Below are 72,089 nucleotides of genomic sequence, written 5' to 3' on the forward strand. Positions count from 1 at the left end.
CCTCCTACCTCATTTATTGTCCAGTAAAGGAGGATCGCTTTGAATAGCCTTTGACTATTTTCTTCTTAACTGATTTAAGTAAAATTTAAATAAACATGTTTCTAGACTTCAGGCTTCCTTGGAGCATTCCATGGAAACAAATCTATAAGAATCCAAGAGCTAGATATCACCTCATCATGAATTTGCTGCTCTTCCTATTTGTATGTTAAGGAGTCATGGCCTGAATCAAATGCTTGATACCCATAGCATTAGGGGTACATTAAATAAAATGAATTGTCTTAAGGTTTGAACTGCTAAAGCTTCCTGTTCTTGTAATCTCATATAGTTATTGCCCCAGGATCCTGAGTATCATAAGAGAGTCGGATTGGGGTGGACATTGACTCATTGAGGGTTAATCTTGTAGGTATCCAGGACTTCTGAGATTGGAATTCTTCAAGCTTAAGTCATGTAACCAAGCACAGTACACTCATGACACTTTAATGATATTTAAGTGAGTTTATTGTATTATAGTTGCGGCTCAGCTGGTAAAGCAATTTCAGCATCTTCTTTAAATAATAATTTTAAAATGTCTTTCTAATAAATCAATCTAAAACATATCAACATTTTGTGAAAACTTATATATTTTTCATCAAAGTAGCATCCTTAATGAGATGAATGATGGACTGAACAACCAATTTTATTGTTAATCTTTCATTCTGGCATCTCATTCTATTTATTTCAATTATGATACTTCATGGATATTATGAATTCTTCGTATGATATATGAGCTTCTGTATTTTTAACAAGACAAATTGTGCTGAAAAGAGAACACTATTATGATGAAACTTCCTTAAGCTAAGAGCAGAAATTCTGACATAAATATATATATATATTTCAAATGAAATCAATAGTTTATTTTGTTGGTCATTCTTAAGACAATGTTTTTACTAGCTTTTGAGATAGTAAAATATAATTTAAGGATTGCCTAATGTAATTAAAGCAGTCCAATATTTATAAAATGCATTTATCTTTCATAGTGACATGAATTTACCAACAACCAAGAAAAAAATCAGATATAAACAATTTATTTAAATTATAAGCATTTAAATAAGACAGTAAAAAAATAAAGTGATTGCATTTGTCCATGTGACTGTCTTTTCTAGCTGGTAGCGATTTCCTTTTTCTCAGTAATCAACCTTTTCATACATAGAAAATATGAATACAAAATGAATCAGTTCTTATGAAATGAAAATTTTCCAGCAAAGTAACTTGATCATTTCATATACGAAGCATATTTGTGTATATTTAAGGAGATCATTAATTTCTGCTATCACCACTTTACTTAACATTGTCTTGTTAAGAAAAATATGGTTTAAGAGAATAAAAATAAATATGAAGTGATACCAATACTGAGAAGTGTATGTAAGCATTATTATTTATATACACCATTATTACTTACACAAAACAAAAAATCAAAGGGAAGAATCTATCACAAATTTATTAAAATTGCAAAAGTTTTTATTTACCTTTACTTATTCCTTCTCCACTGCTTTTCCTTTCTTCCTGTAGATCCAGTCTCTGATTTATATCGTCTTCCTCTCTGAAGAACTTCTTCTAACATTTCTTCCAAGGCAGATCTACTGGCAAAAAGTTTGCACAATCGTTTTTGTTTTTTGTGTGTGTATGTGTCTGAGAAAGTCTTTATTTCTCCTTTACTTTCAAAAAAGTATTTCAGGATACAGAATTCCATATGGTGGCTTTATTCTCTCAACACTTTAAACATTTTACTCCACTCTCTTATTGCTTGAATGGTTTCTGAGAAGAAGTCTAAAGTAACTTTATCTTTGCTCTTCTAAATGTAAAAAGTTTTTTATTCTTTCTTCTTTCAAGATTTTTCCTTATCTTTGATTTTTCTGAAGTTTGATTATGATATGCCTAGATGCAATTTTCTGGGCATTTTTTCTTGCTGTTGTTCTCTGAGATTCCTGGATCTGTGGTTTGGTGCTGAATATTAATTTAGGAACTTTTCAGTCATTTTTTCAAATATTTCTTCTATTCCTTTCGCTCTTCTCCTTCTGGGATTCCATTGTGCGAAAGTTATATTTTGTAGTCTTCCCAAAGTTCTTGCATATTCTGTTCCCTTTTTTTCAGTCTTTTTTTTCTTTGCTTTTCAGTTTGGGAGGTTTCTATTGATAAATATTCAAACTCAGAAATTCTTTGCTCAGTCATGTCTAGTCAATTCATGAGTCCATCAAGGGTACTGCTCATATCTGGTATAGAGTTTTGGATCTCTACCATTTCTTTTTCATTTTGTCTCAGAATTTTCTTCTATCTGGTTACATTGCCCATATATGCTTGCATGCTGTCTACTTTATCCATTAGAGTCCTTAGTATGATAATAATAGTCATTTTAAATTCACGATCTGATAATTCCAACATCCCTACCACATCTGAGTCTGGTTCTGATGCTTCTTTTGTCTCTTCAAAATGCTCTTTTTGCCTTTTAGTGTAAATATTTGAATCAGTAGACCGATCGAAGTAGATCTTGTGCTTTGGATGCATTCACCATCCACCGTCATTTTAAAATTGATATAGACATGTTTAGGCAAAGCAGTCACACTATGCCAAACCTCTATCATAAGTTTTGCTAACTCTAATAGGAAAGTTTCACAAGGAAATTTTTATTTATATGCTTTTATCAATGAAGGTTTCTGGTAAAATATAAATGGGTAAATTTGGTCTCCTTGGATGGCTCCTAGTTGGGGCATACAAAATATATTTGAGAAATAGTTCTCTGTGCACTATTATTTCTGTTGCTGATGTTTTTATTAAACCAATTAGTTTATATAAATTAACATTTTGAGTTCAAAATTCTTTTTCAGTCTTATTTGTGTGATTAATTACCATCAGTTAAAACAGAGTAATTCAAAGTTGAAGCAATACAGTGGTTTTATGTTTTTAAATAGTAGTCCTTGTGTTTAGCCTGGATGAGAAGGACCGAGTCAGTGAGAGTCAAATCAGCTCTCACCTTAATCCCCTACCTTGGAAATCAATCAGTGTCTGGCTAGAAATGTGAATATTAATCAGTCACTGAGGAATCGAAGTAGGCTTGGATTACCTTCCCATTCCCAACATTAGCATCCTCTGTGATTCTCTATTTAGCAAGATTCATACTTTCATTCTTTTTTTTATGTTAAAAGTATAGTGTCTATTCCAGTTACCTTCCCATTGGGAAGCCTTGGGCATATCTGCAGCATTTGTAAGTGCCAGAACTAAACATGGGACAATACTAGAAGTGACCATGAGGTGACAAATTTGGACTCATTGAAGTTTACCCTCTCAATTCAAACAGGAAAAAAAAATTCACAGTAAGATATACTCCATTGAAATAATTTGCTTCTATTCTCAGTGGCAAATCTTTTGTGGTCATACGAAAAGATAGTTCAGTTGGATATATAAGTCTCATCTTCTTAATGTTCCCCAGAAAACTTACTCAAAGTTTGATATAAAGACATATATACAGTCCTGTCATCATTATTTAGAGAATGTATATGTGGTAAAATAACGTCCCCATCCAAGATTTTCACATCCTAATCTCAGAATCTGTAGATGTATTACCTTACAGGGTTCCAGGCAGGAACTTTACAGATGTGATTGAGTTAAGATTTTGAGATGTGAACATTATCCTTGATTATCGGGTGAATTCCATAAAATGGCAAGGCTCTTTACAAGGGTCTTTATAAATCAGAAGAGTCATCATCTGAGAAGGAGATGATATGACAGAATCAGACGGCAAAGAGTCAGAGAAAGATTTAAAAATGCTAGGCTGCTGGATTTCAAGAGGGAAAAAGGGACAACGATCCCAAGAATGCATGTGACTTCTAGAATCTGGGAAAGGCAAAGAAATAGATTCTTACCTAGGGCTTCCAGAAGGGACCAGTCCTGCCAACACCTTGACTTTAGTCTAGGGAGGCTGATTTGGTATTTAGACTTCCAAAACTGTAAGATAATATATTTGTATTGTTTTAAGCTATTTCTAAGTTAGTGGCAATTTGTTAGAGTGATAATAGGGAATTACTATAACATGGAATCCTATTTTTCTCAGTAATACAAACCTGACCCAAATAACAAGTCGTAGGATAAATATCATCAAATTTCAAAGAAAGTGAACCTAAAAATAGGTAATTAACTTGGAAATCAATAACAAAAAGGATAAAAAATATAATGCTTTCGAAAATTGAAAACACTACTAAATAATTGATAGATCAAAGGAGAAGTCAAAATTGTTTAAAAAATTAGAACAGAATAAAATTAAAATGTTTATGTATTAAAAGAGATGTGATGTATTAAAAGTAATTAGAAGGAAATACATAGCTTTAAATCATATACTTAAGAAATAAGAAAACTTGAAAAATACTGAACTAAGTTTTGAAATTAAGAACTTAAGAGTATAAAAATTTTAAAATATATATATAAAATTAACTGGAGGAGAGGCTGAAGATATGTGAAAAAAATTCATGAAACAAGAAAGAAAATGCTACAGTGAGGGATTTCGTTCTTAGTCAACAAGAAATTCTGTGAAAACAATCCACAGCTGCAAGGCTGGTGAGAAAGAAAGAATGAAAATGTATATAAAGACTTTTTCCATTTAATGTCACTTCTCCTTGGCCAATCTCCCTCAAAGATCCTCCTTTTGCTTTTCCTTTACCCACTTCAGGTTGTTTGCCTGGTCCTCGGTCCAGTAAGGTGAAGGTTAGCTAAGCATGTTGTGGATTTATGATGGATCATGCTTAAATGTAAGTGGACTTGGTGAGACACACTATCCTTTTGTTTACAGATTCTCCATTTTTTCCTCTCTAGGCAACTTCTGCTAAGGAAAATCTTGGTGCTGCGGCATTGAAGACAATGTCAAAAATGTCATCAACCAATCAACCTTCCTCCTTAGTTTCGATTGTCCTGCTCCCGTTTAAGGGTGCTTATAGGGCTCAGCCTAGTCTCCTGATATCAATGGAGATGGTTTTGGTTCTTTGTAGTTTCTGCACATATCTATGACATTGAACTGTTTCCAAAATTGAAAAAAAAAAACAGAGAAGAAAGGAAGTAAGGGTGGAAGAAAAGTCAAGAGAAAAAACAGTATCCAAAGTGTTCATTAACAGAGAAAATAGGGAGGAAGCACACACAAACAATATTGAAGATGAAAAATGTCAAATAACCAGACAATTATAAAATGTAATAAATTCTGTATTATAAGAAAGACCAAGGTGGTGAGGTATGCTTAGTTTGAAAAAACATTCAGAAGCATTATATTATTTAGTATAGTATTTAATATACTATGAAATGCTATGGGGCTGTTAATCAGGAAAACACAAAAAATGTAAGCTCTTGTTTAGGATTTCTTTAGGATTCTTCCTCCAATATGTCATGCACATAAATGTCAGGTAATAGACTTTTGATATTGCAGACAAATATTTGCCATCTAAATATATATATACGTATATATATCTCAAATATGTGAATTCATAAAATATCATTTTTCATGTAATGTATAGATATAGCTGAATGGTAGTAACCTCAAAAAGCAAATAGTTATTTTAAACCAGTTTCTTTAATGGACTGGTTGTATATATCAGTATAATATCAAATTTGATACACAGACCTATGCTATGAACCTACAAGCATTGTGCAATCTATCCTTTTGCTTCCTAAATTAAAACAATATCAGACTTCACGTAGCTTGTAATAAATAATAAAACACCAAATATCTGCTTTAAATACTTATTTTCTTTAAAGCTCACCACTCAGTTTATGTTTAGTATGTAACATAGGATTTTAAAGGCTAAATACAGACTATAACATTAATTCTACAAAATACTGCTATCACTAAAATTGTGACTGTTTACACATTTTTTACACTTTTTTATTTCTTGTAATTTGGGGATGTATTTGTTCACTAGCATATCTTTGTATTGGAAAATTTAATCACAAGCTATCTATTTCTCTAAGAAAAATACAAAGTCAAATGTAAAGTTCAAATATTTCTTCCCTTGAAATCTATTTACTTCTTATTGGTTTGTCACATCCCATGTATGCAGAGCTGTGCTTTAACATGAGATTATTTCATGTATTTCAGTAGTTCAGGTAGCTCTTAAGTCTGAGGGAAGTGCCTGTCTGTTTATTTCTCGCAGTCACACTTAAATCTCCAGAAATCCAGGGGAACAAAGCATAATTAGTGTCTTATTTATCTCGAAGTGAATCACTTTGTTGCCAATATAAATTTCTATTTACATCATATTTAAAAATGCTGGAAATCACAAACTATTCTTTGAGTAACTTTTAAAGCCAGTCATCGTTTTATTAAATTCTTATTTACTCAAAAATAAATGATTACATAAATCTCAAAGAATTACACATTATTTCTGAATTTACCAACACGAAAATGACCTCTGCAATTTGATCATATCATGATATGAGGGAAATAAAGCAAGACTTTCACCTAAAAAGATGAGGATAAAAGACTTTTCTCCTCATCTCAGTTATCTCCACTTCAGCTTTTCCCAAACATTTTTGTTAGCCTTCAGACATAACCTTTCTCTTATGCACTTTCAGAAAATGGTAAGATTTCAATTTTATTCTTACTTCAATACAAAAGAAAACAAACATAATATTTTCTGATTTCTGTTATTTACATTTAGTAGTTTAACTCATTCTGAGAGAAAATGCACGTTATAACTCTACAATCTTTATAAATTTTTTCAGCTGTGTCAATCCTGCAACAGACAATTGACTAGCAGCTTTAAACCGACTGTGGATTTGACATCCACCAATAGCCACCATTCATTTTAAATAAGAGAAGCATCTCTTTGGTCAGAATTGTGTTTCTTCTTCCACAAAGATGGCATTTTTTTCAACATACTAGATAGATTCCTCAAGTTGTATCAAAGAGAAGCAATTCATCTGTGATGAACCAAGATCCATAACAAAGTGAAGACGCATACTACCCGCTTCTAATACAAAAAGAAAGGTTGGGTTTATCCCTCATGGATGAGAACAAAGTAAGTTACTGACCCATGAAATGAGAAATGTAACTGAATAACTTCTGGATGTGAAAAGAGAAAAGTTGTTGGCCAAGCATCACACAACTTTGAAGCACATGATAATATGGTGCAGCAAGAGAGATGGGACATCCCAAATGCCTCAGTTGGTCAGGAAAATGTGGAATAATTTACCTTTCACATATTTATTTTAATTTTTCACACACACACGAATTTGTCTGTCTATGTATCTATCTACCATCTGTCTATACCTGAACAAACGTATATGTCTGTGTGCCGCATTATGAATATAGAAACAGTCATCCTTCAGAGTCTTAAACATGCAAATTTGTCTGTACATTTATACTTGCCTGAATGAAAAGAACAACATTAAAAATAAAACATAATGTAAATACATCTGACACTTTCAAACTAGCCAGGCATACCTCTAATGGCTTTACTTATAATTTTGGTTAATCTTCAGAAAAATTTTATGCAGCAGAAACCATTTTATCCACACTTTACAGCTGAGGAAACTGAGGAATAGAAGTTTTAAATAACTTCACGCAGATCACTGAGCCAGTGAGCTGTGGAAAGAGTCTTCAAACCCTGGAAGTCTGAATTCACAGCACTTGAATTTAACTACTGTGATATATCACACTTTAGTTTGACTATCATTGATTCTTGAGTTAAAATGAATAATGAAAAGTATTATTTAATCTACATCTGTGCCAATGAAAAACATCCAGTCTACATGATACTCTTAGAAAAATATATAGCTCCAACAAATTCTCAGTAAGTAATTGTTGAGGGAAAACAAAACAAATGAAATGAATGAATGGATAAATAACCTTACAAATGAAAATCAATCCTATTTTCAATAAATTTGATGATTGTGATACTCATGAATCCAAGTACCATTCCAATCAATTTCTGGACAACTCTGATAGTTAAAATGCCATTGCTTATTTTGGAATAGATCTGGCTTCTATAATTTAACTCAGTGCTCTTAATTCTATCCTCTATTTTTCATATAGCCTTTCCTAAAATTTGAAGAAGTAGCTTGAGTCTTCATTTCCAATCTGAATTTGCATAGATGCCTCATTATACTCTTACAAGTATTATGATATACTTTTACAGTATAAATTTACTTACATTTATCAAACAATACTATCTTTCTGTTATGCAAGCATCTATGTAGGCATAAAATTTGATTAAATTTTACATGTAATGTTTAATACATTACATGATATGTACATATACATTGGAAATTTCCATATTAAAAAGTAGATATTACCAGCACTCAAGAAATTCCTCTTGTGTACCATTCTAGTCATTAGCCTATCCCAAAAGTAACCACTATTTCAATTCTAAAACCATAAATTAACTTTGCTTTTTGTTTAGTTTTAAATTCTATATGTGTGTGTTTATGTCTATGTTTGTACATATAGTGATGTATATATTATACATGTCACTATTTTGTGTCTGATTTAATTAGCTACATATTATTTTATAAGATTCAACAAGGTTGTTACGTTGTTTCAGGTAGTAATAATTCTTTTCTTTCATTGCTATATAGCATTCTATTTTATAAATGTACAACGATTTTTAACTATTCTGGCTATTTTGGTGTTTGTGGACATTTTAGTTGTTTCTAAATTGGAAGTAATATGAATGGTTCTATGAACATTTTTATTGTTTCTTTTCCTGAATATATATGAGCACATGATTTTAGATATTTCTCTTGATGCATTTATAGGAGTTAAATTTCTGACTTGCAGTTTTGTTCAGCTGTTAGTAGATGCTGACAAAAACGATTTCCATGTTAGTCATAAATGTATGTACTCCCAACAGTAGAGTATTAGACTTATAGGTGTTACACAGTCTGACCAGCACTTAGTATTATTGTCTGACATTTCACTAACAGAGCATGCATATGGTAGGTACCACACTGAGGGTTTAACTTACTTTTTCTTGGTGATTAGTGAAGCAGAGTACTTTTTCATGTGTTTATCGACCATTTTGAAATCCTCTTCTTTAAAATGTCACTCTAAGTCTTCTGCCAATTTTTATGTTTTCCTGCATTTTGCTACTTGATTTCTAAAGATTCTTTGTACTTCTGCTATATGGATGTGCTATCAAATGTAGGTGCAATTGTCTGTCTCTTAATGGTGTCATTTAATGCAAAGCAATTCTGATTCTTATTGTACATATTTACTGTGTACAACTTGGTAATTGATATATGTATACTTTGTGAAATAATCACCCCAAACTAATTAACATTACCACATTACACAGTTAGCTTTTGTTTGTTTGTTTTGTGCTGAGAACACTTAAGATCTACCCTCTTAGCAAATTTCAAATATATAGAACAGTACTGTTACCCACAGTCACCATTCTACACATTAGATATCCCGAACTTACTCATCTGGCATAACAGAAATTTTATACTCTTTGACCAACATCTTAGTCTTAATTTAGTCCAACATACATCCTTTCTTCAGAAATAAGACTTGTTTGTGTCCCATCAAAAATATTTGCCTACTCCACTTTAATCTGTCATGTGCTTATCTAGCCATAAAGTTTTACATGATTTTAGTAACAGATTGCAATTTGGTGGTGATATCAAAGTTCTCTAAAAACATTCATTTAATCAGAAATATCCTTTCCCACTTACTGATTCCCAGTTTTGAGCCAAGCATAGTGACACAAAATTCCACCTTTAAAAAGTTTGGGAAAATACTTCTTCCTTTTGATACAGTATTTCAAATTTGCTAACTTTTTAGTTAACATGCAATATTACAATGGAAAGTGCAGAAAGCACTCAGATAGTAATTAGAAGCAAGATGTTTTCTATTTTACACCAAACTGTAGGACTTTCACAAAATGGCTCGGTGTTTCTGCCTTTCATCAGCAACCAAACGTACCGAGTTATTTTGGTCCACCTCTAAAAAAGTTTGAGCACATTGACTAGTTAGTATACGCAAAGCTCCCATGTCCTTTACAGCATATGATAGTTTACTGATTCTCGAGAAATGCAATTAGAAGTCAATGTGGTTATTTTAAAAATGTCCCATGGTGACTTTATTTTTAAATTAAAGGGGAATACTCCAAAATTATATGCTTATAAAATTATATATGCAGCGCAATAACATAATATGGCCCCTCAGTATTACGCTCTTCAAGGGTTAGACTTTAACAAGTCAGTAAGTTTTGTGAAAACGTGTATTTAAATGAATATGTATGTGAGTATATTTATTCCTCAGAAAGTGTCTATAAATATCATCCAATTTTAAGAGTATGTGATTCATCTCATAGAGATTAATAGCAACTGTCTTTGAATAATTTTTCTTATAAAAATAATGTAAAAAATCATACTGGGTAAATAAGGCATGCTGTGAGTTGTTGCCTGCCTGTTTATGATCACTGTCCTGCTGGTGTTATTTTATATCTTTCCATTTATACTCTCAGGGTGAACCGCTTTTGAAGAGTGATAGAGATACAAACAGCACTTCTTAATTAAATCTCCCGCATTTTATCATTTCAAGTTTGTAAGTTTCTTGTAACTAAAAGCCATCATTCTTTCCCCACAAGACCCTTTGTTATACATTCAGTTTAAAGCAAATTATTAAAATGGAAAATGCTGAAAGTCCACTCATGTTGGTCAAATAAATGTTATTCTCTTTCTTTTAGGAATCAGTTTATGATGAGTAAACCTGAGATATATGGAGAGACAGCAAAGGAAAGGAGTGAAAGGAGTGACTAATTTTATTCACATCCCACATCAACAGAACTAGTTTTCAATATTAAAAATAAGCAAGTGTACCACTGTAGAGTAAAATGTTGGTAACCAGGGAAGTTGGAACTGTTATCAGAACACATTATGAAAATTTTCTCTAAGCAACTTATATGGCCCTTTTCAACTGTCAAGTTATAGTATTCTATAGATAAAAACAATTGTTAAGGAAAACAATAGAGAACCCATGTATGCTGGTCATTTGCTTTCTGATAACAGTTAGTATATTCATGATTTTCTTCATAGACTTATAAAATGTGTGTTGATGCTCACTAAGTATTTTGTGCACGAGAGTCAATAGTGAAATAAACCAATCCATCCTGCCCTAAGGAAACACAGACTAGTAGGGAATCTAGTAACCCATATAATGAGCATGAAACTAAATGTAAATTTGCATCTAGGACAGTGCTATAAGGAAAATGCATCCAGGGATATAAAAGTGTGTCAGTAGTTTAGAAGGAATGGAGTTTTTCCTGTTATGGAAGATCATAAATTTTCCTTTGAAGAAGATGTGTAAGGATCTGCCTGTATTACAGATAGCTTGCCAATAGGGTGATATGAGCTGGAAGTGGACTTTTAAGGTGTCTTTGTCACTTGAGGGATAGCCCAGAAAGAGAGTACAGAAAGGATTTAATTCAATTAAGCAGGACCCTGAGAAGTTTATTTCACTGCCCCTTTTCTTTTCAAGGATAGATGGTCTGACTATAAAACATCAAATGGTAATACTTTGATAATAATTTACAAAAATATTCTGGGACTAAATAGAAACATGTGGAGGTAGGTTTTATGAAGTTATACAAGGATGGTCCTCTTAAAGTGATCCACAGTCTTAAAATATGTGTGTCCCATTGTTGAGTAAGTGACATCTGTTATAACCTCCATAGTAAGAGTCTCACTCTCCTAGGGGTAGCAGTCCCAGATGTCAACCCACTCACACGGGCAATTGACGAAGAACACTACTCACACAGAGAAAAGACAGAGCAAGATCAGCTTCAACAGTGGAATTTAGTCCCCCATGGTCAGTGGGTCTCATCCAAGGTAAGGCCATGGTCTGCAAGTACCCTTGTCATGCTGCAAGCAAGAGACCCTATTCTCTCCCAGTCAGGAACAGATTAGTAGTGGTGTTCAGCAGGTGCCATGTGACACACAAGCTTAAGCAGAACAAGGGAGTATACATTGAATCTGAAACAGGGAAAGATATTCCCACACAAGATAATCAACCAAGCACAGGCTGTGAGGGCTTTATGTCTATGTAAGGAAGTGTTACAAGCTCAAGGCCCATTCTCATGTAGCTGAGCAGGGGTTGAAACACTGTGCACATGAGACTGCCTTTCTCATCACCCATGTAAATGCTTTCAAAAGGCCCTACTGCAGAAGAGGTTCTTAACAATATGTCCTGTGGATGTCAATCAGCTTCTTTCTTTCATGATCCGAGGGTTTGATCAATAGCCCCTGTACAGTGTGGGCAGAATTGCTGAAAGATGGACTCTATGGGTGCTCAATATCATATACTTCCCTCCATAAAGTCTGGCCTGAGAATTGCTTATTCTAAGTGTTGAACTTGGAACCCACTCCATGATAGTATAACCTGAAGAGTCTACTCACTTTCTTTACAGCAAGTTGATGACATTGGGTAGATTCCATCACAGAAATAGGAGATGAGAGGATGAACCATGATCTGTTCCAACGGATAGCATATGTATTCTAAATTTAAATTTCTTATTTTCATGAGTTGCTACTTGTACTCTCACCATCTGTTGTATTCCACACATGAACCAAAAGTGGAATTCATAAGAAAAATGTAAAGCAATATGTCAATTCCCATGGATTAAATGGTTACTATTGTAAGTTATACATCAGAGGCACCTGGATCTATAGAATGGAAAATAATCTCATGAAGACTTGATTATAGTGCCAACTGGGGGAAAAAGCACCTTTTGAGGTTGGGGTATTGTCTTAAGGAAAATTTTATGTACTCTAAATTAATATATTTTTCCATTTCTTTCATCACCAAAATACACAAGGACTGGAAGAAAAGGAATAGCACTCCTTATAATTAAACTTAATGAACTACTTGTGAATTTTGGCATCTTCCTCACGACTATGAGTCCTGAGGATTTAGAGTTTTTCAATATCAAAACCGGAATCTATGCATCTGGTGAACTAGAAATTGCTGCTTGTACTTGCTGTTCTTTTATTGTTTGTTTGTTTTATTTTTGTTTTTGTTGGAGGAGCTCTTCATGGCACAGGGAAATCATTCAAAAATAGAACATAAAAAATTATTACCCTTTGCCTCATAAATCTAGAAACTTCACTAGATATATACTTTGATAAAGTTAAATGAGAGAAGCCCGCAGTAGGAAATCTCTGTTTTTGCATGCAAAAGCTGTTGTCATAATGTTCCTTAAAAAATTAAAAATCGCAATGGACTGAGCTAATCTCAGCTAAGGAAAGTTAAGCTAGGCTGAAGTGAACAACTGCAGGGATGCCTATATTTATCAGGCTAAAGAATAAAATGGCCATATTCTTCATAATTTTAAGATATTTCACTAAAACTAGGCAAAATATGACTCCATAAAAATCTCCCTACACCAAGCAAAAAATAAATGTTGTTTATAGGCTTGCAAATTTAGAAGTCTTATTAATCAGACAATGATTCTATTATAGAAAAACAAATAAGCAAATTAGTGGTATGATAGGTTATGGCCGGGTCTGCTATACAGAAACCTCAAATAACTCTGATTGTATACTGTGAATATTTTGGGCGGTGGATGGATTGCCTGCGATGCATATTGTGGATTTGCACACTTGTTTAAATAATGCCTTTTTAGTGTCTTATATGAAATACTGTATTGAAAAATTATAAACCCGGAATCCAGACAGTATGTATGGGTAAATGTTTCAGCAGAATATTCTTCAGTAATAATATACAACCTCAAGTAGTTTCATTGCTCAATGGGCGTCAATGGCTCCTTAATTGAGGCATTTCCAAACTTTGTCTGGACTTGTGGAGATGAATTTGGTGTTGTGGGCAATCTCGCTGGCAGTTCCAAATGGTGGTATGAGAGACTGAATCTCCAACCAAGAGAGGAAAAGCCCCTGTGATGGGCAGTTAAAAAGTGACACTGACAATGAATGAAAGGAGAGAGTGATAGTGGTTTGGGCAGCTTTTCTACGCAAAACTCTGCATGAATACACGCGTGTCAATGTACTATTCTGCCTTTCAGGCACTAAAGCCCCATATGTCTCTGACAGCAAGAAAAAAATGCCACGCTACACGATAAATAAAGCCCACGGAGCGTAATGGAGAATGAGATCCACGCTTAATGGCATAAAGAGTTAAGACAATTTCCAGAGAGTACAAACTGAAATCGCCAGAGCCTATAACTACTTGCACGGTGTGAATGTGCGCTGATGAGGATGAATAGGTAGACAGCTCTGAGGAGGAATTAAGATGTCTTGATTTAAAATCATGTAGATATAATTACAGCTTATCCAGAAATATATGGAGAGTGAAGGAGAGACCTCCTAACTCCTTAGTGCTTTGTTATAGGCAGTGTTCTATTGGCCTAATATCTGGTTATCTTTTCCAATTTCTTTCTCTGTTTCAGGACTATTTTCATGATGTTAAAAAAGATATGATTTAAGTAGGTTTTTTTCTGTGTGTGTGTGATGAAAATTGGCCCTGAGCTAACATCCGCTGCCAATCCTCCTCTTTTTGCTGAGGAGAACTGGCCCTGAGCTAACATCCGTGCCCATCTTCCTCTACTTTATATGTGGGACACCTACCACAGCATGGCTTGCCAAGTGATGCCATGTCTGCTCCCAGGATCCGAACCGGTGAACCCTGGGCCGCCAAAGTGGAACGTGTGCACTTAACCGCTGTGCCACTGGGCTGGCCCTGCCAATCCTCCTCCCTTTGCTTGAGGAAAATTGTCACTGAGCTAACATCTGTGCCCATCTTCCTCCATTTCACATGGGATGCTGCCACAGCGTGGCTTGATGAGCAGTGCTAGGTCCTTGCCCAGGATCCAAAACTGTGAACCCTGGGCCACCTAAGCAGAGCACACAAACCTAACCACTACGTCACGGGCCTGGCCCCTGATTTAGGTACTTTTAATTTTCATCATTTTAACTTATTATACCCACTGATTACCATGTGTATGTGTGCTTGTGTGTGTGTGAACCCACTTGTTACGGGTGAGCTCATTTCTGAAGAAGATTCTCACTGTTTCCAGAAAGCTACTTGGAAATATATACTAATAGCCTGAAAAGATGACTAAAATCTTCTGATTTAACTTCCATATTTCCAGAGTTCTGCATGAGTTCATCCTCGTTTCATCCTTGTAAGAAGAGTATGAGATAGGAAATATTTTTATTTCCATTTTATAGAAAAGGAAACGGAGAGAGAGAGATTGAGCGATTTGTGCAAGCTGACACTCTTAGCTGGTGGGACTGAGCCCAGGATCCCACCTCTGCTGATTGGCTCCTCAGCTTGAATTCAACTTCTCTGCTACACAGGGTCATGAATTTAACGCTACACATTCGCTTCTAGAAATCTATCTTACATCGAGGAGTATTAGGATTATTAATTACATAGGAAATGTTTGTGATTGATGTTCACTATAATCCCATATATTAAAATGAACAGGAAGAAAAACCCCTGCGAATATATGCGTTTTGGCCACTGCTGGATGACAGGATTATGATGGATTTTATTCTTTATATATTTGTGCACTTCCTGTATCTTCTCCTCCAATAAACATATATTATTTTATAAGGAGCAAAGTAAAAATAAAAATGCTTTTATCCATTGCTTTATGACTGAGTTCAGTCCAGCTAAAATATTAATTGCTTTCAATGGCTTCACACAAGAAGACAGCAACATCTGGAAGCTTCTATCATTTTCATTAAGTAGCTTTGTAACACTGAGAACAAAATGCCTCATGTAAATATATTCTTAATAAATGCTAATGAAAGGGACAATTTCTCTGCAATAGATACCTGTGGCCAGCTGTACACAAAGTGATAATTTTCATGAAGAACTACAGTGTGTAAACAAACTTGCCTGGTAGATGGAAATGTTATAAAAACAGAGATAGCCTATTTGAGAATGACTCCATCAACCAAGTGAGGCACTCTTCTCTTGAAGTTAATTTTTTTGTAGAATGACAATAATTTAAATTTTTATCGAGTAACAAATGCAATGTTTCTGCTTCCATGATTTATTTTCCTGATAATCTTGAAATTTTGCATGCAGAAACATCGAATTTGCAAGCACATTATATTTTTTTGTAATTTTTTCAAGTTCTTGTAAATATTCTATTAATTATTTTGAGTTAATATTGTGCTATATGACTTCATGAATAAAACATGCTTGAGGTTAGCTTAAAAGGAGTAACTAGTCAAATTTGAGTTGACTTGTTCAAACTTGGATGCATGGTACTCATCAAATTTCAGTCAGTTCCACTCAGCATGTGTATTGTTAAGAATCAAAAAATACTTCTTTCTAGGAAACAGACCCCTAGAAATTTTACTAAAAATTGCATACTGTATGTACTAGTAAATGTCTTAATTTAAGCTGAGTTCTAAATATTTTAAATATTGTATTAATAGATACAATTATAATGAAATAACATTTGTAGCTTTCAAACTACAATTATGGAAATTCCCAACATGGCTATTAAACTGTAAACTAAACTCAGCCTAATTATGCTTTGGCCTAGAAAGTAACCATTGACAAATCCATTCCAAAAGTACCCTCTGCCTTGAAAGACTTAATGAGTTTCGCTAAATGTCTGACATACATAAAGAATCTTGCAGAGTCATTAAAATACCTTTATGTATTGTTTATATTCCTTTGGCTTTATATTTTATTTCTGTGTCATCCTAGAAATGTACCAAGGTTCCTGATGCAACAAGGGTCTTTGTGCACATCCTCACATTCATGGAAATATACATTATTGCTCCAATTCTTCTTATCATGCTAGTCAGGAAAGCCCCAGTTGACATCTTCCTAGATTCCCCAAGAAAGCACATTTTTAACTTTGAAAAGAATTGATAAATTGCTTAACAATGGTATTTGAAAATGAATGTTTTTTCCTCACATTCTTGAAAATACTAGATATAATTAAATGTCAAATGTTAGCCATTTCCCCAGAAGGAAAAAAAGTCAATACTTACAGATTTTGTTTTTTTTTTGTTCATTTCTTACAACTCATTCATTCATTCCACCAAAAAAGTATAGAGTACTTACTGTGTGTAGGATAGATTCTAGGCGTTAAAGATAAAGTAGGATCCAAAATACACAAACCTTTTACATGAATTATTTGTTTGGAGATTGCATGTCGTTTTCAAATTATTGTTTCTCCATTTCACATATATATAGATTTATTAAAAATAATATAGTCATTATTTACATATAATATTTGTAAACATAGTTTTCAGCTTTTACATCCTTGTAAAACTTTTCCTTTTACTTAAATATTCAAAATGCCTAGAAAAAGCCAGGAAAGAAATATATCAGTATGTTAACTATAAATTATTATGTTAGTAAATTATATATCTATTGCTATTTTATTAAGAACTGGATTTGTATTTCATCAAAATGAAATTTAAAATTTAAACATCTGGCAAAATGCTTTCCTCATGTGTTTTATATGGTATCGGATATTAAACTCTGCTTTCAATTTTTTTTGCCCTAAACCTCTCTCAGTACTACTGATTTGGCCAACACATTCACCAATTAAATATTCATTACAGGCCTATTCTTGTTTTTTTGCATTATACTTTGGCCTATAATTTCAAGGACCTTTTTTAGGAAGAAAAATTCTTTCAAAATATTTCAATTTGAAGGGATGAATGAGTTAGCCATGGTTGTGAAACAAAGGATCTTAAAGCAATAAGCTCTAACAACTGCTAACAAGTCTACAAAACTTCTCTCCCAAGTTGGCAGTTAACTGTGGGTCAGGTAACTGGTAAGGGCTCTCTCTTGGCAGGCTGGCTTGTCTAGAAGGTCTCCCATTTGGACCGCTGGATTCCCCTCCACATCCTCTCAGGTGGAAAACTTTCCAATTTACCTATAGGTGTGAGTAGGAAAAAAAAAGTCATGATATTTATTTAAACTGAGTTTTGAGTAAATATGTTATACAGCAACAGCTACCTGATTCAGAAATTGCTCAAGTGTGGGACGCTGCCATAACAGAAACTGAGAATATGTGGCATTGACTCGGTGACTTTCAGTGGGCAGACGCGGAAAAAATGGAAAGTCTACCATCAGTGAGGGCTGCAAGAAAGTAAGGAAGATGCAATTGAAGGATGGTGAAATGGCAACCTGTGTTATGTAGCAGCAAAGCAATTGGCAAAACTATCACCAGGAAACTTGAAAAATGGAAATTGTACATAATGAACATTTGCGTTTGACTGAGGGACTCACAAGGCGGAATATTGAAAATGTCAGCCAGTTGCTCTTAGCTGTGCACGATAATTGCAAGAAAGAGAGGAGCTGAAGAACATGGCCACTTTGTACTTATAATTTGAAAGAAATATAGAGGGGCCAGGTCTTGCTAGGTTAGAAAATAGTTTCTCATTTGCAGCCTGTTGATTCCTCCTCAAGGGCATAAGAGATTTCTTAACATTTAATTAGAAAGGCACTTGACATAATACCTGTGTATATAGTTATAGACCTCAGTTAGTAATTCTTCAAGAAATTAATATAATGAGTTCGGATTTCCATTTTTTAAGTATAAAAGATTAAAGTAGAAGAGCTAGATGAGAAACTTTTGAAGTCTCTTCAAATATGTAAGACAATTTTAGCCAGTGATTGCAGTGATGTCTTGGTTTTTCATTTCAGTTTTATCTCTTCTAAAGCTTCATTAATTAATTAATTTATACACCCTTTCAATAGACATCTATTAGGATATTTTGATACAAAGTGGTCAGGATAGAAAAATATGTAAAATTCATGACTTGCCATTCAGCATAATGCATTCTAAAAGGGGGAGACCATCACGCTACAAGTGCTCAGACAGAAAATTGAATAAGGTTTAGCTTTGCTTCTGAGTGACACAGCACAGTTAAATCAAATACTTACTACAGTTGTTGAATACCCTAAAGAAGCCAATGACAAGCTAGAATACCATGTGAATTTTGCCGTAAAATCTTATTTTATTTTGCCTTGTAATCTATAAATATACAGGTTGATTTTGTTAAAAATATAATATTTTAACTCCAAGAATATTGTCACCTTTATTTAAGTAACAACAGTATAGAAAGCACACAAAAAGTAATTTTACCTTGCAAATCAATATTTCATATGAGTATCATGTGTGTTCAATATTGTAACCTCTAGTAGTATACAGAAAACAGAAACCAGGGTATAATAGTAAAAATAATCATAAAATTCATTGATTATTTATTATACGCCAACTGCAATTTTTAATGTGTTTACATATGTTAAGCGATGGTCTTCCAACAAATACATTAATTCGTTAGTATTAAACCCCAGGCCTGCAAAGCAGAGTGCGTGAACTTAACCACTTGGCCACGGGGCCGGTCCCAAAGCTAAACTCTTTTTATTGATCAACATAGTATACTTGTCCTGTATACAGTAAAAACCCATTAAAGGTTATTATTATTTTTTGATTATCTTTCTCTTTTGACTAGTCATTATTCTCTCTAAATTTTTCTAATGTTATGTCAAATTTGTTGTTATAGCCACTAATTATTTATTTGCTGTTTATATATATTCTACTTCTCTTTTGATACAGTCCATCTTATTATGCTTTTTGCTCATTTTCCTTCTTGTTAACTTTTTTCTGCTAACTCCAATGTCTAGTTCATCAATGGGTCTGTGTCTATTAATTACTTTACCTCTTGATATCAATCACTTTATTCTGATTTTCTGAATATTTTATAAATTAGGATTCAAGATTATTGAAAATGTGTTATAGAGGTTTTCCTAGAAAGAGTTTTGATTTCTTTTTTTCTGGCAGATAAGTTTCTGGCTATTCTGACTCACGTTTCCAATGCATGGTTAAAGTTCTGGTTAGGTAGGAACTACAGATGGCTTTCTTGGTTGTTTGGTTTGTTTTGATCTTTTTGATCACTCATGGGCTATAGCCTCTGCTTTAGGGTGTGACCTTGCAACACTCTCAAATGAGTGTTTGCAGCGTCTGAGGAATCTCTACCCGGGCGGGGTCCAGACTCTACTCTATCCTATACCATGTGTGATTGCTGAACTCTCCACTCAGCTGTGTCCTCTCCCGGCAACAGCAATGAAACAGATCTCTTCAAGTCTCACTATGTGCACACACAGTCCAAAAGACAGGAAAAAATCCACAAGTCCAAGGAAATTTTTCAGTTTTCTGGGGTTACTTTCAATGGCTTCCTCCATCTGGAATCTGACTTCCCATCCCAACTACCTCAGCTGTTTTAGAATCTGATCTTTACCTCCTTTGCATGGAAAGACAGTTTCTATTTGGGCTTCATCTCCCTGCATTTCAGGCCAGGAAACATCCCTTGGAGAAGTGTGGTGAATATTTGGCTGACTCAATTTGCCTTTATTCTTTTTGAGGATACTGCCCTGCATTGATTGTTGCCAATGCTTACAAATAGAATTTTTAACGATATGTATTTGCTAGGTTTTATATATGTCTGGGGCAGACATACAAATTCAATGTAGCTGGTCTGTCATGGCCAGAACAGAAATCTGTTGGGCTTTTTTTTGATCAACCAATCTCTAGATCAGAATTACTTAATATAACCCACGTCCTTTCAATGTTCTTAGAAATATATGGTTATGCTGTTTTAAATACCTTAATCAATGAATCTTTTGTTTCTTCTTTCCCTTACTTATACCTCCAGCAAGTTTCTGGCATACAAATTTACGATAGAATAGGCCAATTCAACACAACTATGTGTTCAAGTAGCCAGCAAAACAGGCTTGCGGCTCATAGGTCTTTTTGTTTGATGATTTAGCATTGTCTCTGATTTTTGATTCCAGGCAGCATCTGCAAAGCTAAATGCTCGCCATCTTTCTCCACAACATTCCCTTATTTCTGGGTCACATCTGCACTTAAATTTCTATGTGTAAGAGGTTTTTTTTTAAGTGATTAACTTACTCTCTTTGAGCCCTGAAGGAACCTGGTTTTTAGCCATGCATTCGTTCTAAATATAGTATTGATATCGACCCTGAAATCAGTTTCCCCACATTAAACCCAGCATATATGGGGTTAAAAGCAAAACACCCATTCCCTGCTTACTCTCTGGCTTCCTGGCTCCAGAGTCCACTACCCTCCATGGAGACAGACACCATCAAGGACAAGCACCTGGACTATCTCCTCCCGCAAAGAGATACAGGCTGGTGGGAAAGCTGCTGACTAGCAAGGTCATGAGCTCCCTCCTGTCTGCAAGTAGTCTCAAGGCCAAAGACAGGCTGGTGGGAAAGCACTGACCAGCAAGGCCGTACAATCCCCCTCCCTACCTAAAGCCCCAAATAAAAACCCTTCCTTTTAGCTTTTTGGGGAGTTTGGGATTTGAGCATTAGCTGCCCTCTCTCCTTGCTCAGCACTGTGCAAAAATAAAATTCCTACTTTCTTCCACCACACCCGGTGTCAGAGATTGGCTTGCTGCTCAACGGGTGAGCGAACTCACTTCAAATTCAGCAACAGTATCAGTGGATGGAGCCCTCAGGACTACTTCATTTATATAATCTATTTTTTTTGTAAATCCAAACTTACTTGGGAGTTTCATGTTCCTGTTTCTTTTGAGTCCTAATTTATCCATATTGATTTTTGCAATAGACTTCCCAATAAACCATTTAGGTTTTAGATGTTTCATTTTTTAAAATGAAATACTTTCTCTTGCTATTTTTCAAAATTTTGTATTGTTATTTTTGTGACCCAGAAATAAAACTTCGCTAGATATCATACATTGGAAGGCTTTTCTTATTTAAAAAAAACATTGTTGGTGGATTTAAACATGTTTTTATATGTATGGACGACTTCACTCCACATTCTATTTTTAGTTAAATGTTGCCATTATTTTTTTTAACTTTGCTGACTTTTGCCAGAATATTTGACTTTTCTTTGGTATTTTGCTTTTCTTGTAATAATTTAGAGTTGGTATAGCAAACATTTTCTCCAATTCTATTCCTATTCACTTGCTTGTTTGTTTCTAACTTGTAGCCATTTATTAATAACATTTAGGCCATCATAAGCAGCAAAATAATTAATATTAGAACGCATTTTTCTCATAAAATGGTATTGGCTGCTTCCAATACTTTTTTTTTTTTTTTTGAGAAAGATTAGCCCTGAGCTAACATCTGCTGCCAATCCTCTTTTTTCTGAGGAAGACTGGCCCTGAGTTAACATCCATGCCCATCTTCCTCTACTTTATACATGGGACACCTACCACAGCACAGCTTTTGCCAAGCAGTGCCATGTCCGCACCCAGGATCCGAACCAGTGAACCCTGGGCAACCGAGAAGCAGAAGGTGCACCCTTAACCTCTGTGCCACTGGGCTGGCCCCTGAAGATATTTTTATATGCAATGTTCTCAAAGTTACAAAGCAGATTTTCTAGCCCAATAGCTAGTTTTAAGCAGGATTTTTCTTAATACTCTACATACACTTCTTAATGCCTAATTCTCTGGAACTTTTAAAAGAATGGAGCAAACAGTAAACTGTAAATTTCAGAATTCATTCTCAATAGGTTTATTCTATTTTCAACCCTGATTATAAGTTCTGCTTTTGATCCCTGGAATTATAAAAATAGGATTCCCATGAGCAATCTCAATCTTCCGATTTTCCTAGCATTTGTAGTATTTTTCTGCGATTTTTAAAAAGAACAATATCAATTATATTTTGTCAGTTTCAGAGTCTCATTGAAGAATATAAATAGATTTTCCATTAGGACAGGCTCTTAATTTCTGAGTACAAATAATAAAAACAGAGTTTTACTTTTGGATAGTCTATTTTCGAAGTCCACATACGCCATGATTTGAAGATCTTGTTTGTGTTGTTGCTGTTGTTATGATTCCTTATTTACTTGTTTTTTGCTTGTTCTGCTTCGTCTTTGTAAAATTAAACTTTATGCTCCAATATTCTGGAATTAATTTCTCTCTTATGGATAATTAGAGAGAGGATTTCTTTCAGCTTTGATTTCTTTCTGTCCGTACATGAAATGTAAGTAAATAATTTAGGAAGTCTATATGCATGGCCTCTATCTAGCTAAAAATAAAACTTTTAGTACTACCTATTGACAAATAAATGGCAAGCAATAGGATATATTGGAGTATATGGGGAAGCCGTTTGGTGTAAACCTCATTTGGCCTGACTTTGTTTTTCCAAAAGGGCCACATGGCCATTGAGCATGCATTGTAGATCTGCTTTAAGCACTTGCTATGTCCCAAAGACAAGAACAAATGGCCTTAAGATAAAGATGCAACATCCCCCACAGTGGCATTTCCTTAAGGATAAGCATTTCTCCCTAGGCTAGGAACTGATTGCTGTGCCAACCTGTGACCATCCAACTCACCTGTGACCACTCAGCTGGAGACAACAGACCTGCTACCCTGCTGTGTCCCTCAATGACTGCACCAACAGAGCAGCCTCGTGACTACTATAAAAGGGACATTTCAATCATATGTGATACATGCTCTTTTAGGATATATAACCACTCTGTTCACCCCACTTCTTTGGTGCCCTTCCTTCCTTGGAGAAAGAAGGTCCCGGGCTAAGGTAGTCCTCACATTTTGGCTCAGAATAAACTCACCCCAATTTTCACTTATAGATTGGTTATGGATTATATGCATTGACACTATCATGTCTAATTTTTTTAAATTATCCATACTATTAATCTCTTCTATAAATTAATTATACTAATTTCATTATTCCTTCTTGTGTTTATTTATATTTCTTAGCCACAAAGTATTAAACAGTTAGACTATACCTCTTTTATATTTATTTTCTCAATTAATCATTGGTATATATATTTCCTTTCTTTTATTACAAATGACAATATTTTATCACAGTAAGTTTTACAATATTGCCCATTCCATAAATTAATATAACAAATTTTCATCATTGTTTTTAAAACAAGCTTTTTGAAAATTTTCACTAGGAGCTGATTATATATTGACAGTTTTTTCAAGCGATTATGAATTTTGTATTTGCATATATCCAATTAGCTTTAATGAATCAGCATCAGAGGATTTTAATATTTAATTTCTAAAAAAATTTGAGGGGCCAGCCCCATGGTTGAGTGGTTAAGTTCACACACTCCACTTCAGTGGCCCAGAGTTTCTCCAGCTTGGATCCTGGGCTAGGACCTAGCACGGATCATCAGGCCATGCTGAGGTGGCATCCCACATAGCACAACCAGAAGGTCCTGCAACTGCGATATACAACTATGTACTTGGGGGCTTTAGGGAGAAGAAGAAGAAGGGAAAAAAAAGAAGATTGGCAACAGATGTTAGCTCAGATGCCAATCTTAAAAAAAAAATATTTGAGATATTCTATTGGCACTAAAAAAGATGTTTCCTCATTTTATGACATTGTTATCAACATATATCCTCTTCCTTTATGTCATTAATTTTATTAATCATGATTTTATAACTTTCTATAATATTTCTAAGTATTTACATAAGTTTAACTTTTAGCTCTTCCAAAGTAAAATACATATTGACTATATATTAACTGTCACTCCATTTTCTGTTCTTAAAAATATCCTTTGGAAACAACTCAATTATAGATTTTTTTCATTTTGAATTATATAAGTCTTAAAAATATAAAAGTATTATATAAAATATATATAAATATATATATATATTCCTGTAAATAAATCCAATGTTCACTACTATAAAAAAGGAGACAATAAGAAAAACAATGCTCAGATAAAAATATTTAAATGAATTATTCTATCAGCAAAATATTTAAAGGCAGTATCTATTTTAATCAATAATAGTTGAAGACAAAGTAAAATGTTACATATGTTATCATGATGCTGTTGGATCATCTAATAATGTACATAATCTAATAATTTAAATACTTTTAATTTAAAAGTGGCCCAATTTGAAATTAACCTTAGAAATCACTTTTTTTTAAATTTTTTTATTAAGATTATGATAGTTAACAACCTTGTGAAATTACAGTTGTACATCATTATTAGTCATGTTGTAGGTACACCACTTCACCCCTAGTGCCCTTCCCCCACCCCCATTTCCCCTGGTAACCACCGATCAGTTCTCTTTGTCCATATGTTAACTACCACCTATGAGTGGAGTCACACAGAGTTCATCTTTCTCTGTCTGCTTATTTCACTCAACATAATACCCTCAAGGTCTATCCATGTTGTTGTGAATGGGATGACTTTGTCCTTTTTATGGCTGAGTAGTATTCCATTGTATACATATACCATATCTTCTTTATCCAATCATCAGTTGCTGGGCACTTAGGTTGGTTCCATGACTTGGCTACTGTGAATAATGTTGCGATGAACATAGGGGTGCATGGGACTTTTGGAACTGCTGATTTCAGGTTCTTAGGATAGATACCCAGTAGTGGGATGGCTGGGTCATAAGGTATACATTGTTCCTTTACTCAATGTATAAACTGAAGATGTGTAATTAAAATTAGATCAAAGTTTAATGAAAATTAGTATCAAATTATGGAAATGTCAAAATAATATTTTTAAAATTCTAGTTGAAATCAAGATGTAATTAAATTAATGCCATAACAATTTTCTTGAATCTGTTTTGTATTTGTTAGGTTTCAATGAGCATGGAGTTGCCCAAAAGCAATTTGCATTTAATATGAATACATTAAATGTTCTCCCCTCTATAAATTAAAAGAAAGTGATGTAGAAAAAAGTGATCTAAAATTTTAACGATAGTGTTAAATGAATGCACCAGTTGAATTTTAAAAGATATAATAAGGTACTTAATATGTAAAATGAGGTAAGTTACATTAACATGAAAAGAATAAATGCAATGCATGCATACTATAGAGTATTTATATACAGCAAGAAACAGTGAGGAAAAAAGGCAAATTATTTATAATACTATAAAGTTATAATGAGTTCAAAAATATAATGGAATATAATACTATAATCAGTTATAATGGAATTAAATGTCAGTGAAAACGATTAGATTGTAGCTTAATTTTCCCAGGTCATAATTCAAAACACAAATTACCCTTTTGCATATTAAACCTACATAAATAATGCTATAGTTATTGCTCTGAAAAATCATATGTTACTACTGAATAGATTTAATAGCAAATTACCTACTTCTTATTACTGCACACAACTAATCTTCTACCCTACAATATACTCAACTCTATCATTCATAGAACTTGAAAACCAACAGGTACTTTTAAAGTCATTCTTGAACACATTTCACAAATAAAGACTATAAGATCCACAAAACATATATGTTACAAAACACGCCATCATTTATTTACTTACAGTGGACCTAATCTCCACTTTTGTCTGTGTGGAAAAGATATACGTGTCATCCCGATGCTTCCCTTGAGACTTCCCCCAGGCTCTTGTTTTACACCTTGTGATCCTTATTTCTTCCAAGTTTCTTTTTTAAGAGAAAACAATGGAAAACAAGCAAAGTCAACACTAACCAAGAAAAACTCTGAAAATAATATGAATCTAACAGTTGACTGAAACAAGAAAAAAATCCAAATGGCTAGCAAATATAAAAATTGTTCAATTTAATCAGTAGTAAGTGGGAGAGGATGCTAAGATTTTACATATATATGTGTGTATAATATATACTAATATTTATTAATGTAATATATTAATGTTACATATATGTATATACACATATATACATATATAAGTATGCATCAACCTTCAGTAATCCAACTAGTAGAAATTTTTAAAAGAAACAAAACCTTGGAAAATAGACACATTAATATTATAAACATTTTAGAAATATTTAGATGTACCTGTTTAAATTACATATATATACCTTCTGATCCAATAACTATTTTTTTGAAACCCTTCTTTACATAAATATCAATATATTAAAATAATGATTATAAGTCTCCCAAAAATTTTATGCATTTGTATTATCTCCTAGGGCTGCCATAACAAACTACCACAGACTAGATGGTTTACACGACTGCAATTTCTTTTTTCCCAGTTCGAAGCTAGATGTCTGAGATCAAGCTCTAGACGGAGTTGGTTTCTTCTGGGGGCTCCCTCCTAGGCTTGTAGATGCCCTTCTTTTCTCTGTGCCTTCACATGGTCTTCCCTGTGTACACGTCTGTGTCCTACTATCTCATAAAGACACCAGTCTTGTTGGATTAGGGTCCACCCTAATCATCTCACTTTAACTTATTCACTTTTTTAAAGAGTCACCTCCAAATACAGTTGAATTCTGAGTTACTACAATTTAGCTCTTCAGCACATGCATTTTGGGGGAACACAATTCATCTACAACAACATGGAGGCTTGTTATATTATTATTTTTGATAGTAGAAGTCTTGAAATATTTTGAATTGCCATCAGTGGAGAAATCATTGGGTAAAATTATAACTCATCCATATTATAAAATATGAAACAGTGAAAATGTGATTTTCAGGGGTCTGCCCCCTGGCGTAGTATTTAAGTCCAGTGTGGTAGACTTCAGCAGCCTGGCTTTGTGGGTTGAGATCCTGGATGTAGTTCTACACCACTGTTGAGCCACACTATGGCACCAACTCACGTACAAAATAGAGGAAGATTGGCACAGATGTTAGCTCAGAGAGAACCTTCCTCAACAAAAAAATATATATATCTATACATATAATTTTCCTATGAACCTGTTAGGATATTGGTGATGTGTTGTCAGGAGTAAAATGTAATGATGCATTTCTCCAGGAAACATTTCTCTATTTCACTTGTTAGAAGAAATATGCCTTTTTTAATCTAATAAAAACATTTAAATTACAAAAATCATACATCTCTTCCCATTAATTTGTTACAAAATTTCTATAAATAAGAACAGGAACCAATTTCTTAGCAACCGAGTTAATTTACCTTACTTCCCAGAATAAGTAAAATGCTCCATTGGACAGGTCAAATATCAAACCAAGACTATTAATTTGACTATATAAAAGATTTTACATTTTAATAACAATTTGATAAACATGACACTAAAGCAAAAAATGCTTTAAAAGTTCTTAGGAGGGCCTGGCCCCATGGCGTAGTGTTTAAGTTTGGTATGCTCCACTTTGGTGGCCTGGATTTCTGGTTTCAGATCTTGGGTGCAGACCTACACCACTTATTAGCCATGCTGTGGCAGCAACCCATATACAAAATAGAGGAAAGATTGGCACAGATGTTGCCTCAGGGCTAATCTTCCTCAAGCAGGAAAAAGAGGAAGATTAACAATGGGTGATACCTCAAGGTGAATCTTCCTCAGCAAAAAAAAAAAAAAAGTTCTCAGGAAACTATTACTTTTAGGTTACCATTAAATCTCAAATTTAGTATGTAAGGTTTGTCATATTTATTGATGATTATTTTGGTTTATATTAGCTCTATAAGCAAATTCACAAGTTAATTTATCTAATATTCTATTTTATTTTTTCCAATTATTTTTGGGATGTGAATATGTATAATTCACAGTCCATACAGTTAAATTAATGATTCACTTTAATATTTTAAAATGAAGCTCTTTGCCAAATGAAAAAATGTAAATCCTATTTTAGGTATATTTCCCAAAGGTCTCTCGAGCATGATTGATTGATTAATTGATTAGCTGTAATTATTCAATGACTAAGAATAGGAGCAAATTTCTCTTAGTCTATATAAAAATGCTCCATTTCTTCTCCATAGCATGTTGGAACATGAGTGCTCAAATGTTAATAAAGTTATCATACTTCTAAACTCTTAATCATCATGTCAACCAAAGCTTTATAAGCTGAAACTCTGAGGTTTGAAGCTATGAGAACCTTAATATAGTAGAAGGACTTTTGGGAATAGACATTGATTTTTTTGTCTGTCTCACTAACCAACAAAAGAATGCACTTTTGACTGCTGTTTACAACTTGACCAAGGTGTTCTACAAAAGAAAAAAAATCAGAATAAATTTGTAATAGAATTACTTTTGAAACAAATTGAGTTGAAATTGCACAGCAAAGCAACAGTAGCTCTGAAATCTTGGAAAACACAATTTTAAAAAAACAGGTGGCTGGTGACATAAGGCATATTTTTGGAAAGGAAAGGTTTATTAAATGGTAAAAAGTACTGATTTTCTTCATTTCAATGAAACTGTATTTCCCTTTTGTTTCTTTTTCTTCAAATATTAAGAAGTTTAGGGAATACAATAAATTGTATTCTATATCATATTTTCTATATAGAAAGAGGGTGAGGAAGTACCTGAAACATTCTTCCTAAATAGTTTATCTGTATCTCTTTGTGCACATTAGCAATACTTATATTTTGGAATTTTTTAAAGCTAGAATTTTCATGAAACTACACGGGAAACTTCATTGAAACCTCATACTTTTAATATAAAGCCAGAAAAAAATTATACACAGAGATAACATAGTCATCATAAACAAGATATCTAAGCTTGTGTCTTAATCATGGCCTGGATGGGAAGTTATTTTTTATGATTGAATACATAATGTTCCCTACAAAATCCCTGCTATATGAAGAATTAATCCTAAAAGAAATAAAGAAATGCAGAGGCTTTTCACTAAACACAATTTCATTTGAACTGCCTATAATAATTTTTTCTTTTTTTGTTTTGAGGAAGATTAGCCCTAAGCTAACATCGGCTGCCAATCCTCCTCTTTTTGCTGAGGAAGACTGGCCCTGAGATAGCATACATGCCCATCTTCCGCTACTTTGTATGTGGGATGCCTCCCACAGCATGGCTTGCTTAGTGGTCCCATGTCTTCACCCGGCATCCGAACTGCGGGCCCCTGTGCCACCAAAGCAGAACTTGTGCACTTAACTGCTGCGCCACCAGGCCGGCCCTGAATTACCTATAATAATTTTATTATACAGAGATATATTCAGAAATATTAATTGATAAAAGAATTATCAAAGCAGAAGAAAACATGAAAATTAAAATTGACAAAACCTCAGATCTAGTAAAGTCATTGTAAACTTGATGAAAAAGAAAATGGAAGATCTACTTGAATAAATTGCTGGAAAATCTGTTTAGGGAGCAGGTGGAACACCAGCTCTTCCGCCCTTGCTGAATACTGAAAGTTGAGTCTCAGGATATGGTAAAACCACTAGACACCAAGCATGAAAATCTAATGCTGAACATTCTTTCCCTCAGCAGCCTCCCTGAACTCAGCTATAAAGTCACTGGATTCAGCACTAAACTCTCTAGTCAGAAGATAAGAAGACTTTTTTGAGGAATCTATTAGGCAAAAAAAAAGAGAAGGAAATTTTTTAAAACCCTGAGAGTTTTGAATCCCTCAATTAAAAAGTGCATCTACTCACCCTTTTGAATGCCCACCAGTCAGTAAGCACCGCCCACGCAACTGGAGGCTACAATGGAGAATGAACTTCAGGCAGCTGAGGAAAGCTTCTATCATGAAACACAAAGGAAAACAACAGCAACAAGAGCAACAAAAGAGGATTGAAGAAAACATAGTAAATGGCTGGCGAAAACAATCTAAATCAAGACAAGAGAAAATTTTAAAAAAGGAGTCTTGGTATCCTCTGAGATAAGAGAAGTTGTCTACAAGAAAGAAGAAAATGAAACACTAATTAAAAATAGAACCTTTAGAGAACAATAATAACAATAAAATTGCTTGGAAATTTAAAGCCCAAAGCAGAAACGTAAAGAAAGAAAAAGAGTTGAGAATATTTTACAGAAAGTAAATAGGTGGCAGGTGGTAGGTGTAATAAGCAAGGAAACATAAACAAGGCTTGTCTTGGGCCACAAAATCAGTAGATCTCCACAACCACCCACCAGAATCTTAAAAGTTTATATAGGGGCCTTCTCGGGGTTCAGCCACATACACAGTCCAGAAGTTCTCAACACCACCTTATTCTCTCAAGACTACGACGTTGAAAATGGCTCTCACTGTGGGAATGGTGGGCAGATGGTACATTCTAAGGACAGAGGAGGGGATAAAGACCCTCTGATTGTGCAGGTCCAGCTAGAGGGTCAACCAGTGGTCATGTCCTCTCACTGGCCTCTTCCAACAGCTCTTTGAGTTGTAAGCCACTTGTTTAGGAAGTATACTTTTCATTTCTAATCTTCTTGATCCCCTTTGCTGATTATACTCCCTCAAATTTAGAATGGAATACTGCCCTGCATGACCAATTTTATGATTCAGAGAATCAAGAAAATACCCAAGTCACGATGATTGGTATCCCCTCTTGTTCAAGGTCCTACTCAAATCTGTCAGCTTCATGAGTTACCCAATAAATGGATTGGAAAAGCATACCTGACTGTGATGTATGTTATTTCTTAATCTAAATGTACCCACTAGACCTTGTGCCTCCTTTTCATTGGTGAAACAAAATGGACCACCATGCCCTGTTCACTTTAGAAGAGATATCCTGATGTGACTTAGACAATTCTTTGAAATTTACCCAGGTTCCTCTCTCACCCTCATCACGCAGTTGTATTACCAAGACATGTAGGATATGTGCTACTTTATATTCAATGTCTAATTAGCTTAATGCATTCAAGGTGATAGCCAATGTGATATGGTGTTTTGTGGGATTGGAACATGATGAATTTCTTCCCAGATGGTGTTATATGGACAGCCGTATATTGATGTAGTCCTGGGACAAGATAGAGACTTTTTTCCCCTTTGTTTAGTATTGTTTTGTAAATGTAAACTGCTTCATGTTTTTCTTACTGCTGGGAATGGAAAGGACGCATATGCTGCCATTCAGGTGCCAGGGGCTATGCTGATTTGCTTGAATAAAGATACTGTATCTGGAACCAAAGCTCTCATTGGCATCAATACCTGATTTAGTCTGCAATTATCTAGTATTATTATGTATCATTCAATTGGCTTGTGTGCTGGACAATCACGCAAGTTAAATGGAAAATGCAGGAATCACTACAGCTGCATCTCTCAGGTCCTCGATGATGGAAATACTCTCTTCAAATCCTCAGGGAGGCAGTAGTTCTTTTGATTCACTATCTTTGCCGGCGTATGTAGTTCCAGGTGCTTCTGAGTAGCTCGTTCTGCCCCAATATACTTTGCTGCATGGATAATGACACCAAGGTAGAATTCTAATGTCTATTTTGGGATTTGTAAAATAATACATATTTTCATAAGTTCTACTGGAAGCATTATTAAATTTGCCTGGACCAAATCTATTTTGTATTACTTGACTTCCATAAAGCCCTTGTTTGACAGGTGAGCCAGAGTGGCATTGGGTCTCTGGGAGGCAGTGCAAGTTTAGAACCAGCATATGATAGTCTCTGAAATTTCTAGGTAATATTGTTTTCCTGGTGCTCCATCACCTTCCCATGCCCATAAATAGTTGCTGTCCCTCTTGGGAATGCATAGGGGCGGGTCCACAGTTTAAATCTATGGCCTTGTTGAGGATTCCCTTCAAGTCTTTTGCTCCCTCTCAAAGGGCTACAATTATATGACCAACATCTGGGAACTAGGTAAGAAGCTAGGTATCCTCACACTTTTCACTTGAGTGAGGGTTCTGTCTATCAGTCTTAGACTTTTTCCTCCTGTACATGTCAAGTGGCACCTTAACAGACTGTCCATCTTTAACATTTCTAGGGACTCATAACTGTTTGGCCACCAGTATAGATATTATTCTGCCCTGTTTGTCTCTAATGGAGCACTGCTATCTGGCCTCTGAGGTCCCATTTTTCTCATTGAAATAGGAGAACTGAAATTTATCTAGCACGTACCACCATCATTTCCAGCCCACAAATGACATTTGCTCTCCAAGGATACCAATCCCTCCTCTGTGCCAATTTTTAAATGTCTTACTGAAAGTAGCATCTTCCAGTTTCTCTCTGGGTGGCAGCTGCACATAATAGATCCACTATAATATTCCCATGTAGGTGGGGATGAGGTGGAGGTCAAAATCAGAGGGGAGGACTGAGTTAAAATATTAACATTTTTATTTCTTCCCGTACTTGAATTTTCAGACTCTGACTCTCTCTGGGTCTTCTATTCATAAATTTCCATTGGTAACAGTATAGAGAAAAACTGTTTATTTATTTTTTAATTCTCAATTAAAATGTAAATATCCCCAAAATATGCTACACAGTGTTCCTGAAATGTGGTTCAGGGACCATTTCTATCAAAATTATCTAGAGGCACTTATTAGAACCTCACACAGGGACAATTGAATCAAATTCCCTAGAAGATATGTCTGGTAATATGAATTTTAACAAAATTATTAGATGATAGTTATGAATACCAAAATGTGAGATGTGGTCATGTGGAGATCGTTGGCGTAGTCAGAATTCAGAGTTGTAGTAACTATCCAAAATGGAGTCTCATGGCACATTAGGAAAAAGGAGATTGGAGAAAGAGAGGAAAGGTGTCATATTGTCTTTAAAATAACTCCCTCTTCCTTGGGTCATAGAATAGTTTCCAGGTGCTTGCACTACCAATCCACAGTACGCATTTTACCTCTCATCACTTATTTCCTCCTTTCATCTCTAACCAGCATAGTGGTTGGAGGACACTCGCTAAACCCTTTCTCATCAAGGGGCGAGGACCCCTTAAAATGGCAGTTGACACCTAATTTAAAGTGAGACTGGACCTCAAAAGATTGAAGATTGCCTGTTGGAAGAGATGTAACAAGTGTTAGGCATCGTATGGGATCAGGAACAGAGTTTGAGACTGAGTTAGGCTTTGAGATGTGGCAGGATCCAGCAGTGCTCAGCACAAATCCTCAGCATTCAGTTTCTGTTAACTGCTTCCTCCTGCAAACACTGGGCTGTCTGCCTGAGGGCTTTCACTGGAAGTGAGAGGGATTTAATGTCCCTGCAAACAGCCCTCAAACAATGATGAGTGGAGTCAATGGATAAATAAATGAGCTTCCTTATCCTACGATGGGACACCACTGAGGCATGTTTCAAATGGTCTCCCGAAGGTCCCCTGTGGTGGATCTCCAGTGGCCCACAGCAGTTACCTGCTTTTAACCTGTCATATATCAGCTTCTTTTCTTTCCCTGGCTTATTACCCACCTCCCTTAAGCATGCTTCCTGAAATCCCCTCACAATAAACTTCCATTCTAATCTTTGTCTTTTTCCAGGGTAGCATAATTTAAGACAAGAATACACTAACTTTATGAGCTTGGTTATTTTTAATGTTTTAGACAGAATTTGGGAGGGATAAGTTTACTATTAACATTTAAAACAGTTTATCCTTTCCCCTCTAAATTTAGGATTGCAAACATCTGGCTCAAGAGAAATGAGGATGCATTTAACATAGAGCAAATTAGCAAAAGAGTTGCAATTTGTTTGTTTGAGAGGAATTGGGTTAGCACGAGAGAGAATTAGTGATGAATTTAGAGGTGTGGAAGAAATCATTTACTGCAAGTGAAGGAGCTGATTTGAAGGATTAATTTAGAGTTAGGGCTAGCGTTGTATTTAATTCAGGTAAGATTTTTCCCAGTTTTTTCAGGGTAACACTTAATGCCAGGAGACTGTTAATGTATGTTTGCAGATAATCTGAGAATTCAAACCATCAGAATTTTATATCTGGTAAATTTGATCTTCCAATTTAAAATTAGTAACCATTTTCATGTAAAATAAAACTCAAGGATTATGGTAACCATGAATTCCTTTTTTTTTTTTTTCCACCTACAGAGATTAGCCCTGAGCTAACATTCACTGCCAATCTTCCTCTTTTTTTGTCTGTGAGCCAGCACCGCAGCATGGCCACTGGCAGATGAGTGGTGTATATCTCCACCCGGGAGCCCAACGCAGGCCTCTGAAGCAGAGCACACCAGACATAACCACTAGGCCACTAGAGCTGGCCCATAACCATGAATTCTTGAAAAAAAAATCTTAACACTGATCTTGAATATTAAAACCTTGTTGACTTAGTGGGAAGAAAAAAATTTTGGAATTGAAACCTTGTGACAATTTGCCACTGGTGAACATTAAAGTTAGTGATATATAGAACAAAGACTAAACACATTTAAAGAACAGAATTAAAATAACAGGAGCAGGCCCTGTGGCCGAGTGGTTAAGTTAATGCACACCGCTTCAACAGCCGAGGTTTCGCCGGTTCAGATCCCGGGCACGGACATGGCACCGCTCATCAGGCCACCGTGAGGCGGCGTCCCACATGCCACAACTAGAAGGACCCATAACTAAAAATATACAACTACGTACTGGGGGGATGTGGGAGAAAAAGCAGAAAAAAAAAAAAGGATTGGCAACAGTTGTTATCTCGGGTGCCAATCTTTAAAAAAAAAGAATTAAAATAACAGAAACTTGATCACTTGAAAAAGTAGGGAGAGGTGAGGTGGACAGAGAGTAAATGTGCTTACATTAGGTTTTTTTTTTTCCAAAATCAAAAGTCAGTATATAATATGAAATAAAATCATAATTATTAAAAAGTAAATAAAAGAAGGCAGTGCCTACATTTTTTTCATTATTACTCATAACTATCAAGTTATGCATAACTATCAGGAAAAATGTTTACTTGAAATTCTCTAGTTCCACTTCAATTTCTTTCAAATTCAATATAATTTAGGATATTTTGTTAATCATAGTTTAAAAATTATGTACTCAGTTTTGCCTGTCATCCTATTTTTACAGTACTTCCGGACTTTTTTCCTTTCTATTTTATGGGGGGCTTTTTTGTTTTCTATTTCTATATTGCTAAATTTTTTGAAAATGAGTGCACTTCTTTTAAAAAAGCCACAACATCATCACTGCTTTGAAGATTTGTGAAAATAGATGAGAAGCTTTAATGTATAATTCTGTGGACAGTTTTTACCAGAGAGGAAGATAATGTTAGAAGTAGCGTTTTTTTCCCTACTTTCCATTGTTCTAAAGTTATCTGAAATGCACACTAATTTATAGTCAATCACACTTAAACTCTTTTTCCTGACACTCCACAGTAATGTGTCATATTTTAGAGGCAGTGTTTTATCAATTTACGTTTATCAGCATTCAGTTATTCAGGAGCTTATTGGACATTCGTGCCCTTGATAATCACTCTTCTGCTTTAATTGCTTTAATGTGTCCTTCACCTTCTTGGCACAGCTGCTGTTGATTTAACTGGACTTTCTGTGGAGGAGATCATCATGTTGAACTAGAAACACAGAATTCTGTCTTTTTCATTACAACTGGATATTCTTCATTCCCTGGAGGTTACAAACTTGTGTTTATCATTCTTTAAAGCCTTGTCTCCTCCGTAGAATGAATGAAAAGACTGCTTCTACTGTGGAAATGCCACCACAGCTCACCTCCGCCACTAATCACTCAACTTTCCTACCACTCGGAGCTCACATTCCAAGCATACTCATCTCCCACCATACAGAGCTCATGGTACCCACAGAGCCACTGTCCACATCTCACACTCACCATAATTCACACTGCTGATGAAAATAAGAAGAAACTTTTACATATTGAGGTATATGGGGAAGCCATTCTAATTTAAATCTGATTCAACCTAAAATTTATTTTTCCCAGAGCAGGCTAACTTATGGCCCTTCAAGCATACATTATACATCAACTTCGATCATTGTCCCAAAGCAAAGAATGCACTCTTCAAAGATAGGGATGCAGGCCTGGCCCATGGCTGAGCGGTTAAGTCCACTTGCTCCGTTTTGTGGCCCAGGGTTTTACCAGTTCGGATCCTGGGTGTGGACCTGGCACCGTTTATCAGGCTGTGCTTAAGGACTGTCCCACATAGCTGAATCAGAAGGACCTACAATTAGAATATACAACTACGTACTAGGGGGCTGTGGAGGGAAGAAGGAAAAAAACAAGGAGATTGACAACAGATATTAGCTCATGTGTCAATCTTTAAAGAAAAAAAAGACAGGGACCTAATGTCTCCCTCTCTCTGACACCAATGTCAGCACTTCTTTGAAGATAAGATTTTCTTCCCAGAGAACTAAGGTCAAGTTGACCTGCTGTGCATGTGCTAAACTGCAGCAAAACATCTCTTTGTGACTCTGGGAAAAATAATTGTATGCCTGTCATGCTTGATGTATGTTCTTTGCTCTGAAATGGTATATAACTATGCTGTAAAACATGCTTCCCTGGAGCGCTTTCTCCCCTGTGGACGAGAGTGCTTCCTGGCTAGCCCTCGGCTCAATAAATACCACTCCATCTTTCTTACCTATAGATTGGTTATTGGTTATTTGCGTCAACGCTACCCGCTTTAACTGCTGCTCTTCACCACCCATCTCCCGAACAGTCAACCCTAAAATCTACCATCTGCTTTTATTTTGCAGACATATTTCTTATCCTCTTACTTTATATTCCCCTTCTCACTGGTGAGTTCATACATAACTCTTTCAGTTCTTCAACAAGGTTTCGACAAAGAGATTGTGACTTATGCTTCTCTGATGAGTTTTTCTAATTGTAGCATTCACTTGCTTCGGAAATGGAGTGTTTGTTAAATATATTTGTGATATTCAGTTAACTAGCCACATTGAAATGAATCAATACTAAGTTGTTAGAGTGAAGAACAGTTTTAGCTATGGCGATTTAAACTAAGAGGCTAATACTTTCCTTTTGTTACTTTTAGTTTCCTTAGATTGCCACTGAACACTATTTAAATGAACGGGATTTTTGCCCCTCCTCCAGCAAGTTTTGTTTTGTGGACCAGAAAGCTCATTAATGATTAATTGAAGAGTTTCATAAACATTTGTATACTCTAATTGTTTCCACGTAAATGAAGGTTTAATATGATGTTTACGATATTACATAATTTTTACAGATGCAAAGTATATTAACTGTCTTTATTGCTAATACCCAGTGGCAGATTAATTACATCTTTTGGGTTTTATAATTGCATTTGCACTTTGACCTCATAATTGCTTCAATTACTTAATTAAATACTATTTTTAGTAAATTCTATCACCTGGAAATTTATTTTGCCACAGTTGGTTCTATTTATGAGGTAATCTTATTTCCCTTAAATGTTAGTAACTCTCACCTCATTGAAATTTAAGATATTAATTTTATTCTGAAATAAACTAACTTTTTTCCATAAGTTATGAACCATCACCACAAATTTGCACTGCAATTAAGGTGTGTACCTAGTACTCCAGTGAAAATCTCTATTAATGGATGGAGATTTCGAGTGTGTATCTGCTGATATTTTGCATAATTACTTTGAACCAATTTCTTTCTATTTCTTTACAGATCTTTTTCACTAAGCAATCACTGGAGGCTTATTACAGTGTTTTACATTTCAATTAACTTCACAAGCCCGTAAAATGTGAGTGAAGAAGGAAATTTCATGTTCTTTGATTAGACTTTGAACCATCTATAATAATACTTTTTGAATGTGTCCTCTTCAGGGAAACAATGGGAAGAAAGTCTTTGAAAAAAGTTATTTTTCTCATTTTTTGAAAAATAATAAAAGACAATTACAATTAAACCTTTTGGCATTATTTCACTTTGCTGTTATAGTAAATGATCTTATTTTTCCAAAATGAAAGATTGTTTCTTTGATATGTAAAAGTTAATTCTTAAGTTATGGGTAAGGTATAAATTATGTACTCGTGCAAAACGGAGTGCTCCCAAAATTAGTGGTTTAAAAGAACAAATAATTATGATCTTGCACAGATTCTGAGGGCTAGGAAACCAAGCATAGCTTAGCTGTACGTTTCTGACTTGTCATGAGTCGTAGGCAAGACTGCAGCTGAAACAGCATCATCTGAAGGCACATTTACTCACTTGTCCAGTGGTTGATAGCAGCCAGTCTTCAATGCCCATTTCCTACAATCTGGTCCTTCCTTCCAAAAGGCTGCCTTGAGTGTTCTAAGGCTTTCCCAATAAATGATTGATGAGAGACATAGACAGAGACTGAGAGAGAGAGAGAGGTGTAGGTGGCAGCTTCGGTCTTTATCACCTAATCTGAGAAGTGGCATATCATCACTTTCAAGTTAGATATAGCAATGCAGTTTAACTAGAGAGTACGAACAGACATTTAACTCAGACTGAGGAAAGATCTAGGGGTAGCACGTGGTAATCTGCCCCTTTGCCTCCACTGGCTTTGTTTGTATCAGGCAATCCAATTGTTTTCCGTCCCTGGGCTAGAAATAATAACAGAATATGTGCTCAGTTTGAACATGACATTTGTCATCCATGGATTAATTTATTAAATCGTTTTGGCTAGTGAAATGAGCCTAATTTACTCACTAGCCCTTTTTTGGTTTGTTTTTAATACTTTTCATTGTGGTAAAATATATACAGCATAAAATTTACTATTTAACTATTTTCAGTAAACAGTGAAGAATTCAGTAACACTGCTTATGTTCACAGTGTTGTGAAGCCATTACCTCTCTATTTCCAAAACTGTTTCATCATCCCAAGCAGAAGGGATGTAACATCTAATCAATAACTCCCTATTCACTGCTTTCCCAGACACTGGCAAACTAGTCTACTTTCTATCTCTGCCAACTTGCCATTTTAAATATTTCATATAATATAAAGTTCATGTCTCATAGAATATTTGTCCCTTTGTGTCTAGATTATTTTACTTAGCATAAAGTTTTAAAGGTTCATCCATGTTACCACATATATCAGAACAATATTTCATTCTATGAATATACCACATTTTGTTTATCCATTCATCTGTTGATGGACGCTTGGATTATTTGCACCTTTTGGCTTTTGTGAATAATGCCATAATAAACATTGGCACAGAAGTATTTACTTGAGTCCCTAGTTGCAATTCTTTTGAGTGCAGACATATGAGTGGAATTACTGGGTCATATAGTAATTCTATGCGTACTTTTTTGAGGAACGGTCAAACTGCTTTCCACGGTGGCTACACCATTTTACATTCCCATCAGCAACAGAGGAAGCTTCCAATTTCTCCACATCCTTGCCCAAACTCATTATTGTCCATTCTATAAAAGTACACTCTTCCTGGTAGATGTGATGTGATGTCTCATTGTGGTTTTGATATGCATTTCCCTAATGACTAATAATATTGAGCATCCTTCCATGTGCTCATTGGCCATTTGTATATCTTCTTGGGAGAAATGTCTATTTAAGCCCTTTGCCTATTTTTTAATTGAGTTGTGTTGCTGGCAGTGATGTTGTTGAGCTGGGAGAGTTCTTAACATAATCTAGATATGAATCCCTTATCAGATATATGATTTACACATATTTTCTCCATTCTGTCAGCTGTCTTTTCAATTTCTTTGTAATGTTTTGTGATTTTTTTATGAATTCCAATTTATTTATTTTTTAATTGTTGCTCAAGCTTTTGGTATCATATCTAAAAATCTATTTCCAAACCCAAAGTCATGAATATTCACACCTATGTTCTTTCCTCAGAGTTTTATGGTTAGCTCTTACATTTAGGTGATTGATCCATTTTGAATTAGTTTTTGTATGTGTTGTGAGGTAAAGGTCCCACTTCATTCTGCTGCATGTGGTTATCCAGTTGTCTCAGTACAATTTTGTAGAAAAGGCTGTTATTTCAACATTGATTTCAACATTGAATGGATGTGGCACTCTTGTCAAAAATCAATTTTCCATAGATGTATGGGTTGTTTTCCGTTATGTCTTATATATTTTTGTGGTCTCTCATTTCTTTCATTCTTTCCTTATTTTGTATTTAGTTGATTTTTTTTAGTAAACTGTATTGATTTACTTTCATCTAGAAGTACGTATTAATAGGTAAATTATAGAATTAATATTTTAATATATAATTTATATATATTTATATATTAATAAATGTTTTATATTATTTATATAAAATGTAAATTAGCATATTTTATTGAGTATATTTCTTAGAGTAGTTTTAGGTTCACAGAAAAATTAAGAGGAAGGTACAGAGATGTCCCATATATCCTCTACCCCCACACATGCAGAGATTCCCATTTTATCAACATCTCCTCCAAGAATGTATATCTGTTACGATTGATGAGCCTACATTGATATATCATAATCACTCAAAGTTCACAGTTTAGATGGTTCACTCTTGGCATTCTAAAATCTATAGGTTTGGACAAATATATAGTGACATGTATCTATCATTATGTCATTTTACAGAGTATTTTACTGCACTAAAAATCCTCTGTACTCTGCCTAATCACACCTCCCACTCCTCACCAACCCTTAGCACCCACTGATATTTTTACTGTCCCATTAGTGTTTCCTTTTCCAAAACATCACATAGTTGGAATCATACTATATGTAGCCATTTCAGACTGGCTTCTTTCACTTAGTAATATGCATGTAAGTTTCCTCCATGTCTTTTCACAGCTTGATAGTTCATTTATTTTTAGTGATGAATAAGATTCCATTTTCTGATTGTACCACAGTTTATTTACCCATTCACCTGCTAAAGGGTATCTTTGATTGCTTCCAGGTTTTGGTACTTATAAAAAAAGTTTCTATAAACAACCATGGGCAGGTTTTTGAGCAGACATTAGTTTTTAACTCATTTTGGTAAATACCAAGGAGTGTGATTGCAGGATCAAATGGTAAGAGGATATTTAATTTTCTAAGAAACTACTGAAGTGTCTGCCAAAGTGGCTATACCATTTTGCATTTCCACTAGCAATGAATGAGAGTTTCTGATGCTCCCCACTCTCTTCAGCATTTGGCATTGTCAGTGTTCGGGATTTTGGCCATCCTGATAGGTGTGTAGAGGTATTTCATTATTTTTCTAATTTGCATTTCCCTGATGACACATGATGTGGAGTATATTTTCATCTGTTTATTTCCCATCTGTATTTCTTCTTTGATGAGTTGTCTGTTAAGGTCTTTGGGCCATCTTTTAATCAGATTGTTTGTTTTCTTATTGTTGAGTTGTAAGAGTTTTTGCACATTTTGAATGAGTCCTTTATCAGATGTGTCTTTTGCAAATGTTTTCTTTCGGTATGTAGCTTGTCTTCTCATTCTCTTGAGATTGTCTTTCATGGAGTAGAATTTTTTAATTTTAATGAAGCCCAGCTTGTCAATTATTTCTTCTATATATTGTGCTTTTAGCATTGTATCTAAAAGACCATTGCCATACCCAAGGTCATCTAGGTTTTCTCCCATGTAACTTCTAGGAGTTTTGTAGTTTTGTATTTTAGATTTAAGGCAATGATCCCTTTTGAGTTAATTTATGTGAAGTTGTAAGGCCTTTGTCTATATTCACTTTTTTTGCATGTGAATATCAAGTTCTTCCACTACCATTTATTGAAAAGCCTATCTTTGCTCCATTGTATTGTTTTTGCTCTGTGTCAAAAATCAGCTGTCTATATTTAGGCAGATCTATTTCTTGGTTCTTGATTGTGTTTCATTGATCTATTTGTCTACTCTTTTGCTAGTACCACACTGTCTTGATTGCTGTAGCTTCACGGTAAGTCCTGAAGTTGGATAGGGTTAGTTCTCCCACTTTGTTCTTCTCCTTCAATATTGTGTTTGCTGTTCTGGGTCTTTTATCTCTTCATATAAACTTTAGAATCAATTTGCTGATAGCCACAAAATAACTTTCTGGGATTGTTTGAGATTGCATTGAATCTATAGATCAATTTGAGAAGAACTGACGTCTTGACAATACTGAATTTTCCTATCCATGAATGTGGAATATTTCTCCATTTATTTAGTTGTTTGATTTTGTCCATCACAGTTTTGTAGTTTTCCTCATATAGATCTTATACATCTTGTGTTAGATTAGTTCCTAGGTATTTCATTTGTGGGGGTACCTGCTATTGTGTTTTTAATTTCAATTATCATTGCTGGTATACAGGAAAGCATTTGTCCTTATATATTAACTGTGTACCTTACAACCTTGCTGTAATCACTTATTAGTTCCAAGAGGGTTTTTTGGTCAATTGCTTTGAATTTTCTACATAGATGATCATGTCATCTGCAAACCAAGCACTTATTCAACACTTAGCCAGGCTTGCATTGAGCTTAGTGAGCAACCTAAGGTGATAGCTCTGAGTCTTTACAAGTCTTTCTGAGCATTTGTCCTCCCCAGGTTGTGAACTTAGACTGCTAAGTTCCCCCTTACTCACATTCTTTTGAATGTCTTAACGTTACAAAGAAATTCTCCCAGCTTTTGCATCCAGGTATAAGCAGTCTGTTGTATGTTTCAATTGGAATCTTTTCCCATAAGAGTATCAGGTTGTTAGGTTGGCTTGCAGTCTTTTTGAACAATGACCACTTCTTTTATGGCCTGAATTCCGAGTTAGAGGAAACAAATGTTAGCGCCTTAGATCACTCCTACAAGGAGCCCACAGGCAGGTTAGAACAGATACACAAAATAATTTGCAAATAGGGTCTGCTCTGCTACCTCCAGAACTAGGGACCAGAGTGCCTCTCTGGGACTGTGGTCTTCCTTCTTCAAGAGTGATGCCACTCCAGGAGAGGTCGGAAGAGGTACAGTCAGAACTCCATAAAGCTTTTCCACAATTTTGAAGTGGCTGTTTTCTTGCTTCAGTATTCCTTTGGTTGCTGTAAAACTTTGACTGTTTTCCAGACTTCTGGCAATGTTGGTTGACACGTTTCTGCATGTTTTTCAATGTTTCTATATGAAGATGAGAGTTTAGAGTGGCCTACTGCACTATTCTGCCAGAGTAACTTATACCATTGCTTTTGCCATATGCTTCTGGTCACACAGCCTAACCTTGGTACAATGTTGAAAGAGACAACACAAAGATGTGAATACCAGGAGGCAGGGATGATTGGGGACCAATGTAACAAGTTAATTTTCATTTCTTTAAGTGACTTTGAGAGATAGAAATAAAACTGGCTAAGGCTATAGGGAGAAGTTTTGGTTAATTATTTTTTCCACTGTGGGTTTCAGCATCTTGCTCATAAAATTAGAAATAACTCACTAAGTTCAGTTATTTAAATATGTGAAAATACACATACACATGCATGTATGTGATAAAATATAGAAAATTTCTTTTAAAAATGTATGAGGATGACTTCGTCAGTCAGCATCCCAGCAGGAAAAATAGATACAAGAAAGTATTAATAAAAGACAGTTATTTAAGTAGATTTTATCAAATTTGGATAGTATTAGGCAAACAAATATGACTAAACACCAAGTTAAGAGCAATACCAGGAAGCCAGTGCTTTCATCCAGATTTGAGATGAAAAAGCAGGGGATTTTGTAACCAGAAACTGGATAATTCTACAGGCATTGGTGGGAGTAACATGATAGGACCTATGGTTTTTGGAAAAGGATGCAGCCACTGCCAAACTACAGCACAGTCCGCAAATAATGAGACAATAATATATCAAACTCACCATCTTCCAGTTCTCTCATCTCCAGCTTGCACATCCCAGTAGCCAAGACTAAGCTAAAGCCTGAGAGAAATGAGCCAGGTTGATGTTTTCTATAGAGTTCAGCTTCCTGAGACACAGTTCGAGGTGGATGAGGATAGATAATAGACCTGAGTGAGTAAACAGAGAATTTTCAGCCTAGTTTAAACTGACTTTTGTACATACAATACAAAAAATGTAATTCTACTAAGATGAGATAATGAAAAAAAGAGAGTAGAATCAGTAAAACGAAGGCCAGCAAACACTAAATGTGAAAAATATGTCTTAAAGTACCGTAAGCTGAAGTTAGGTCATTTATTTCCTTCTTGCAGCCAAAGATGCAAAGATCAAATTTTGGTCAGTTAAATGAATGATGGTATAATAAAAGAACAGAACATTTCCTGAGGTATAGCACCACTATTCCCAGTGCGGTGACCAGCAAGACATTGTTCGTGTTGGGACTTGCACAGAAAACTCCAATTTATTGAACACTGCAATCTTACGGAAAATCCAGGATAATAAAGTTACATCTTACAGCATCCCATAATGACTGCTGCCAAAGGTATTTCCATACAGCTGTTCTAAGCAGACTAAAATAAATTGCTTTATATTTGCAACTTCAGCTGTTCTGGTATGATCCAGGATAGATTATGTAGAATGGATAAACTGCATACCCCAAAGATTATATAAAAAAGGTTATATTTTCAGCAAAGCACCAAGGAATTGGAACTTATATTTCCTGATAGCCACTTGGAATGCAGCTAACCTACATTGCAGGTCACATTAAAGGCCATGTGATATTTCTTGTAAGTCTCTAGCCACCCATGTTCCCTTTCATCCTTCTTCATGAGCCCTCTTCCTTTGCCTAGCTCGTAAAATTTAGTGTTGTCCTGGGATTTTATTCTGCCCATTTCTCTTTTCAATGTATGCATGCCATATATGAACCATATGATCCATTTTCATATTTTCAGTTTTCTCTGTATTTATGATTCCCAAATGTTTACCACCTGCCTTAATTATTCTCTTGAGCTCCAGCCCCCACAATTCCATTTACTGACTGGACACCTCCACTTGGACATCCAGGGTTATTTTAAAATCTACAGAGCTCTAGCATTCTGCACAAGTCTGGTTTTTTGGATTGTGCACAAATGATAAATCTCTAAAATTGTGTCATTATTTTACAGCTTACTAAGGTCGTTGTTTCATACTTAGAATTCTCATAGTGTACCCACACTGCTTTACAGTAAGCACAGTTAACATTACGAGTACTCACTATGAGACACCATGAAAAAGACAGGTCTTCTTAAGTTCCTCAGAGACACACTGGCTACCGGCCTAAATAGACTTAGGGTTTGTTTTGGCTTTTTTCTCTATTGATCTAATCAGTTCTAGGACTTCTGAAGATCCTGATAAAAATAACCAGGTACAGCTTTCTTTTCTTCTTTCCCAAATATCTTTTTATATTTTCCTTCCACCCTCTAGCCAAAAGACAGTTTCTGTTTTCTACCAGGCTTAACACACTGCAGAAAATTACCTTGACTTAAAGCAGCTACGTGAGTGTTTACTTTTGCAAGCTGTTGGGAACGAGTTCCATTTATCCACATTTCCTAATCAGAGACCTGGACCTCTCCTCCTACTCCTCATTTTAGGGTCCTGAATTTTGGAGTGGATATTCTGAGCACATTGATCTGATTTTCAGAGACTCTGGGAATAAATAGTTCTCTCAGTGTCAATAACCAGGTTGCTGTTTCTGTGTCCTATCTTCTTATTTCCTTACTCTAGGTCAATTTTTCTCAACCCTGAAAGCACATGAGAATTATCTGTTGAGATTTTTGTTACTAACATTCAGGCAGAGGTGAGACCTGCTGATATACACTGTTTTGTCTTACTTGGATGGCTGTTCTTCAGAAATCTGCTTGGCCTCATTTCTTAGCTCCCTCTGGAATTTGCTCAAAAACCACCTTCCCTTTGAGGACCACCCATGTCACCATGTAAAATATCATATGTCCCAGCACCTCTGGGTACCCTCTCTATTCCTCTTTTCTTTCTAAATCATTTTCCACGGCCCTTGTCACCACGTGAAAGTCTGTTTATTTGTTTCCCCATACTCTCTCTGTCACCCGTATTTTCAGAAGGTAAGATGCACGGGAAAAAGGATTTGGATGTTTTTTGTTCGTTGCTGTATTATTAGTGTTTAAAATAGTGCTTGGCATATAGATACACTCACTAAAATTACTGAAAACAAGTGAATGACCATCTATGGGCCTCAGTACATCACACAGCCAGGACTCTCTAGGGCTCAGCTGAGCCTAAGAGGCACTTCCAGAGTATGAGGGTCTGGCTCTTGGCACTGCATCCCTGTGGTCCCTGGCTCCTTATTCAGCCTGGGTATTCTTTTATTAGTTGTAAGAGGAAGCTTCCTCTCCATTCTTTTTCTTAAGTCATAATATCTGTACCTGACAGGATTTTTTCTCCTTCTAAGTTTTCTTAAGGGCTTGAATATTTGAAGCAGTAGCCAGAGGTGGTGTTGACTATGCCTTTTTTTTTGACCCTGTATATATTACCATTGAAAATATAAATCAAAGCTATTTTATTGAATGGAAGGAAAAGGAAATTTTACACTCATAAAACATATAACTACTATTTAAAAATATTATCCAGTATAAGTACTATTTAAAAATATTATCTACTATTGGAATATCATACAGGACAGTTTCACTGTCCTAAAAATCAGCTGTGCTCTGTCTATTCAGTGCTTCCTTCTCCTTAACCCTTGACAACCATTGACCTGTTTACTATCTCCATAGTGTTATCTTCTCCAGAATGTCACACAGTTGGAATCACACAGAACATAGCCTTCTCAAATGGGATTCTTTCACTTCGTAATATGTGTTGAAGGTACTTCCATGTCTTTTCATGATTAATAAGTCATTTATTTTTAGTGCTGAATAGTATTCCACTGAATGGATGTGCCACAGTTTATTTTTCTATTCACCTACCAAAGGGCATTTTTATTGCTTCCAAGTTTTGGCAATTGTGAATAAAGCTATGTATATTTATATATGTGTATGTATATTCCATATATATAATTTTGGATAATGCTATAAATATCTGTGTGTAGGTTTTTGTGTGGACATAAGTTTTCAGTTCCTTTGGGTAAATAGTGAGGAGTACAATTGCTGAATTATATGGTAAAAAGATGTTTAGTTTTGTAAGAAACTGCAAAACTATCTTCCAAAGTGGCTGTACCATTTTGTATTTCCACCCACAATGCATGAGAGTCTCTTTTGCTCCTTATCCTTGCCAGCTTTTAGTGATGTTGTGTTATGGATGTTGGCCATTCTAATAGGCATATAGTGGTATCTCACTGTTGATTTAGTTTGAATTTCCCTAATGACGTCTAAGATGGAACATCTTTTCATATGCTTATTTGCCATCAGTATATCTTTTTTTTGGTGAGGTTTCTATTCAAGTCTTTGGTCTATTTTTTAATCAGGTTATTTATTTTCTTATTGTTGAGTTTCAGGAGTTTTTGTATATTTTGGATAACAGTCCTTTATCAGATGTGTCTTTTCAAATATTTTCTTCCAGTCTGTGGCTTGTCATCACACTCTCTTGACATTGTCTGTCACAGAGCAGAAGTTTTTAGTTTTAATGAAGTGCAGCTTATCAAGTTCTTCATTCAAGGATCATGCCTTTGGTATTTTATCTAAAAAGTCATTACCATAATCAAGGTCATCCAGAATTTCTCCTAAACTATCTTCTAGGAGTTTTACAGTTTTGCATTTTACAATTAGGATTGTAATTCATTTTGAGTTAATTTTTGTGAAGGGTATAATGTCTTTGACTAGATTTTTTTTTTTTCACATGTGAATGTCCACTCATTCCAGTACCATTTGTCAAAAAGACTATCTTTGTTCCATCGCATGCCTTTGCTCTTTGTCAAAGAGCAGTTGACTATATTACGTAGGTCTATTTCTAGGCTCTCTATTCTATTCCATTGATCTGTTTGTCTATTCTTTGGCCAATGCCATACTGCCTTGATTAGTGTAGTTTTATGGTAACTCTTGAAGTCAGGTGGTGTCAGTCCCCTGTCTTTATTCATGTTCTTCAGTATTGAGTTGTCTATTCTGGGCCTTTTGCCTCTCCATATAAACTCAAGAATCAGTTTATTGATATCCACAAAATCACTTGCTGGGATTTTGATTGGGATTGTGTTGAATCTATACATTAAGTTACATCTACTATTTCAATAGAATTGCTAAGATTTCCTGTTTTATGTTAGGTAATACTGCGATTTTTTTCCTAGTTTCAAAAGGAATTAACTTTTCTTGGAATTATTTCATAAATATGCATGAAAAGGAAAATTAAAATAACCATAATTTTATGGCCATATGATAATGACTGTTGACTTTTTAAATATATGCACAAACGTATTTACTTCACTTTTTGTGATCATATAATTTATATTACATATAGGAATGCAAATAATTTTCTATTATACAATAATATGAGAATTTTATCATTTCTTAAAATTATGTTTACCCCTAAATTATGCTACCGAATATGCCTGAAAAAATATATATAATTTCTCTTTTATCGAATTAGTCCAGCTTAATGTGATCAATTAACTACTGTTAGATTTGGATAAGAATTTATTCTTGTAATTAAAATAACTCTGTTATGACATAATTTTACTTGATTAAAATTTTTTTTTTTTTAAGGAAGATTAGCCCTGAACTAACTGCTGCCAATCCTCCTCTTTTTGCTGAGGAAGACTATCCCTGAGCTAATATCCATGCCCATCTTCCTCTACTTTATATGTGAGACGCCTACCACAGCATGGCTTGACAATCAGTGCCATATCCACACCCGGGATCTGAACCGGCGAACCCCAGGCCACCGAAGCGGAACATGTGCTACTAACTGCTGCACCACAAGGCCAGCCCCTTGATTAGTACTTTTTTATATATCCAAAATATATCATCTATTAGAGCATGTATATTTTTCTGGATTTTTTTCCTTCCCAGTTTTTATTAAAATATAATACATAATTGTGTTTTATTTCTTGTCAAATTATTTTCATTTTGCTATGGTTACTTTACTAATTCGTAGTCATAATTGTGACTTCATATGAATTAAGAATATTTTCGTTTCCTTAATAGATGACTGTCTGGAATTAAAAGAAATTCCATATTAACCTACTCAAGGGAATTGATGTTTCAGAAATTGGTTTTCATTTAGTTTACTATAGTTCTGTAATTTGTCAAAAGCTTTTCCTGACCATATTATGTCTGCTTTTGTTTGTTATAACTTCTATTCATTTTGTGAGTATGAGAAAAAAAAATCTCAACAAGTTCTTTTGAAATGGCATTCAACTCTGTAAATTTAATTTCTTTGAAACAAATTAGGCCGTTTTTAGGACAGTGAGCTCAACACGTAATCACAGCTAAGTGACTTTTGAAAATGAAGAAAGAAGTATTTTATGCACATCATGACTTTTCTATTGTTATTATATTAGGGAGAACAATTGTACCATAAAGACTAATAAGCAAAATAAATTATGTAACTATGCTCAGTAAAATTATGAAGTACCTCAAAGCACATTTAATCTTTGAAAAAGATTAAAGAAATTTTTGCATTCCTCAAAGCAACTGATACTAATGTGTTTAATTCAAATTCATACATAAACATGCTTTATGACATTACTTGGTGGATTTTTCATCATTATGCACTTCAAAACCTTGTTTTATAAATAAAAAGAAGAAAAAAACATGTTATTTTGCATATTCTGAGTGGGAGATAGCAGCACTATAAGTCCAAACCACCCTGGTCAGATTTTCTATTCATTTAAATATGCTAAATGCAAACACCAGAAGGCGATGTTCAGCCTCAACCATAACACTCAATTACTTTCATATCATTCTTCTTTGTTTCTTTATTTCTTAAATAAACAGCCATCAAATATTTTTACTTCTCCCACCTGGTCACATCCTCATCCCACAGTTTCATGAACCTGGATAATTGCTGAAAAGAGTCATTCGAAGTATGTTACTTTGTCCCGCTAAACATTGGTCTTAATTTGAGCATTAGGTCCATAATCAAAAAGGCTTATTCATACAAAGGCTAAGTAGGAAATAAACATATAGCAGTGTATTAGTTATCCACTGCTGCATAATAAATTACCCCATCTTTTATGCCCGCCCCAAAAAAGACTTATGAAATATATGGAGAATTATAGAGTCAATTTGCTTTCCTCACATCCACCAATATCTAGTGAAAAAAATGGAGAGAAATACAGCATGCTTCTTAGCTTTCCTCAAGATTATTGAAATTAGAACAATATAAAAGAGACGAGAAATGAAGCAAAAAGAATTGCATTTAGTCATAATATATGTGAGTGTTACTTCTGACCATAGCTAAATTACTAACATTCAAGATCGTCTAAGAAATGGTAAACATATTTTTATATTAAAAAATCAATACCTGCCTCTTTCAGCTTCTGAATGTCATTAGGCACTACCATTGGTCAACATATAAACTTGATATTTTTTTTTCTTTCTTTCTTCTTAAAAGATTGGCACGAGAGCCAACAATTGTTGCCAATCTTCTTTTCTTCTTCTTCTTCTTCTTCTCCTCCCCAAAACCCCCCAGTACATAGTTGTATATTCTAGTCATGAGCGCCTCTGGTTGTGCTATGTGGGACACCACATCAGCATGGCCTGATGAGGGGTGCCATGTCCATGCCCAAGATCTGAACCTGTGAAACCCTGTGCCAGTGAAGCGGAGCACACAAACGTAACCTCTAGGCCATGGGGCCAGCCCCTAAACTTGATAGTTTTAAAGTCAAATATTCTTACCTCTGGCTCACACTGTGCTCACCTTGAATGATTAGAAATATGCAATAAAAATCAAGAGTAGATAATAGGGTCAAAGAAATCTTCTTTATGAAAAATAGTGCACTCTAGACAATTCATCCTGAAACTATATCTTCTTCTTCCTCTTGTAGGACCAACCAAAAATTCCATATCACCCCCTACAAGTGGGTTTCAGTGAACTTTCCTAAAATCAGTGCAATTTCATGAGCACATTATATGATCTCCCAATTTTCTGACATATATATATAGTATTTAAACAGAAAAAAACAATAAATTTCTCACATTTATTATAAACATTCATGACAGCCATTTGTTCATTCATTTATTCAAAAAATATATATTAAAAACTGCTTATGTGCTAGTCAATATGCTTTATTCTAGTGATACAGTAGAGATTATGACAGCATCTTTCCTGCCCTGCCCACATAGAACTCACAGTCTAATGGAGGAGGGAAACACTAAGAAAATATTTAATTAAGCAAATCAATCCAATTGTATTAAATGTCACTAAACAGAGCACAAGGGATAAAATGATATGTCTGAGGAAGACATTCCTGACAAATTGACACTTAGAGTAACTTACAAAGATCAAGTAAAATGTTCCATAAGGGGGAAGAAAATGAACCATGAAAAAAACCTATGAATTTATATAAAAACAATATTTTGTTTTTATAATAAGTTTTTAAAAGGTTTTCTGGATAATAGCATTTTTCAGTTTATTTTCTAAGCAGATCATATAAAAAAACTTACAGATTTATATTACTGTTATCCATAAGCCCCCTTCAGAGCCACCCCCTATGTTCCACACTCCCCTAAAAATGTGCTATGGCTGACAGATCTGCAGTGCATGGAAACAGCCCCACGAAGATGCAGGTTCTTGACTGAGAAGCCTCCAAACTGTCCAATTTAATATAATGTGGATTCTCTCAGATTAAATCAAGAAGCTGACTAAAAAGCAAAAGCATATTGTAACACTTGGAGAAAAATAAGCTATGCAAATAACTCCTTCATCTACTCAACTATTTATACATATACCTAATATAACAACCAACAATAACAGCAAAAAGAAAAAAAAGAGGTTATTAGAGTATAACAACCCAATCTGAGCATTTAATCTAAACACAGAGAGTGTATTTGAGTACTTTTTTTTTTTTTTTTGCTCAATAAGATCACAACATCACTGAACTGTCAGTATGGTTCATGGGTTAAGAGCATGGATTTTTCTAATCAGACGTGTTTCTGGTCTTCACTCCATCACATAAGAGGAGCATGACCCTGAGCAAGTTACCTTAATCAAAATGATCTTTGTCAGTAAATTGAGAAAAATATTAGATCTTACAACTGATGTAAACCTTGTAAGAACTAAATGTAAATCAATTAGCATGACAGCTAGCACAAAAATGTTCAATATATGCTACATGGAAAAAAATGTGTTTTGTGTAAGTAAACAACACCTAAAGTATTGTATACAAGTTCACTGGCGAATTAACATAGTTTAATTTGTCATTCCTTTATTGTTAGAATTTCAGATGTTTGCTTTCACTGTAGATGTGAAAAAGAAATTTAATAAACGCTACAGCAATCCTCAGGCATCAATGCTTTTTTGGACATATTTATGGTTAATTACTAAGAGTCGTTTATGAACTATAACATATGGCATGCTTAGGTTTTCATACATAGTGAAAATTTATCAACAAACAACATGGTTACAGCTCACCTTACCATTAGCAATGTCAAGTAGTATTCATCTCATCATTCCTTTTATAACCCTGAACATTCATATTCTTTCCGTGTCTAATTTAAGTTTTCTAGTTTTATAGATGAAAATAGTACGCCATTATTTTCATTTAAAAACTTTTGAACAGTGATAAAGTCGAACATTTTCTTAAAAGTAATATTTGAAATTTGATGAGACATTTAAGAAATAGCGTGTTGTTATTATGCTCCATGTACACAGAGTTCAATAGATGTGGTTCTTGCGTTGCGTTGCTTGATTGCCACCTTTAAAAATTAATTACTTTTTGTTTATCCTTCTCCTTCTTAGATTACAATAAGTCGTGCCATTCACACAAGTTCTTCCAGAGACTTAATTGCTTCTTTGAAAGGTTTGGCAGATACATCAAGCCAGTTCATTAATGCACAGATGATTCCTTCACATTAAGAAAGACACACTGGAGCGCCACAAATGTCAAGTAAGTTATTACGCACGGAAAGCAGAAAATGGCAACCATCAAAAGGTGAGCCCTTATTCAGTCAGGACCAAAAATAAAACTGCAGTAATTCCTTAGTGTAATAATGGAGAAATATTAGATTATTTTAAGGTCATGCAAGGAGAATCTTTCATTTGTCAACTATGTTCCTGTGCAGAGGGACTATTTTTTTGTGCCTCGCTATTCTGCTCACAAATCAGTCTGAAAGGACCAGCAGATTTTACTACTGTAATTCACTTGTTTTGATTCCTTTGCCCAATTATTTGCTGAGTAAATATTATTTCTAAGCACATGTAGACGTGTGTCCTTCCCTTTAGTTATGAAGAGTTTAATAGGAAGGATTAAAATTAACATACTGTTATATAATTTAAAAATAGACAAAATGCACTAATGGTAATGACAAAGGAATAACCATAGAAGTTTGCAAATTCGGAATTACTACTAGCTCTGAATTCTATCTGAGTGAGGTCAATATATTCATAAAATTCATTTGACATTAGAAAATCTCAATTATTTCTCAAGCACTTAAACACTGATATAAGCATGGATGTGTACATTTATCTATTTGATCTGCCCCAACTGAATAAGTAATGAACTAGAATTACATATCAACAGTTAATTAGGACATACCTCCTCTTAACAACTTTGAAAAAGATAGGTAGCTTCTGTAATATCACTCCAAATTTATTCATTTAATCATTTTATATAAAAACATTTATTTTGGAGTGAGGATGGTAGGAAGAACACAATCAAAATGCCTGTATAATCTGTATGCCAGGGATGCGCAGAGAACAAAATAGGCACAAATTCTAATTCCTTAAATTCTATATTCTAGGGAGAGTAGAGAGTAAACAACATGATAAACTAGAAGGAGATGCATTCTATAGATAAAAGAAATGGGAAAGGCAAGTAGGTGAGGGCTGTTTGACATTGAGTGGTGTGGGGGAAGTATTCCCCAAGAGTGTGATCCACGAACAGAGCCATGAACTTTGCAGTGGGAAACTATTCCAGACGGAGGATTGAGCATACACAAAGACCCTGTGGTTTTATAGTTCTTATATTTTTTCTGTTAAAAAAATAGATCAATTTTACTGGATTAGAATGAATGATTGGCAGAAAAATGGGAGATGAGGTGAGAAATTTAATAGGAAGGAAATACTATGAGTTTTAATTGAACCCATATTTTGGAGTGGCAAGTGAATATTTTCATGGGCCTTGCTTTTTTACCATGTTTTATTCCAATTAACTTTAAAGATATGATGTAGTAAAATTAGATATATATTCATTCATTTTATAACTATTAAAATCAGAATCTGAAAACAAGTTTATAAATAAGATACAGGTAATGTTAAAAACTATATAATTCAAATTGACTATACTAATTCAATGTGAAAAAGACTTTTTGCTAAAATTAAATGGGTAATGAAAAGACTTTTTTAGTGAAAGATTAGTTGTTTTTATTTATATCAGCTTTTTCATTTCTGAATATGATGAAAAATATTGCGCTATCATTCTTTTTTTTTTTTTTAAAGATTTTATTTTTTCATTTTTCTCCCCAAAGCCCCCCGGGACATAGTTGTGTATTCTTCGTTGTGGGTTCCTCTAGTTGTGGCATGTGGGATGCTGCCTCAGCGTGGTCTGACGAGCAGTGCCATGTCCGCGCCCAGGATTCGAACCGAACGAAACACTGGGCCGCCTGCAGCGGAGCGCGCGAACTTAACCACTCGGCCACAGGGCCAGCCCCTGCGCTATCATTCTTGTTGCTGTAACTTTACTTTTTAAACAGTGAATCATTTTTACCATATGTGAATTGTTAGGATGAGTTAATGCATTTAATAAAGTACCACACAATATGGCACTGAATGTTTAAAGTACTATTTAAAATGTTTCCAATGATTGTTTACGACTGACTTTCATAGTAAAAATGTGGTCCAAGTTCCAAATGTACGAATGAAGAATCTGAGCAATGTCTCTATTATTCATGTGACTTTGGCCCTCCTTTTATTGTTTAAGTACTTTTGGCTTTGACCTAAGTACACTGCTATGTAATGCTTTAAGATGACAATTTTCAGAATATTTGTTCTGAAAAATGTCCTTTGCTCAGCTACTCCTGATCTCATTTGATCTCTACTATGTTCAAAAATAATCATAATGAACTCAAAGTTCAATGAACTCAAAAATGCCAGAAAATACATCACTTGCAGAGTTGCTTAGAGAGTCTGTAAGTTTTTGAATCTCTCTTTGAAAAACACTTGGTCTATTCTCGGCTGCAGAGTTGGATGTTCTTACAGACTTCAAAGAAAGGGTACTGGGCTGGAAAGTCTTACACAATCAAGCAAACTCCAGTGAAACTGTCAAACTGTCTAATTGCTTTTTGTCTTCAATGTATCTTCACTGATAAGAGAATAGCAAAGAAGAAAGAAAGCCCATTTTGTAGAACTAGTCTTCCAGAGGATGAGATCAAAAGAGAAATTGAATGAAGATTAAGTCAATGGTACATTAAATAAAGCACTGGCCTTTGAACTCCTCATCCGGCACATTTTTTCAAGGAGGGATCTGTAACATTTGCAGCACTAAAGTCTCACCAGGATGACTAAATTAAAATCCTTATTAGACTCCTCTAGTTATTTCTACCGGATGGCTAAAGCAGCAGCAACCACAACATGGAATCTGACACCTCATCAGGCAGCAGTTGGATCAAATTCCCACCACACAGGTAATCTGGAACAGTCATAAAAGTTTCACTGAACTTCTAAGAAAGGTGAAATCATGCAATTTTCTAGCATCATGCAAAGTAGTACGACTCAGAGTAAATTTATCAATACCTAAGTATGCTGTGCTGATCTAGCAATACTTAAATATGACAAAATAAAACAATTAAATATTATATCAAACCTTAAAAAGGTCAAAACATTCAATAAACATAAAGCCAAAATATTAATTTCAATAAAAATTTTCTGGATTGTATAGCTACTTGTATTTTTACCTATATGTTTAAAAGCTGATCTACATTTTGTTATGATAACATAGAACCGGTTTGGAAGCCAGAATTTACACTAAATTTTTTCAGATCTGTTTTGGGAATCTGGTAGGATAGGGTGATTCTGGCCTCTGGTGATTGGTGTTTGTCGTGTGAGCTTGAGTCAACAAAATTTGAGAAGTGTTATGGATCTGGATGGAAGTTCTACTGGCCAATGCATGATATGCTGATGTCTTTCTTTCTGCTGCAGTAATCAACAGTGTTCCAGACAGTGCCTGCTCTCACATCCTGGGTCTCAGAACACAGAAGATAGGAACCAGAGCTCCCAGCTCACCCAAGATGAACATGTGACAGACACAAGAAATATCCCTTGGCTGTTTTAAACTTCTGAGATTTTGTTTTCGCTTATATCTTACAAAAGCATATTCCCAAGGCTACTGATGAATTCAATCAGTATTTGTGAAGCAATTCATTTACAGCTATCTTCATTCTAAATATTTTCCAAAATTTCTACTTTGTTACTTATAAAGTATCCAAGAAGAGATCAAGATACCAAGTTCAAATTATTTTTATTTTATTAAATGACATATATAATTTGCATATGAAAACTGTAGCAACCTTCCATAATTCTTCTATTATTTATCTCAAAAAATGTAATCTGTTCTTTATTCTATATGTTTTTTCTGATTCTTCTTTGGAAAAGCAGGTCATATAAGGAATATAGTATTATTCTATGGTAGTAGTTTAGTAATTTATAACCATTTAAATTAAAATACAATTTGTATATATGAAATATAGACCAAAATGAACAAGAATCCAATCATTAGTCATTGTTTTAGAAAACGTTGAATTTGATTTTTGTTTGTAGTTTGAGACAGAGAGAAGTCTATTATTATTAACATTATTTCTATTATTTAGTTTTTCTGGAACAATTAGTGTTGAATCAAGACTTTATTCCCAATCATTGTCCTATCTCAATGTGGAATTATGGAATAAGAATATTTCATTTTTGAGTAAATGTTTTAAAAAACGAAAAGGTTGGAGTAAGTGGGAACAGCAATATAAGCAGTATTGAGAGCGCATAAATGTAAATTAAAATCACATTTAAAAGTCAATCTCTGTAAACAATTATAATCAGTCTTTGTATTTATGTTTTTATAAATTATTGCAGAATTTACTTGCTGATAAAGTACACCATGATTATAAAACAGATAAGAGGAGCACCATTCTTCACTTGCTTCTGTGGAAACCAGACTCACACAAACATACACTGTTTAGAAGAAAAACAGAACACAACAGGAGCTGGGGTATGTCTTCATTTGGTTGAGTGTAAATGAACTGAACAGTGTGCTTCAGAGACTCTCACAGAGCATCATTATCACCTGGGAGGAGAGATGAAGAGTTTCCCAAACTCTCCATCTTTCGCCAGCTTCAAAATGTAGAATGTAAGCCAGTAGAAAAGAAAGTAAGTAGGAGTTACATGTTCTCAGATTGGGGATTTACCTCACGTTTCACATTCTTTCAGCTGGTGCAACAAAGCAAGTGTATATGGACACAGGCAGCACGTACAGAACCTAGAGAAACAGAGTACCTGTACTTACAGCCTCAGGAGTACTTCACAGAGAAAATTATAATTCTTCAGTATTGGTTCTCATTTAAAAAAAAACTACAGAGACTTTAAATTTACATGAAGAATGGTGCACATTACAAATATCGTGAAAACTGAACATGAATTTCTTGGTCAACTCTCAACCTAAAGATATAACTTCTCTGTTGTAAACCAAGGGAATTTAATTTTAATAAATTCATGAAATGATTCTTATAAATCCAGCCTATCACAATTTCACTGGAATAGAGCTCTCATTCTTACATTCAGAAAACTTTTCAGTACAGATAGAAAAGAAGCTTTTCTGTCCTTAGCTGTGCAATAAACTCGTCTAAAGCTTTATATATGAGACAGGAAAAAAGTGACTCTAATAGATATGGGAAGATGAATGGAGATATACACCCTAGAAATTGCAGAGATTTTGCAAGAAAAAAAATGGAAGGGAAATATTAATAGAAAAAATTCTTTCTGGTTAAAAACTTATCAGATTTACTTGTGAAAATGCTACTGTATAAAAATAAGAGATCTCACTTAAGACTTGATATATACCAATCAAGCTATCATCATGTTACTTTATAATTCTATACATATATTAAAGAGTTCTTCCAAGGGGCGAAGTTCCAAGAGTGTTCTTGATGTTTTTCTATACCGTAGGGCTGAGCTCTAACTTGTTACAGAAATATTCGAGATACAGAAAAAGTGGTTCTTAAAATTCATCTCGTCTAGTTTGGGAGTTAATATAGCCACACATCACTGAACAACGGGGGATACATCCTGAGAAATACATCGTTAGGCAATTTCGTCTTTGTGTGTACATCATAGAGTGCACTTACAGAAACCTAGATAGTATAGCCTACTATACACCTAGGCTATACAGTACTAATCTTATGGGACCACTGTCATATATGGGATCCATCATTGACTGAAACGTTGTTATGTTGCACATGACTGTTGTTGGATTTATCCAACTGTGCCCCTCACTATTATTATTTTAAAAAATTATGTATATCAAATTTGTAATAAGTTCCCATTTTGAAATTCAAAGTCCTTTATGAAATATATGTAATGGCAAGGAGACAATTAGGTCAAGGAGCTAAGGGGGTCTCTTGAGTCATAAGGTCATCTGATATTTCTATTTTAGTTTTGTGTAGGTAAGTAATTGTGAGCTTACACAATCTTGATAAAGGGAGTACATGAGAAAGTGATAATTTACCCCTTAGTAGTACTGAGTAAGTCTTTGAATGAACGACCAAATAAAAGATAACCAATGTGATCTGATATGAAGCTTTGATGGAGAAGAACTTGTGAGAAACAACTTCTGATAAAAACATAAGGGCAATGAACCCTGGCCTTGAGGAGGTGTTCATTCGTATTTCAGTATAATTCATTGTGTTTTTGGATGTTTTATTTTACAGGATAAAAGTAAAAGTCTTGTGAACATTTGCCGTCATTAAGAAGAGTGTGCTTGTTATTTTGTTGGAGCTTGTTTGATCTTTGTCCTCTCATTAACCTCTTTTCATATTTACTTACTTGTGTTGCAACTGATGGGTTCATAATTTATTTTTTGCTCCCTTTTATCTGGCCACTTGAGTAAAAATTAGGTCAGGGGAGACAGTTAAGCTTTTGATGTTGTTCTAATAGGATAGAGTTTGACAGGTGAAAAAACCAAGGGAGGTCTGATTCAAATTCTCCGTGCATCTGACTAAAGCGAAATATAGGTTTAGCAAAGAAGAATTCAAATACTAAGTATCTTGGCAATGAAGAAGTTAGGCTATGATTTAAAATTTAAATGCCTTGAAGGAATTAGATCATCAGTATGTACTTGTTTTGCATACTAGTCAATCCATTTGATCCAATTTATATAATCAAAATTTGTGAAATAAATTTAAAATTATAGAAAGGATCAAAAATACACCAGGATTTAAAATGTACTGAAAGAGTGCAAAATTCTTAAAATCATCTTTTAGGTGGTAATAGGAGTTATGACTTTGATATATCTGAATAATTACTTTCATTGTTTTCTAATTTTTGACATATTTACACATGAGATAGGTACAGTTATATACGTTAGTTTTAGCTTTAAAAATGACACACGTTTAGTGGTTTAACATAATCACAACCACCTTTTTCTTTACAAATCTGTTGGTCATTGGGGCACTGCTGCCTAATCAGACTTAGGTTTGAGTGATCTCAGTTGGGTGTGCTCATATGTCAGTGGTAAGCTGATGGGTTAGTTAGGACTGGTCTGTCTCCAATGGAATCATTCACATGTCCAGTAATTGCTTAACTGTTAGCTAGTGTGATCAAGTGGCTGGGAATTGCATTTCTTATCCAAAGATTCTACCAGGCTAGCCTGGACTTATAGTCATGGTGAAGCAGGGTGCCAAGAAGCCTAGCAGAAGTGTGCCAAGTCTCTTGATGCCCAGATTCAGAATTAGCACATTGCCATCTTGGCTACAATGTATCAGTCAAAGTAAGTGGCAAGACCAGCCTGTATTCAAGGGATAGGTAAAATAATCTTCTTTTTATGGAAGGAATTGCAAAGATAAATTGCAAGGAAGTTTGGATATGGTGCGGGGGGGGGGGGGGCGGGGTCATTGTATGTGAATTTATGTGTATCTATGAGTGTGTGTGGTATAGTTCCCTGTGTGTGAGGTGATGGTTTTATAGGATGGGAAGGAAAGAAAGTCTTCTCCTCTTTTGTTGATATACGGCTTTGAACTTTGACCTAGAGCATCGCTGTGACTGTTGATGCTATATGTCTCAGTATTTATAGACAGTTGCTACAGGTCATCATGTCAGAAATTCACAAGACAAAAATACCAAGAGATCTCTCAGGAGAAAGATCTATAGTTGCAGAACTCATCGGTCTTTGGGGATTTTTGTATCACTAAATCTCTCTGCCAACTGACATGGTCTTTTTGATGTTGTGGCTATTTTGAGAGGGCAGAGGGTAAACTAAGAGGTACGATGTTTTGAGAGTTATTGTAATTTGGGAGCCTATGAGAGTTCTTTAAAGTCTCACTCAGAGCCAGGCTTCAGCAGTAGGGCAGGCTGATTTCAAAAGCTGTGTCATCTCTCCAACCGTTCCTGTATCCTGGGGACCTTCCTGTATAATGGGACCCTGCAGTGCCTGCTTTCAAGCAGTGCTTATTTTCTTACCTCTTGCATCTGGATAACTTTGTGACAAGCTTAGTCCAGTAGAATGTGACAGGAGTTACACTGTGCAAGTTCTGAGTCTAGAGCTCAACAGGCTATGCACACTGGCCCTCTCTCAGGACTGCTGCCTCCTCTAGGTGAACAATCTAAGCTGACCTGCCAGAAGATGAGAGGTCACCAGGATCCCAGCCAGGTCAGTCCAGCTGTCCCAGGTGAGGAGCAAAACTTGTGAAAGAGCCAAGCTAACATTAGCACGGCTGACCACAGATGTGTAAAGAATCCCAGTCAAGCCATATAATTGTAAGTTAAATGGGTTTTTTTTTTTTTTCCAGTAAGGAAGATTGGCCCTGAGCTAACATCTGTTGCCAATCTTCCTCTATTTTTCATATGTGGGATGCTGCCACAGCATGGCTTGATGATCTGTGTTTGTGCCCAGGATCCAAACCTGAGAACCTTGGGCTACCAAAGCAGAGACAGTGAACTTAACCAGTAAATGATCTTTTAAAGAACTAGGTGTTGGGTGGGTGGATTTTATGAGCAGCAATAGATAACTTATCCAGTTACGGAAGTTGATTCACTCAAAATTATCTTCAAAAGTCACAGTAATCAAATCAGTTCTTTACATTCCCTAGGGTCTACAGCTTCAAGATGGAATGATAAAACATTATGATAATATTAATAAAAATATAGCCTCAATTAATTTTTAAAAAACAGAGCCTAAAGGAATATTTTTATACAAGTGATCACTAATGAACTAACATGTATTAATTACATAAAAAATGGTCAACCCATCCATGACTCTGTGAGGAATATAATGAAAACACGCTTAATGATTCCATTTTTTTGACACGTACATAACAGATATGTAAAATATGGTTGTCAAATTAATTTTATACAAGGCAATGTGTCTTCTGAATTCTTACCAATATTAATTAAGAATAAGAATCTCTATCATTAATTATATTTTAATTGCAATAAACTTGTGATCATTTCATAAGGGCTTGTGAATAATTATTTGTAAAATATCTTTTTATTATAAAGCATGATTCATTTTGTTATTAAAATAAACAACCTATATTATTGATTTTTTTACAAAATAATTGGAACTATCTTTTGACACAGATTTAAAATAATATTTTGGTAATTTTGAAACAGATTGAAAACATTTTGTAAGTACTGACAAAAAATTTAAGAAACGAGGATATAAAAATTTGAATAACTTTTGGTAAAATATATATTATTAATAGATATTTAGGCTTGAGGATTTATATTTCAAGGAGGAGTCTATTTCTAACCATTTACTACTTACCCTGGGATTCTTTGCAACTGAGTGTGGCTACCCAACTACTAGGAAGAAGACCATGTTACAGAAAAGAGTTACCACTTATGGGTAAATCCTAGTTTGAGAGATTGACTTGAGTATATTAGACACATTGCAATTTCTCTGTATGTTTGAATCTTCATCAGTCAGTTAATGTTGCTACTTCTCTCCAGGATTCCTTCCAACTCATAAATATTTCATATGAAATTTTTTCCAGTTTTCGCATACAGAATTTAGGTAATCAAAAGATGTGTCAAATAATATTATAAACACTTTTGTAAATTCACAAACTCCTTTCAATTTGTGGCCAAAAACAATGCCACATAGTGTGGGTCTGGCTAAGAGCCAAATGCAAACTGTTGACAGCTCATCACTGACATTTCTCCCTTGGCCTTTCTGAGTGGCAGTCAGTCCCCTCTTTCCTTCTAGCATGGGAAATTTAATAGAAACAGTCACATCTAATTTTCCCTCTTAGAGAATTGGTCTGTATCATTGAAAATGATTGTATCTATAAAAAGCCAGGAAACAAAATACTGAATGAATTTGTACAGAAGTCATGTTCAATGGCTTATATAATGTGGGAAAGGTAAGAAAATTTGTTCAATTAATATTTTCATATCTCAAACTTATTTTATTATTATACATAGAAAGCAATGCATAGAGAGAACTCCTCTAAGCAATAGTCACACACCGATATTTGATTCATGTTCTAATATCGATTTCATTAAATATGTTTTTATATCTTCTATTATTCAGTACCTCACTTAGACACAGGCATGCCCCTACCCTGGGTTTTGTGCCTCAGAAAGCCCTGTTCTTTGAAGTGCCTTTGAAATTTTCAAGGTCCTCTCAGTGCCTGGAATCTTTTAGGGCTGTTAGGCATGGTCTTCACTTCTCTCCTTTAGTACTTTCTCTGACCCTTTGGCTACTACGATCATGGGTTGAATCAGATACTCTGAAGATATTCAGGACTTTGATAAACATGATTATCTTAGGGCTCCTTGGCCAGTTCCCTGCTTCAAGAGACTGGCTTTGTAATGTGATCACATCCCTTTGTCCACTGCAGAATTTCTTTCATGGGAGCATGATTTCTTTCATGGGTTGTCAGAACAGTGCTGAAATCTTGACTTTGAGTAAAGCAAATTAATTATACTATAGCAAGAACACCACAAGAAAATATTGCTACCAGCCATGCTTTTTACTGGAAAAGGAAATTATATAATTATAAAACAAGAGTAAAATAACAACTGAGGACAACAAAACTGTAAATAATTTTAAAGTGGTTTTGGAGATGCGAGACTAAAGCAATTCTGAGATGGACCTCAAATGTTTCCAAGTTTAGGGATCCAAAGACCATTAGGAGTCATTTGCTGACTCATATCTTGGCTTATATCTACATAGTGGTTCACTTCTCTCGTATAAATTTCTCAATGCAGACACACTTATGTACTTATCATGGCTGACATACTCAAAGCTTCCCGTCAGAAAGGGAAAGAGACACCCTCCTGTCTGCTTATGTATGTTCTGTCTTTACTGGTGTATACTGTCTACCTATTAGTGTGTACAAACATATTACATACATAGTGTAATAGCTATCCCTTTGCTCTGGCAGCCCAGAAAGGGTGGTACTGAATTTGGCAACTCCGAAAGACATGATTGGGATGGAAGAGATGACCAGTTCTCCAAAAAAAGAATTAGTTAAAATGATCAATATATTCAACAAATATTAACATAATTAGGGTGGGAGAAATGATAAATTATAAATAAATATTCAAAAATAAATTCAGAAATAGTTCAGACATGTTATATAAATATGATTTTTGTTTGAACAATGTTGTAGTGGGTGAAGCAGTTAAATATCCTTAAATCATGCAGACTGCAGTGCAGTTTCACTGAATAGAGAATCATGCAATCTGAGTCCTTGTTTTAATTCTTTATTAATTTGCTTGGCTAGCCAGATAGGCTTTAAGTTTACTTGGAGTTGAGATTCTTCACTTCTAAACTGGAGACTTCGATTAGATCTTCAAATATTCTGAATGAAGTGGGAACAGGGGGCTGTTTAATTCTTCTGCCTTACTCTCTTCACATCTTCCCAGATCTTGAGGTGCCTTCGGAGGCTACTTTGGGATCATCAGGACCAAACTGAAAAACACTAGACTATGTAATCTGTAGATCTAAATATATTACCAAATCCTCTTTACTATTACATCAAACCAGATTATGACAGAAACGGAGAACTACTTAAGACCTAATAAAAAGGGCAAACTTGAAAAATAAAACTATTGCAAACATTTTTATAATATAATACTTTTGGGTTTATGACACCAGCAATACATTGCTGTTTGTGAAAGGAAAAGCCAAATATTTAAGAAAATTACCTATGCATTTCTATTTTTGTTTAGTGTTACCTACTAGGAAAGCATTTATACAACATTTTTTGATACACAGTAACTTTATTGGCACATTTGAGATATACCATACAGTTCATCATTTAAAGTGTACAATTCAATAGATTTTAGCATATTCAGGCTTGGGTACCCAGCACCACAATGAATTTTAGATTATTTAATTATCTTAAAAAATAATCCATATACCCATTAGCAATAACTTCCTATTAACCCCCCAACTCCCCAGCCCTCGGAAACCATTAATCTACCTCCTGTCTCTATATATTTGTCTATTCTGGACATTTTTATAAATTAAATCATATAATGTGTGACTGGCTTCTTTCACTTTATTTCAATTTTTAGTTACTGGCTTCATTCATGTAGCATAATGTTTCCAAGGTTCATCCATGTTTTATCACACATTAACACTTCATTCCCTTAGATTTCCAAATAATACTCTACTTCGTGGAATGGATATACATTTTATTTATCCCTTAATCAGTAGATGGGCATTTGGGTTGTTTCCACTTGGGTGTGTACCTTGGAGTGGAATTACTGGGCCATATTGTAACTCTATGATTAATATTTGGAGGAACTGCTAGAAAATTTAAATAAGTAGTTGCATCATATTTTATTCTAACCAGCAATATATATGTTTCAATTTCTCCACATCCTCATTAACACTTGTTATAATCTTCCTTGTTGATTATAGTCATCTTACTGGATGTAAAGTGGGATCTAATTGTGGTTTTGATTTGCGTTTCCTGGTGAATAATTATGTGGAACTATTTTTCATGTGCTTATTGGTCCTGTCTATATTTTCTTTGCTGAAATGTATATTCAGATCATTTGTCCATTTTTGAACTGGATGATCAGTTTTTTTAAAGTATTGAGCCATAATATTTCTCTGTATATTCTAGATACAAACTCTTTCTCAGGTATATTTGAAAATATTTTCTCTCAGTTTGTGTGCTGTTATTTTACTTTTTAAATGGTATCTCTTGAGTCACAAAGGTTTTTAATTCTGATTAAGTCCAATTCATCCGTTTTTTCTTTTATTACTTACGCGTTTGCTGTCACACCTAAGAAGGTACGCCTAAATCAAGATCACAGAGAATTACTCCTATATTTTTTTTAAAGGGTTTTATTGTTTAGCTCTGTCTTGACTACATTAAGTCTCCTGATCCCGGGACATGGGATGCCTTTCAATTTATTTAGGTCTTTAATTTCTTTTATAACTGTTTTTATAGTTTTCATGGAATAAATTTTGCTCCTTCCAGTTAAATATATTCCTAAATATATTATTTCAATATTAGAAATGGAATTACTTACATAATTTTATTTTAAGGTAATTTATTGATAGTTTATATAAATAAAGTTTATTTGTATATATTGATCTTGTACTCTAAAAGTTTTCTTAATTTGTTTATTAATCCAAATAGTTTTTTTTTAGTGGATTCTGTGAAATTTTCTATATACAGGACCATGTTTTCTTGACATAGAGATGGTTTTACTTCTTCCTTTCCAATGTGGGTGAATTATATTTAATTTTCTTACATAAATGCCTCAGTTAGAACCTCCTGTAAAACATTGAATAAAAGTAGCGAGAGTGGATATTCCTCTGTTTTTGACTTTAGGAAGAAAGTATTTGCTTTTTTACCATTAGGTGTGATACTAGCTGTGGGTATTTCTCTTTACCAAGCTGAGGTTCACCTTAGACTCATTATAATGTGTTCTTCACATGGTATGCATCTTAATTTTCATCACAAATTGCCAACTTTTCCCAATTTTTCATTTGCCACTTATTTTTAATTTTTATTAAAGTACAGAAATCAATGCCTTTTTTGTTGAAAATTAAAACGTGCACTTACTACTTATCTATTTGTCCATTTTTATGGCTTCATCTTAGCATTCAGATTTAACTTTATCATATTTATATCAATTATACCAATTTAAACTGAATTTTCATATTAACTGAGTTGATTCAAATAAGGCTCTCTTATAGCATGGCATCCTCTTCATTGATAGATTAATAATTATCATTATGATAATCAGTGTTTTCAGTAAGGGAAAAGGGAGGATCCTTAATCCTTACTGATAAGGTTCGTATTTTGTTTTAGTCATATTTCTGCTTTTGTATTTTCATATCTAGTGCATGTACTACTTTCATAATTACAATATATATGTGTATTACCTATATATTTTTTTCATGGGGAATCCTGTTAAAAGGTAAGTTTCTGCTAAATAATGAAGGGTGACTAATGTAATTCATTCATCACACTGAGAGATGAGCTGTTAACTGTAACTTTATCTTTATGGGACACGGACTGAAAGAAGAAATCCAAATAAATAGCTATCCTAATATTTAGAATTAAATTTTACAACAGGAATAAAAGTGGAATTATATGTCTCTAATCTTAGACACCTATACCAGCAGTTCCTATTGCAATGTGTTCATATTATTTAATGTTTAAATAATTCTATCAAGGTATTTAATTTATTTTACATTTATTTTTACCCTCTTTGCCTTTGCTTAACATTTTTAACAGATATAATATTTTAATATTGCCATAAAGAATTTTTAAACACATTAAATTGTTCTTAATATTTTACCTTTTTATTCTATTAAATGAAAGGTTTTAGAACATCATGCTCCTACTAGCTTTTCTTCCCATTTTAATGAAATGTTTTGTTTTCGTGGAGATGTTCTCCTGGTAAACCTTTAGTCCACAGTTTCTGGTTTCATGTTAGTCAGACAACATTTTTGCACATTAATGACTACAGTTGAATAATTAGCAATATTTTTATTTTGCAAAATATAAAGAGTCTATGGCATTCAATCTTTAAATTTATCTTCCTTTGTGTTAAATGGATATTGCTACGGCTAATTACCATGTTTCTACATTTAGCAAGAAGCAGCACATATGAAGATAAAAGAACAATGTGATATTTATGAGATGTCAGTACACTACCAATATAGAAATCCTCTAATTATCTCAGAAATATTCATGAAAATTTCAATGCTTTTCTAAGGATTTGGATTGAGCAAAAGCTGATTACTCTTGCCATAAATTAATATTTGAGAGAGTTGAATTTATCTCAGTAGCAATGCAATATCAACCTTTGCATAATGTTCTCCAAGAGGCTTTTTACTAATAGTTATTATTTTAATCTACAGTTGATTCTCAAACAAGTGCTAGTGGAGTGGGGGTGGAAGTGATGTCTCAAGGTGTATGTTCTTTTCATTAAATTATTTTCATGTTAAGGTTAATCATATCAGCCAAAGTTTGAGAAAACACATTTGTATAACAAAAAATTGTTTTCATGCAAGCACAGCTACAGGAAGTGGAGTGGATCATAGTTTAAGGACTTAGCACAGGGCCAGAGATCTTGTGCACAGTCTGGCCTTAGAAGGTAAGATTTTCTGCAGAAACACAGTTATACTGTACATGGAAAACCCCACGTTTTTGAAGTAGTTCCAAATTTTGGCAGACTGGCTTTCATTAGCACAAGTCTTTTCTCTTTTAAATGCCATGTCAACTGACATTTCCACCTTTAACAACATTTATATGGGATTAGGCTACCCTTGTGGAAGTTCACAGCTTCTTTGTTGCCTTATACATCTATGAGTTATAAGGTATATAATTTTTCTTACAAGATGATGACTTTTCTTCAAGGTAAATTATAGCAGGAAGTTGCCACTGTCCTATACATAGAAAATTACTGCCCCTTATTCCCTGTATATTGCTAACTGAATTTGTTGGCATGCATTTATAACTTCAAAAGATAGACAAATAGAAAACAAGCACTTTTTTTCCTTCCCCTTCTTGTCAGTATGCCTAGGTACAGCTACTACCACAGCCAGCAGAGAATAATCCTCTAGGGCCACCTCTGAAGAAATCTGAGAAGTAATTTTCGAAGGCCAGGCAGTTTCATTACTGTAAAGAAATTCCGATATGAGCCTGATGCAGAAGATCAAGTAGGAGACAAAGATAATATAGTAGATAAAGAGGTTTATGAAACAAGGTGCCAAATTTGGAACACAATGGAAGTAAAGCCAATGTACAAATGAAAAGAGGGGTCACGAAAAATTGCACAGACATCTTAAGGCCTAGACAAAAAGGGAGAAGCTGGGGCCAATCCAGAGTAACTCTGAACTTTCATGTGGCGTCTTTGCCCCGTTAGTTTGACAAGGTCTTACTGCGGTGGTTCTTTTTTTGAAAGTGAAGATTTGCCATGGCTTCCTGTAACCACATCATCTACCAGGCTTTTCTATTCTGATTTGACCACCATGGCACAGCAGCTGCAGTCCACTGTCGCCGTAGCTGTTTCGATTGATTTTCAGTCCTCTTTTTGCCTTCACATTCCATATTACCTCTTCATTTCTTAGATGTTCACTTTTCCTGAGATTCTTAGCTTTAGGCCCAAAGATATTGTCCTAGAGATATCATCAGTCAACAAGAGTGTTCTTTTGCTTTCCACTTAATGAACCAATGAATCACTGCATGCCAGCTTTCAGTACTTCCAGTTTGGATTGTTTATGCTGTAAGATCTACTTCTTCACCAAAATGCTCCTGCTGTATGATCTCTGCCTTTCATTAAGCCCAGGACCTGAGTTTCATTTTGTCTACACTGCCTGATCCTTAGTAGTTCAGATTCTTTCGTAGTATACCTATTTTGAATCATACTAAACACTGTATAATGGATCTATGCTGTATGCACATGGTATATAGTAAGTCTTATTCGTTACAATGAAGAGATGGCTTTTAAATAACAATAGATTGCACTGAATTACAACATTAACTGCAGCTCAGAGAGCAAAAGAATGGTGATCAGAAATACCACTGAGGGCTTACCAGCATATATATAAAATTCATGCTTATAGCTAGAAAATAGCATCAGAACAAGCAAAATCATAACTGAATCACAAAGAGGATGTGTGTAATTTTAAAATAATGTGCACGCTGTAAGTTTAAGTTATGGGGTTTCAAGACAGCTCTAGTTATCTGACATACTTAGCAGATATACTTAGGTGGCAACATCTGTCAGTTTTTCAGTTAGCTCTGTTGTATGGCATATCTTAGCATATAGAGAAAATGGACTTTGGGGTCAGGTAGACTTGAATTTGGATCTAGATTATTATTCCTACCAGCTCCATAAACACAGTCGATAAGTTAACTTCTCTAAGTCTAAATTCCTCATACAGAAAATGATATGATATCTACATGTATGCGTCAAGGTTCCCAGCGGCATGCAACAGAAACTAAGTTTGGGAGATATCTGCAGAAAATGAATTTCTCGCAAGGATTTGGAGTCATTTGGGTAGGCTGAGCATCACTGAGATGGGAACATCTGTCCAAAAGCACATGGCAGAATAAGTCAGATTAGAATTTTAAGACCACTGTTGTCAAACGTTAATAGTTGGAGCATGCGCAGCTGAAGTTGCTGGCACTGTTCCCACTGCTGCCTAAGGTCACATGTTTCTCTTATTCTTTTATCAAAAAGAAAACTCAAAACAATGGTAATTCAAAGGAAGATAACACGTAGCAAAAGTAAAGTTATCAACTAAGTCTTTCTTCGATTTTATTAAATTATCTATGCCAATATCTGGATGTCTATCTTAATTGTATGTCTCAACATTGCTCTAGCTATCTCAGTATCTCTATAAATATCTTAAGCGCTTTAGAAACATGATGACAATAAAAATTTTTGGTGGGGCCTGTGAAGCTGAAAATCTTTCTTATTGGACTTGAGAGTCTCTTCCATCATAGTATTTTCTATTTCTGCATTACATTCTCTAAATTGGAAAAAAAAAATCATTATCACTTTCAGGTTGAGGATTTTCTGCCTTATTTCTTTTTCTTCACTTTTATAAAAAATACAAGACAATCTTCTTATTTGGACAAAATAAGTAGTGAAAGCTTCACAATATGCTGGTGGGATAGTGGTTATGACGCGTAGCTTTGTAAATCTCTAATATATTGAAGTTAGCCGATACTTTAGTTTGATTTTTAAACTTACTCTTCTGAATCAACACATCATAGAGTACAATAAATATAGTTCTCACTACTAATTTTTACTGAGGCATCTTTCAGTATAGTAAGCAAAAGCAAAAATTAACTGAATATTAGTCCAAGATATTTTACACATGTAAATATACACACACCCACACATAATCTCAAGAATATTTTGATATCTAAAATTTTATTTTCTAAATGAGCCAGTATGTCTAGTGATTATGTGCATGGACTCTGTGTTGGAATCAGTGCTTAGTCATTAACTAGCTGTGTAACACTGAGGGGAAATGCCATCTCTCAGAGGCCCAGTATATCTGCCTATATAACAGAATAATAGTATGTACCTCATAGGGCAATGACTCTAACAATGTAGCCCACTAAAAATATCCTGGAGATTTTATCAAAAATGATTCCTGAACCCAACTCCAAAGATTCTAATTTTGTAATCAGGGATACTTGTCTGCAGACCACACTTACAAAAAAAATGTCAGAAATTTTTTAAAAGGATATTTCCATCTAAAGGCATTTAGACAAATATTATACTAAAAACTCAGAAAACTGGTAAAACTGTTACTATAATAACCTACAAGTATATGTATGTAGGCATTTATATATGTGTGTTTGCAATAATTTGATTGTTACTTTTAACTAACACCGTTTTTCTGAGATTCCATATAGCAGATGCATGGTTTAGCCTTCAGCTGAGTCATTAATTGAAAAAGAAAATTAACAATTCTGACTTATTTTCACATTTAAAAAAATTGTCACATATGAAGGTAGATATTTATCACTAACTTGTCTTTGACAATTTTAGGTCCTATAAAAGAATATTTTGATCTCATGATTACAAGATGATTGGAGAATTTCAACACTGATACAAGACCTGAGTAATCTTGTATAGAACAAACAAATCCAAGGCTTGTGAGTCCAAGTTTAAACAAAAAATTGCAACTGAGTTTAAAACATAATTTCCTTCTTATTCAATAAAAACCATGAGGCTCAAAATAGAAAAAAATCTGAAAGCCTTATAGCCATAGAATTAAGAATGGACTTTAAATTGCATTTTTGGAAGTTGACTGAGTATGGATGTAATACAGAATGAATATTTTAATTTTTAGTTCATAATCCTTAATATAGAACATTTTTGTTTATGATATTTCTAATTAAACTATACAATAAAAAATTTCTATACCCATATTTTTCCTTTAATAAATGTCATTAGCCTGTGGTTTATAAGTGAAATTAATATTTATAAGTGACATTAGCCTGTAGGTTTATTTTTTTGGTATAATCTTGATTTGGTTTCTCAAATAGCTTTGGCATTGATCCTCTAAATATATT

This window comes from Equus asinus, chromosome 10, assembly GCF_041296235.1.
Source record: "Equus asinus isolate D_3611 breed Donkey chromosome 10, EquAss-T2T_v2, whole genome shotgun sequence".
Taxonomy (NCBI): Eukaryota; Metazoa; Chordata; class Mammalia; order Perissodactyla; family Equidae; genus Equus; species Equus asinus.